The 70,520-nt window shown below is 46.8% G+C and overlaps 5 protein-coding genes across 15 annotated transcripts; 3 read left to right on the top strand and 2 right to left on the bottom strand.

Annotated features, from left to right (window-relative positions):
* The first annotated feature begins 1,178 nt into the window (after positions 1 to 1,178).
* On the top strand, positions 1,179 to 4,062 carry LOC109740265 (uncharacterized). 7 transcript variants are annotated; one of them, XR_005754719.3, is made up of 6 exons: positions 1,188 to 1,454; positions 1,577 to 1,793; positions 2,204 to 2,282; positions 2,469 to 2,753; positions 2,966 to 3,095; positions 3,679 to 4,062. XR_005754719.3 is itself a non-coding variant. In XM_040387323.3 (5 exons), exons 1-5 carry the CDS (start codon positions 1,352 to 1,354, stop codon positions 3,739 to 3,741), a joined length of 747 nt encoding a protein of 248 aa, XP_040243257.1. In that variant the 5' UTR covers positions 1,188 to 1,351; the 3' UTR covers positions 3,742 to 4,062. The 7 variants fall into 7 exon arrangements, 2 of the variants coding, with proteins under 2 accessions (XP_040243257.1, XP_040243258.1); XR_012182295.1 differs by lacking the exon at positions 2,966 to 3,095 and having other exon boundaries at positions 1,179 to 1,454; positions 2,204 to 2,354; XM_040387323.3 differs by lacking the exon at positions 2,966 to 3,095.
* Positions 4,063 to 6,826: 2,764 nt separating this feature from the next.
* On the bottom strand, positions 6,827 to 7,714 carry LOC141021912 (uncharacterized). Its single transcript, XM_073497766.1, has one exon. It carries the CDS (start codon positions 7,712 to 7,714, stop codon positions 6,827 to 6,829), a length of 888 nt encoding a protein of 295 aa, XP_073353867.1.
* A 26,326-nt stretch (positions 7,715 to 34,040) lies between these two features.
* Positions 34,041 to 45,948, top strand: LOC109740264 (cell cycle checkpoint protein RAD17). Of its 5 annotated transcripts, none has more exons than XM_045227902.1 (12): positions 34,041 to 34,058; positions 37,899 to 37,959; positions 39,101 to 39,183; positions 40,083 to 40,130; positions 41,023 to 41,079; positions 41,719 to 41,818; positions 42,029 to 42,339; positions 42,462 to 42,831; positions 43,684 to 43,809; positions 44,739 to 44,952; positions 45,025 to 45,085; positions 45,463 to 45,948. In XM_045227902.1, the coding sequence occupies exons 2-12, from the start codon at positions 37,911 to 37,913 to the stop codon at positions 45,694 to 45,696; spliced, it is 1,653 nt and encodes a 550-aa protein (XP_045083837.1). In that variant the 5' UTR covers positions 34,041 to 34,058; positions 37,899 to 37,910; the 3' UTR covers positions 45,697 to 45,948. The 5 variants fall into 5 exon arrangements, with proteins under 5 accessions (XP_045083837.1, XP_045083838.1, XP_020154891.1 ...); XM_045227903.2 differs by having other exon boundaries at positions 39,097 to 39,183; XM_020299302.4 differs by lacking the exon at positions 34,041 to 34,058 and adding an exon at positions 36,908 to 37,338.
* Positions 45,949 to 46,406: 458 nt separating this feature from the next.
* Positions 46,407 to 50,035, top strand: LOC109740263 (small GTPase LIP1). Its single transcript, XM_020299301.4, has 7 exons — positions 46,407 to 46,764; positions 47,728 to 47,819; positions 47,904 to 48,045; positions 48,483 to 48,787; positions 48,925 to 48,978; positions 49,062 to 49,189; positions 49,362 to 50,035. The coding sequence occupies exons 1-7, from the start codon at positions 46,659 to 46,661 to the stop codon at positions 49,570 to 49,572; spliced, it is 1,038 nt and encodes a 345-aa protein (XP_020154890.1). The 5' UTR covers positions 46,407 to 46,658; the 3' UTR covers positions 49,573 to 50,035.
* A 2,368-nt stretch (positions 50,036 to 52,403) lies between these two features.
* On the bottom strand, positions 52,404 to 53,972 carry LOC109740261 (uncharacterized). The gene has a single exon (XM_020299299.3). The coding sequence runs from the start codon at positions 53,591 to 53,593 to the stop codon at positions 52,865 to 52,867; it is 729 nt and encodes a 242-aa protein (XP_020154888.1). The 5' UTR covers positions 53,594 to 53,972; the 3' UTR covers positions 52,404 to 52,864.
* Positions 53,973 to 70,520: the final 16,548 nt, after the last annotated feature.

The following is a 70,520-nucleotide window of genomic DNA, read 5'->3' as shown; positions in this document are numbered from 1 at the left end:
TGTTTGTCTATATATTCACACATGTATTATGTTTCCGGTTAATACAATTCTAGCATGAATAATAAACATTTATCATGATACAAGGAAATAAATAATACTTTACTATTGCCTCTAGGGCATATTTCCTTCAATTTATTCACCCACCGTAATACTGATGCTATCTTGAGAGAAGCCACTAGTGAAACCTATGACCCCCGGGTCTATTTTCCATCATATTAATCTTCCAACACTTAGCTATTTTTATTGCCTTTTATTTTACGTTGCATCTTTATTATAAAAATACCAAAAATATTATCTTATCATATCTATCAGATCTCACTTTCATAAGTGACCGTGAAGGGATTGACAACCCCTTTATCGCGTTGGTTGCGAGGTTCTTATTTGTTTGTGTAGGTGCGAGGGACTTGAGCGTGGCCTCCTACTGGATTGATACCTTGGTTCTCAAAAACTGAGGGAAATACTTATGCTACTTTACTGCATCACCCTTTTCTATTCAAGAGAAAACCAACGCAGTGCTCAAGAGGTAGCACCCCCACCCTCGTGGACAGGGTGTGGCCCCCCTGGTATTGATTCTTTCGCCAGTATTTTTTATTAATTCCAAAAATATTCTCCGTGAAGTTTCCGGTCATTCCGAGAACTTTTATTTCTGCACAAAAATAACACCATGGCAATTCTGCTGAAAACAGCGTCAGTCCGGGTTAGTTCCATTCAAATCATGCAAGCTAGAGTCCAAAACAAGGGCAAAAGTGTTTGGAAAAGTAGATACGTTGGAGACGTATCAACTCCCCCAAGCTTAAACCTTTGCTTGTCCTCAAGCAATTCAGTTGACAGACTAAAAGTGATAAAGAAAAACTTTTACAAACTATGTTTGTTGTTGTAAATATGTAAAGGCAGCATTCAGGTTTTCAGCAAAGATTTTGAACTAACCATATTCACAATAACACTTAGGTCTCATGTTCACTCATACCAATGGCATAATCAACTAGCGAGCAATAATAATAAATCTCGGATGACAACACTTTCTCAAAACAAAATAAAGCATGAGTTGAGCCCGCCTGGTTCACCGTCGTGCACGTTTTGCAAAAAAGTCCCTGAAGTTGATAAGAATCAACCCGCAGTCCACCGTAGCCAGATGTAAGTAAAAAAGAAAACGGTTCGTACGCTCAACTGACTCGCCTGTCGTTGACTCGATGAAATTGCTGCCCCGCACGAGGGTTTCTTCGGCCGCCGCGCCCCCATCCCTCCGCCACCGCCCTGCGGTGCCCGCTCGGTCCGCGGTCGCCAAATATGGACGAGATCGACAGGATCCACCGCATCTCGTGCGACACCCAGCCGCTGCTGCTCATCGGCCATGCGGGGAGCACGGACGAGCTGCTCGTCGACATCCATCCCGCAGCACCGCCGAAAACGGTGCCCAGCCTCCTCAACAGCGGGCGCCTCCTACTTGCCACACGGTATGCCCCCTGCCCACCGCTCCCCTGGATCCCACTCCCCCTACCATAATATTCCTATTTCAAGGCATGCAAAGTGTTTGATGAAATTTGACAACAAAATTATTTTCTGTGCTGGCCGGTAGAACGGCCGCGTCGCCGAGCTGCAGCGGGTGCCGTCGCGGACGAGACGCCGCAATGCCGCGTGGTGACGCCGCTTGTGTCGGAGCCTGAAGCGCCCGCTGAGCTGGCACGGTGGTGGCTCCGCTGTATGTGGGAGATCGGTTCCGTCCTCAACTTCCTCCACGTGCGTGTCCCTTTTCTACCATCATACCCCCAGCGACCAGCAGATCGGCGTACTGGGTTTGCTTCTTCGCTTAGGCTTCTAGGAATTTACTGCTAATCTTTAGTTTTCTTGCATTAACTATTTGAGCACATGGTACAGTAGCAGCATGGCTGATGCCTCTATTTCATCGCTGGAACATACTTCATTCATTGATTTACTAGAGTATATATGTATTTGATCACATGCTCTGCTTAGGCAATACATGTTGTTCAGCCAGCATCTCTAGGACTGGTTATGTTGCAAACAATTTAATGCCAGTATTGATATTCCATTCAATAAACTAACAGAGATCCAAACTGCAGGTTGCAGAAGGTGATGTACCAATAGTTGCATCACATGGCTTAGTCCTGTACATGAGAATTGCTTGATGATATATTCTGATTCAGTCTTATCTTCATAGTTTTTCTAATTGTTCAATCTTGTGCAGATCTGAAATTGAATTGAAGGAGCTTGAACCATCGACTCGCTTACTGATCTTGAAAGCGATATGCGACATACGTGTCGAGGTTCGTGCTATCGCCATCCTAGGGAGGCAATGAAGTTTTTCAAAGTGCCGATCTTTTCAGATGTGCATTGCGGTAGAGAACTGTTACACCATTTTGATGTTGTATGTCTCAATTGTGTTTTGTGTTGCGTATATCAATCCTAACTTGGAATGACAGTTTGAACCGAGTTCCATTATGTTGATTCAGATTGTTAGAAAGCTTATTTCACTATGCCGAGAAGCGATACAGGGGCATGAAGCAAGCAAGCAGGTGTGCGCAGCGACCTGCTACTGCACTAATAGCCTTGACAGAGCACCGTGCTCCCGTCGTTGTTGGCTGTCGAATTTGCAATGCAATCCATCCCTATGTCGATGTCTTAACCACTTCGTACTTCTGCACAATCAGCAGAACATAGCAGCTGCCGCAATTTACCCATTGATTTCTTGGAGTGATCCAAACCTAGGAAAGCCTGCTACTTGTGCAAGCAACAGGGTAAGAAGTTTTAGTTTTCTTACTAATGCACCTCAATTTGTAAGGTTAGAACATTTTATTCACCCATCCTATTTTTTCTCTATACTGATGATCATTTTTTCATCTCTGTGATCTTCTTTGCTCCAGTTGTGTTAATACTTTGTTTGCACGTCAGTGGAAATTAAAATTTCTTGCTACCATGAGAGTTACTCCATGTCAGTATGTACATGCAGATGTAAGCAATGGAGAAACTCGTGCAGATGATGATTGAAATTTTTTTTCATGAATTTTCCAACCTAAATTGGCTACAGAGTTGGGGAAAAGACGAGTCTAGGCTCTTTATGAACACATCTTCTTTCCCAGGTGACTAACAGTTGGCACCTCTATACATTGCATCAGGCCAACGCTACAAAGCCCCTGTATGCCTCTGCCTGCCTGCCTCAATGGACGTTCCGGTCACAAAAAAGTAGATAAAAATACTCATCAGTTTGTCAGAATACATGTTGGTTATCTTATGAACAAGTATAGCTGTCAGCAGAGTACAAGAAAATATGTTTCGGTTTTTCCATGAAGCAAACTTATACTATGATTATCACATTTTGATCTTGGAGTAATGGTCGACTTTAGTAGATGTTACTGCAGTATACACCAGTCCCATATTTCTACCTACAAGTTTGAGCTCCATCAGGATAATCAGATTAGTGTACCACAACCTTGATGTTTTTAAACATGCATATTTTGTAGTTATTTTAGTATTATGTAGAATGCATATATTTTTCACAGCAGAAAGAAATGGATGTATAACCTGATTTTGCATTATTATTTAGTGCCAGTTGACTTTGTAAACCCCAGTTTCTCCAGTATTGCAACTGTTAAATCATCAAATTAAACTAATCTTTCCCTTTGAACAGCTTGCTATTTGTAATATTATGATTTTCCTTTTCAGAAACCACTTCAACTAGCCAGGACCATGTCTATTAGTCCTACAGTACTTTTTGGAATGAGATGACACATTGTATGCCAAGTAACAAGCAGTTGAAGCAAGAATATTTTTGTAATTTCTTGGAAAGAATGAGCCCCTGAACCCAGGATGCATGGCGAAGGATCCAATATGTCAGGACCAATATGGGAATTGCAGAGCTTCATATGCAATTTATTTTAGTTGCTTGCCTTCTTCAAGTGTCTAGATTACATGAAACATGTTTCTTCAAGTGTCTACACACTACAGGAAGTAAGTTTCTTACAAAAGTAGTCAAACCTGGATACCAATTTATTGGAACCATTATATTTCTTATAGAAGTAATCCAATATATTCTCTCTCTTATGCCTACTTGAAATATCGTTGTGGGTCTGTACTTTGCCTCTCATATTGCACGGATAACACATTGTATGCCTATTCTCTCTATTAACTGTTACGAAAAAGGGTTTCCCCCGCTTTATATTATAAAGCATACCACCAAGCATCCAACACAACAGTTTCAAGTACAATAAGTCATAGAATCATGCTGGGGGCACAGCAAGACAAGCCCCAAATAAGACTACTAGGAAAAGCTAATCTGGCTCAGGAGGCGGCGGGGGAGGCGGCGGGGGAGGAGCAAAAGACGCCGCCGAGGCACGAAGACCCGCCATGATGTTGTCGATGACGCCTCGGTCGCTCCGCTTACTAAGCGGTCTCCATAGCTGCAAGAAGCCACACATTTTGTAGATCACATTAGTCACACGGGACGGAATCACTCGTTTGATGACTAATTTATTGCGGGTACACCAAAGGGACTAGGCAAGGGTACCTAGCGCGACCCAAATAGGGGCGCGCCTAGTCCCGGGGAGCCGAAAGACCTCCCCGAACAAATCCGGGAGGTTGTCATGGCACCATGTGCCCCCAACCACCTCCCGGAAGCAACTCCATAAGAACTGAGCTGCCGGGCACCGGAAGAAGATGTGGTTGCAATCTTCCGGTACCAGACAAATGGGGCATAGACCATCCCCAGGTCCATTACGCTTACGGACCTCGGTGCCTGAGGGGAGGCGTCCTCTCACCCATTGCCATAAAAAATACGGATCTTCAGAGGGAGTTTGATCTCCCAGAGCACCGTGAGCTCCACTGGACCAGGAGTAGGCACAATCGCCTGGTACAGAGATCTAGTCGAAAATCTACCGCTTGGCTCAAGGTGCCAGGAGAGCGAATCCGGTTCCAGAGAAGGAGGATGAAGGGCAATGCATTCAAGTAATTCATCCCATTGCCAGAGTTCGACCGCCCCGAAGGTGCGGCGGAAGGCAATCGCGCCTAGGTTCTCTAGGGCCGCGGCCACAGAGATCTGTGGGCGAACACAGATAGAGAATAGAGCAACAAACCGCTCTGCAAAGGGGCGGGGTCCCGCCCATCTATCCAGCCAAAAAAGTGTGGCAGCCCCAGAGCCTATCTGGATGGAGGTCCCAATGCGCAGAACCGGTAACAAAGACATCACCGATTGCCAGAATTGGGAGCCTCCAGACCTAGAGGCAAACGCTAATGGTTGCCCGCGAAGGTACTTCCCACGTATAATCTGAAGCCACAGGTCGCCCTCCTCAGTTTGGATCCGCCAAAGCCATTTGGACAGGAGGGCAATGTTCATACGCTTGGAGGAGATGACCCCCAAGCCCCCCTGGTCCTTAGGTTTGCAGATCTCAGACCATTTGACCATATGGTACTTCTGCTTATTGTTCTCTCCCGCCCAAAAGAAGCGGGAGAGTAGTTTGGTAACTTCCTGATGAAGGGATTCATGTAGGCTATAGAATCCCATGATATACATCAGTAGGCTAATAAGGGAGGAGTTCATTAGAATCACTCGAGCGGCTTTGGAAAGCCATCTCCCTTGCCAAGGCTCCATTCTAGGTTGGAGCTTGGCGACTATTGGACGGAGATCCTTTTCCAGGAGTCGTGCATCACTAAGGGGCATGCCTAGATAAGTCATCGGGAAGGACCCCAAGCGGCAGTTCAAACGGTTGGCAATCCGCTGGGCCTCCCCTTGGGAATATCCCATGACCATTACCTCGCTCTTGGCAAAGTTTATTTTGAGGCCCGACATTTCCTGGAAGCAGAGGAGGAGGAATTTGAGGTTTTGAATATCCTCATCTGATCCCTCCACCATCATAATGGTGTCATCCGCATATTGGAGATGGGTCAAACCCCCAGGAGTCACCAAATGAGGGCAAACCCCTCTAATGTGACCCGCACGCTTGGCCAAGTCCAGAATCGAGGCGAGCGCATCAACCACAAGGTTGAATAAGAATGGGGAGATCGGGTCTCCCTGCCGGACCCCTTGGCCAGTCATGAAGTAAGGTCCAACCTCCCCATTGATGTTAACAGCCGTCCGGCCACTCGTAACTAATTGCATCACCCGGGCCACCCAGTGGGGGTCAAAGCCACGTTTCAGCAACACTTCCCGAAGGAAGGACCAGTGAACAGTATCATAGGCTTTATGGAAATCGATCTTGAAAAAGACCGCACGGAGGTGTTTGCTCTTAACCTCATGGATAATCTCATGGAGGGCAAGGATCCCATCTAAGATATATCTCCCTTTTGTGAAGGCCGACTGGTTCGGGTGATGAATCCGGGGAGCAATAAGGGCCGCCCTAGTGGCGTACCCTTTAGCGAGGATCCGAAAAATCACATTGAGGACTGTGATCGGACGGAATTGTCTAATGTCCGCCGCTCCCGGTACCTTGGGAATCAAGGAGATAATCCTGTAGTTGAGTCGGGACATGTCTAGGGTGCCCCTAGAGAACTCGCTAAACAGATCAAGGATGATATCCTTGACCATCGGCCAGAAGGCCTGGAAAAAGCGAACCGGCAAGCCATCGGGGCATGGGGCCGACATCGGGTTCATAGCCTTGACAAAGGTCTCCACTTCTGCAGCATCGAAGGGGGCCAGCAGGGTTGCATTTTCCTCGGGGGAAATCTGTTGGTCGCATGACCAGATATGGTCGGCCAAGGCGACACCATTCCGCTGCCGTCCCTGAAATAGAGACTTGTAAAATTCGTCCACTAGCAGGCGGATAGCCTGAGGATCTTGAAACAACTGTCCACCCTCCCAAAGGAGAGGGATGGAACAACGTCACCTACGGCCATTAGCGATGGCCTGGAAGTAAGCAGTGTTGGCATCCCCAAATAGCACCCAGTTAATGGAGCCGCGTTGGCGCCAAAACTCTTCCTCCTTGGAGTAAATCTCCATAAGGGAGTCCTCCAAATTATATCTATGCATCCATTCCTCCGCGGAGATCCCAGAGATATCTGCGCGGAGGTCAAGGTCTCGGATCTCCTCGAGGAGGGAAGCCTTCTGAATACGAAGATCTCTCCCAATGTTCGCCCCCCATCCCTTCATGAACTGTCGGGATCGTTTGGACAAATGATGCCATTCCTCGAGGATTGACATCTGCCTATGGGGCTCGGCGCGAGCCGAGACCCAGTGAGTCTGGACGGCTTCCACAAAGCCTGGTTGCCGAAGCCAGAAGTTCTCGAAACGGAACCGCGGGGGAGGGCGAGGCCGTTCATCCATAGAGGCTAAGAGGAGGGGGACGTGGTCAGAACCAATACGGGTAATGGCCTGAAGAGAGGCCAAAGGGAACCGAAGTTCCCAATCCGGGGAGACAAACACCCGATCAAGCATGCTAAGGGTCGGGGAGACCTGTCGATTAGTCCAGGTAAAACGAGCCCCGACCCTGTCTAGCTCACGAAGACCCAGATCCGTGACCCAGTCATTGAAACGACGCATCCCGGCCAAATCCACCCGAGAGTTATTCTTTTCCTCAGCGGATCGAAGGAGGTTGAAGTCGCCTCCAACCACGACCGGGAGGGTCGCGGAGGAGATCTTGGCATGAAGCTCTGCCAAGAAGGCGGCGGATCGACTGTGATCGGCCGGACCATAGACCACTATGATCTCCCATTTGAAGTTCACGTCACGTTCCCAGACTTCCATGCTAACAAAGTGGGTTCCACGGTCCATGGAGCCCACCTCAAAGGTGGCATCTTCACACCTAAAAGGATGCCACCGGAGTGACCTGTCACCCCACTAGATGGCAACCAGTGCTAGGCGAAAAGGTGTCTACTAAAATGCTCAAGTTCCACTAGAGAGAACTCAGTGCGCATTGTCTCTTGGATCGCCACCACATCAATGGCCTCCTCACGCATGTAATCTATGAGCTGCCTGTGGCGGCCATCATGGCCAAAGCCCCGCGGGTTCCAAAAAAGAGCGCGCATGATCACTCGCCTAACGGGTCCTCCCTGGACCCAACAGTGGAAGCAGCGCGAAGAGCACGGCGTAATTGAGCAGTGCGAGACCGAGTACGACCACGGACCTCACCAGGGTTGGCCTCAGGGTGGACACGACCACGGGGACGGCGAGGTGGAGGGGTGGGGGCTTCCGCAGCTGCTGCCGCCTCGCGGGCCCTAGTGGCTGCGAGGTGGAGGGACGCAAGCTGCTCAAGGGCCGGGCCCTTCTCGCCACGGAACACAATAGCCGAATCAGCCGCTACCTTGGCAAGGTGACCAAGAGGAACCCAGCAAGAGCGGAAAAGGATGCATCACAGAAATCCTCAGAATCAGAGCAAGGGGCTTGGGAGACAGACGGACCTGAGTCAAGGTTGCGGATAGCGGCACGTCGAGAAGCCTTCTCCACCGTGTTCGGGGACGCCCCAGAAAGTCCCGACGCCGTCCCAAGCCTGGCACTCTTTCGGGCAGAGGAAACCGGAGTAGAGGCCGAGCGAGGACGGCCCCGAGACCTGGGGAGCCTGGAAGACGGGGGAGGGGGCGGAGCCACGGGAGACTCTGGAGGCGATGGCACCAAGAAGTCCTCCTGGCCTGGCATCGGGGATACCAGCCGCGGGGAGGACGGAGGACGGACCTCCATGCTACCCCGGCTGACCTCGCTCTCCTCCTCCTCAGATACGGACATCGGAGGCAGGAAGGGTGGAGGGAGAGTGGCGCCGGGGGGAGGATGCGGCCTCGTCGAGCATGGCCGCGATCGCCGCGATGTCCTCACAATCGTCTGCAGGATCGGCATTGGAGGTGCCGTGACCCACACTGTGGGTGGTCGAGGGGTGGGAGGAGCCAGCGGGAGGCCCATCATCCTCCGGATCAGACGAGTCGTCGTTAGAGGCCTCAGAGCGGGGAGAGCGGCGATGGGGATCTCGGGGGGAGCCCGGAGCGTTAGCCCCCCCCATCTGATCCTGGAGCGGCGCCACCTCCCGCCTCCGGGTTGAGGGGATCAGTGGGAGTCCCACCCTCAACAGAGACGTGCAGGTCATAGCCAACATCGTTGAAGAACATGCGGATCGTCGACTTGAGCTTGGAGGGGTCGGGGGATTTAATCTGCATCCGCACAGCCGGGCCCTTGGGCAGAGAGGCACAGTCCACCGCTACAAACTTGCCCAGCATGCGGGACAAGCCTCGGAGGACACCCTCGTCGCGGACAGGAGCGGGGAGCCCACGAATCTGCACCCAGACCGTGGACAGGGTGGCCACGGCGAGAGGGTCCACCGAGGGGACCGAGATGCGGACGGAGAGCTGGTTGAGGGCGAGAGTCTGGCGATGTGGGTGCCATACCGAAGGCTGACGGGGTCGGGGAAGATCACCGTGAACTCCCGGTCGGAGATCGGGGAGACCTCCCAATCCCAGTCCGGGTTGAACAGGTGGCAAAGCTCGTCGGAGATGATGGCCGGGGACGCCGTCTTGCCGTCCAAGACCGAGATGAGAGCGGACATGGGCGGAGCGGCCCGGGTCACGGGGAGGTCCATCTGGAAGAAGCCCAGATCGTCAAGCGTGTAACCGAACAGCCCAAGCGCCCCAATGGGCTGGTGGTCGGGGCAGAGCACGGCGGGATGATCAGTCCTCGAGCAGCGGAAGCAGGCCAGGGGCTGAGTACAGTCGACCTGGCAGTGCCCGGCCACCCCGCAGTTGAAGCACGTAGCAGCCGACACAGCAGGCGGGGGGACGGCCGGAACAGGCGGGTGGGTGACTGAGGAGGCCGGACCACCCAGCTAAGATTGCGCTCCGCTCTTCTTCTTCTTCTTAGCGAACGCTCCATGACCATTGCGGTTGTTGCCATTGTTGGGGCCGGCCGGAGGGAACTGGGCCTGGCGGCGGGGAGGGTCATAGCGCCGGGGCGGGGAGACCTCAGAACGACCAGACCGGGGTGGCGACCGGGATCGACGGGGAGACGGACGATCCCGATCCCGGCCGCGGCCACGCCAAGAAGAGGGGGAGCGCTCCCGGGGGCGGGCCGTGCGCCAGTCAGAACCCTCGGACGGCGCTGCGTCCTTGCCGCGCACCAAAGCCTCCCGAAGCTCAGCCTCCCGACGCGAGCCATCCGGCGACGGCCGAGGGGCCACATCGCGGCCCGGCGCACGGCGCTTTGGGCGCGGCTCACCGTCACCGGCATCGTGGGCCATGAGGGGCTGGCAGATGGGGGCGAGGGACGGAGCACGAGAGGCGGTCGGCGGGGAGAGCGATGCGGGGGAGGGCGCGAGGGAGAGGTGGGGTGGCGGCGAGGGAGATGTGGGACGGGGCTGGGATGGGGAGCCAGCGTCCTGCGAGAACCCTAAGGAGGGAAGCTGGGTTGGGCCGGGGGAGGGGAGAGACCCGCTCGGCCCAGCTTGGGCCGGCCCAACCAAGGAAGGCCATGGAGAGGGAAGGAGCCCCCCCGACGTGGCCGGCCCACAAGGCCCACGTCGGCCCAGCCCACCACACGGGGGCGCGTGAGGGGAGGGAAGGGTTTCCACCCGCGACCGCAGCGCCACCGGCGCCGACGGAGAGCACGGCACGGCCGGGACCGGCCGGAAAGCGCGGAATTTTGGGCCCCCACGCACTGCAGCGGCCGGAGCCGAGCAAGGAGGGGCCAATTCCAGCCGCGGGGACCGACGAGCGTCGGCAGAACGCCGCCACGAGAGCGCCGCCATCCCGAGATCGGCCCGTCCGGCCACCCCCCAGTTCAAGGACCGGGCCCCATGACCCCGACGACTAGCACCGCTGCCAGCGCCAGGGGAAGGTGGTGCAGGTGGGCGGGAGCCACCGCGCTGCAAAGGACGGGGAGGGGGGGCAGGGAGGGAATCGACGGGGGGTCAGCGATGAGGGGGCCGGGAGAGGGGATCGCATCACCGGCCGGGGGAGCAGCTGGGAGAGAAGCGGCGACGGCCTCAGCCAGCCTGTCACCGAAACGCCGGGGAGGGAGGCGAGCGCCTGCCACTGCCGCGGCAGCATCCGCGAGATCCTCCTCCGCAGCCACGTCCGCCCACCGCAAGCCGTCCGCGCGAGGGGCGGGAGAGGACGGGGGTGAGGGTGGGGAGGGCCGGGGCGTCGCCGCCGGAGGAGCCGGGGGGGGACAGGGGCGGGAAGCAAGCCGCCGGCGAGGGGCGCGAGGACGGGGGCGGCGCAATCGCCAGAGGCGAGACGCGCAAGGTCGCCCATTTCCTCCATGGTATGTTTTGTGCAGACCATCAAGAGTCTATTAACTGTTGCAAGGATGGAGCAGGAAAGTGTGGCGGACCTTCTAACATGGATATTATTGTTTATCATATGGATTGTAACTATAGTGACACTGAAGTTTATAGCATATCCTCAAATTTCTTTATTTCAGAAGTGATGATATACTGACACATTATGTTATCTAAAAATCTGGTAGCCGTGACCTTGATATTCCCTGTAGAGCCAACAAAAAGTTAGAATAAAAAGGTTCATTAGAGAAAATTAGAACAAAACATCAAGGTTGTGATACACTAATCAGATTATCCTGATGGAGCTCAAACTTGTAGTTAGAAATACGGGATTGGTGCAGACTGCAGTAACATCTACTTGTAGTTACAATGGGCGATTGAATGCCAAATGGCAGTGATTTTATATCTATGTGTGGGAGCTTGATGAAAGATGACATGCAAAGTATACAAGTGAAAAACAACATTTATTTAAAGGAGCTACTACCAGAGCAGATATACTGTAGGGCAAGAAACTATTTCACTGGGAGGCAACTCCAGGGCAAGAAACATACATATAGGCCTAATCTTAAATGTATGGAAATGTTGAAGCTTCAACGCCGTGGTCCAGCTTCCATGGAGGAGCTGCACCGCTTGGGACGTGTTGGTCAGCTTCTGTTGGATGAGGGGTTGGCCACGAACATAGCATAGGCCAATGACGGGGAGGGTCTCTATGTCGGTGAAGAGGGAGACGTTGCGGAGGAGGCCAATGGTGTGGAAGAGGGTGATGGAGGAGGAGGACGACGGGAGGAGAGAAAGGCAATGGCGGGGCAACGAGACGAATAGAAGTGAGGTGGAGGGCTGGCGGCTTGGCGGTGGCGGGCTTGTGAGAACGGAACAATGTCGACGTCATGGATAGCGCCTTTGTTGCAGACTTGTGAAAAGGAAACAATGGCGACGCCATGGATAGTACTTGGATCGGGTTCATGAAAAGAGAAATTTGGAACCAAGTGTAACGCCACTTGGTGATGGCATTGCAGTCGTTAATATATTAAGCTCCACAATTTTGATTTCACGAAGCTAAGCTTCGGTTAGCTTCGGCAACTTCACCAAATTGTACTATGAGAGGTCTTCGATCCGTGTAGTTGGTGAAGCATAGAGTTGAAGATCTGAACAGTACGTAAACTAAAATTCTGTTCTTGGACATCAACATATCAAACTGAAAAAAGAATGATTGATGCGCCTACGCTATCAATGGTTGAATAAAATTTTGTAGGTCTTAGTGTCACCTCATGATACTAGGTACGCATTCCATCTTTAAAAAGTCATCCATGTAACTTAATCGTTTATTTGATTCATTTAACTGCATTGTCACCCGCAGCAACGCACGGGCACATTTACTAGTATGATATAATAAGATGGTATCTCGCTAGCTCTTTCTGAGACCGCAAAACATAAATGCAGAGCACCTCTGAAGATCAAGGACTAACTAAACATTGTAATTTATGGTAAAAGAGATCCAATCACAGTCATACTCAATGTAAACTAATAGTAATGCATGCAAATGACAGCAGTGCTCTCCAGCTGGTGCTTTTTAATAAGAGGATGATGACTCAACATAAAAGTAAATAGATAGGCCCTTCGCAGAGGGAAGTAGGGATTTGTAGAGGTGCCAGAGCTCGATTTTGAAGCAGAGATAAATAATATTTTGAGCGGCATACTTTCATTGTCAACACAATAACCGAGAGATCTCGATATCTTCCATGCTACACACATTATAGGCGGTTCCCAAACAGAATGGTAAAGTTTATACTCCCCCACCACCAACAAGCATCAATCCATGGCTTGCCCGGAACAACGGGTGCCTCCAACTAACAACAGTCCTGGGGGAGTTTTGTTTGCAATTATTTTGATTTGGTTTGAGCATGGGACTGGGCATCCCGGTGACCGGCCATTTTCTCGTGAGTGAGGAGCGGAGTCCACTCCTCGTGAGAATAACCCACCTAGCATGGAAGATACAGGCAGCCCTAGTTGATACATGAGCTATTCGAGCATACAAAACAGAATTTAATTTGAAGGTTTAGAGTTTGGCACATAGAAATTTACTTGGAACGGCAGGTAGATACCGCATATAGGAAGGTATGGTGGACTCATATGAAATAACTTTGGGGTTTATGGAAGTGGATGCACAACCAGTATTCCCGCTTAGTACAAGTGAAGGCTAGAAAAAGACTCGGAAGCGACCAACTAGAGAGCGATGCTACCTCTTGAGCACTACGTTGGTTTTCTCTTGAAGAGGAAAGGGTGATGCAGTAAAGCAGCGTAAGTATTTCCCTCAGTTTTGAGAACCAAAGTATCAATCCAGTAGGAGACCACGCACGAGTCCCTCGCACCTACACAAACAAATAAATCCTCGCAACCAACGCGATAAGGGGTTGTCAATCCCTTCACGGTCACTTACGAGAGTGAGATCTGATAGATATGATAAGATAATATTTTTGGTATTTTTATGATAAAGATGCAAAGTAAAGAAAGCAAAATAAAGATTGCAATAGAAATAACTAAGTGTTGGAAGATTAATATGATGGAAAATAGACCCGGGGGCCATAGGTTTCACTAGTGGCTTCTCTCGAGAGAATAAGTATTACGGTGGGTGAACAAATTACTGTTGAGTAATTGATAGAATTGAGCATAGTTATGAGAATATCTAGGTATGATCATGTATATAGGCATCACGTCCGAGACAAGTAGACCGACTCCTGCCTTCATCTACTACTATTACTCCACACATCGATCGCTATCCAGCATGCATCTAGAGTATTAAGTTCATAAGAACAGAGTAACGCCTTAAGCAAGATGACATGATGTAGAGGGATAAACTCATGCAATATGATATAAACCCCATCTTGTTATCCTCGATGGAAACAATACAATACGTGCCTTGCTGCCCCTACTGTCACTGGGAAAGGACACCGCAAGATTGAACCCAAAGCTAAGCACTTCTCCCGTTGCAAGAAAGATCAATCTAGTAGGCCAAACCAAACTGATAATTCGAAGAGACTTGCAAAGATAACCAATCATACATAAAAGAATTCAGAGAAGATTCAAATATTGTTCATAGATAAACTTGATCATAAACCCACAATTCATCGGTCTCAACAAACACACCGCAAAAGAAGATTACATCGAATAGATCTCCACAAGAGAGGGGGAGATCATTGTATTGAGATCCAAAAAGAGAGAAGAAGCCATCTAGCTAATAACTATGGACCCGAAGGTCTGAGGTAAACTACTCACACATCATCGGAGAGGCTATGGTGTTGATGTAGAAGCCCTCCGTGATCGATGCCCCCTCCGGCGAAGCTCCGGAAAAGGCCCCAAGATGGGATCTCACGGGTACAGAAGGTTGCGGCAGTGGAATTAGGTTTTTGGCTCCGTATCTGGTAGTTTGGGGGTACGTAGGTATATATAGGAGGAGGAAGTACGTCGATGGAGCAACATGGGGCCCACGAGGGTGGAGGGCGCGCGTGGGGGGGTAGGCGCACCCCCTACCTCGTGCCCTCCTGGTTGATGTCTTGACGTAGGGTCCAAGTCCTCTGGATCACGTTCGTTTCGAAAATCACGTTCCCGAATGTTTCATTCCGTTTGGACTCCGTTTGATATTCTTTTTCTGCGAAACTCTGAAATAGGCAAAAAACAGCAATTCTAGGCTGGGCCTCCGATTAATAGGTTAGTCCCAAAAATAATATAAAAGTGTATAATAAAGCCCATAAACGTCCAAAATAGAATATAATATAGCATGGAACAATGAAAAATTATAGATACGTTGGAGACGTATCAAGCGACAGCAGTCATGAACATGCATTAAAGTTAATCAACACTGAGTGCGAGCATGAGTAGGATATAATTCACCATGAACATAAATATCGTGGAGGCTATGTTGATTTTGTTTCAACTACATGCGTGAACATGTGCCAAGTCAAGCCACTCGAATCGTTCGAAGGAGGATACCACCCTATCATACTACATCACAACCATTTTAATAGCATGTTGGCACGCAAGGTAAACCATTATAAAATCCTAGCCAATTAAGCATGGCATGAGCAACTATAATCTCGGATTGTCATTGCAAATATGTTTCATTCATAATAGGCTGAATCGGGAACGATGAACTAATCATATTTACAAAAACAAGATAGGTCGAGTTCATACCAGCTTCTCTCATCTCAATCAGTTCATCGTATATCGTCATTATTGCCTTTCACTTGCACAACCGAACGGTGTGGATAATAATAATAGTGCACGCGCATTGGACTAAGCTGGAATCTGCAAGCATTTAATATAAGGGAGAAGACAAGGTAATATGGGCTCTTTGTTAAATCAACAATAATGCATATAAGAGCCACTTCAACATTTTCGTTATGGTCTTCTCCTCTCGACCCCCAAAGAAAAGAAAAGAAATAAAACTATTTACACGGGAGAGCTCCCAACAAGCAAAAGAAGAACAAGAAATCTTTTTTGGGTTTTCTTTTAATTATTACTACTACAGGCATGGAAAGTAAACTAGCTAAAAACTACAACTAATTTTTTTTGGTTTTCCTTAAGGCTTTTCAAACACACAAGAAAAAGACTTAAAAGAAACGAACTAGCATGGATAGTACAATGAAAAAGTATGAGCACCGACAACTAGAATGAGTGTGGGAACATGAATGTAATGTCGGCGAGAAATACGTACTCCCCCAAGCTTAGGCTTTTGGCCTAAGTTGGTTTATGCCCATGGATCAAAGCTACTCTCTCCGGTGTACGGAGGAGTGTCCTCTGGGTGCCACTAGTTGGCGATCTCCTCCGGATCCCACTGATAAACAGACTACCGATAAGGGTCAAGTGGTGGCTCAGGCTCAAGCTAGAACTTGTGTCAGGCTCCAGTACGCATAAATGGCCTCCGGCAAGATGAGGTACGTGCCTGAAAGTATGTTAAACAGAGAGGGTGCAGGCAAGGTAATAATCTCACAGTAATTTTTATCAAATATCAATTTATACTTAAGCATCTTCTTTTTATCCCTAACAATAAAATCATGTGCTACCATACTCTTATAATCTAGAAAAATAGGAGGCAGCAACTTTTCCTCTTTCTCATAATGCCTAATGGGTATGTTAAAGTGTGCAGCAAGGCGCGAAGCAAAGATGCCTCCAAAGATGGGACCCTTTGTACGGTTCAAATTTAACCGTTTAGCAACAATAGCGCCTAAACTGAAAGTAGTATCACGAAACAAGGCATGGCGCAAAATAACAATATCAGGGGCACTAAGGTTTCCACTGTTCCCGCGACAAATTAAGCATCTACTAGCTAATATTGCAAAGTAACGTAGAACAGGAAAATGTATGCTAGTTATTCTTGCATCGGAAACTTTCCTCGTTTCCCCTACAGCAATCATATCAATAAACCCTTCCACATCATTACGATGTGGTTCCTCTATGCTGCCCGCAAAGGGTATCTTACAGACCCGGCAGAAATCATATAGTGAAATCTCCTTAACCTCATCATATAAGTGAAATTCCACTGAAGCTGGTGATTTCTTAGCATAAAAGTGAAAATTTTGCACGAAAAAATTAGAGAGGAGGAGATACTGTTCGCGCTGGTCGCGGAGGAAGTCGATGAGGCCCGCATTCTCGGCCAAATAATAAAAGTCATCATGAATCCCGGCTGCTCTCAAGAACTCATCACAAGGCCATTCGCACGGCCGAACCTCCGCGGTGCGAGGGAGATTATATTTGGGCTTCTTATTCTCTTCACTTTGCTTATCCTTCGAGCTTCGGCTCGAAGAGCCCCTCAATAATCTCTTCATCATTTTCTGAAAATTTCTGAAATTTTTAGTAACTTAAAATAAAAGTGAACCAAACTCAACAAGATTGATAGCAACTACTCCCACAAGTGCCTAGAGGCTATATCATGCATTAAAACTACTTTTGACCATATAAATTTGACATGCAAGCTCAAGAACAGGGTCACCTAAGCAGCAAAAATTTGCAATAAATAAAGCACTAGAACAAAAACTAATTGGACCATTGGAGGAGTCACATACCAAAGAACAATCCCCCAAAGCAGTTTTGTGAATGGCGCTTTGAGCAAGGAGATCGAAAATCGCAGCAAGATGAGCTAGAACTCGGGTTTGAGCTGGTGGATGATTTTTTCTGGAGGAAGACGGAGTGTGTGGGTGCAAGAATAAGTGGAGGGGGGCACATGGGGTCCACGAGGCAGGGGGGCGCGCCCCAGGGGGTGGGCGCACCCTGGACCCTCGTGGCCAAGTGGTGGCCCCCTCTGCTATGTTCTCAGTGCCATATATTCTTAAATATTCTACAAAAAATCATATTTCATTTTCGGGGCATTTGGAGAACTATTATTTTTGGGGTATTTTTTTATTGCAAGGATAATTCAGAAAACTGACAGAAATACTATTTTTGCTTTAGTTAATCTAAATAACAGAAAGTAAAAGGAGGTACAGAGAGTTGTGCTATCTAACTTCATCCATCTCATGCTCATCAAAAGGAATCCACTAACAAGGTTGATCAAGTCTTGTCAACAAACTCATTCCGAATCGCATGAAACCAGAGAATTTTCGAATAGCACTAGGTTACCTCAACGGGGATATGCACGTCCCCAACAATAAGAATACCATATTTCTTCTTGACAGTAGGAAGAGGAAATTCAAAACCTCCAATAGTAATAGTTGGAATTTTTCCAATAGAATTGATACTGTGGACTTGAGGTTGTTTCCTCGGAAAGTGTACCGTATGCTCATTACCATTAACATGAAAAGTGACATTGCCTTTGTTGCAATCAATAACAGCCCCTGCGGTATTCAAAAAGGGTCTACCAAGGATAATCGACATACTATCGTCCTCGGGAATATCAAGAATAACAAAATCCGTTAAAATAGTAACGTTTGCAACCACAACAGGCACATCCTCACAAATACCGACGGGTATAGCAGTTGATTTATCGGCCATTTGCAAAGATATTTCAGTAGGTGTCAACTTATTCAAATCAAGTCTACGGTATAAAGAGAGAGGCATAACACTAACACCGGCTCCAAGATCACATAAAGAAGTTTTAACATAGTTTCTTTTAATGGAGCATGGTATAGTTGGTACTCCTGGATCTCCAAGTTTCTTTGGTATTCCACCCTTAAAAGTATAATTAGCAAGCATGGTGGAAATTTCAGCTTCCAGTATCTTTCTTTTATTTGTAACAATATCTTTCATATACTTAGCATAAGGATTCATTTTAAGCATATCAGTCAAACGCATGCGCAAAAAGATAGGTCTGATCATTTCAGCAAAGCGCTCAAAATCCTCATCATCCTTTTCTTGGATGGTTTAGGAGGAATGGGCATGGGTTTCTGAACCCATGGTTCTCTTTCTTTACCGTGCTTCCTAGCAACAAAGTCTCTCTTATCATAATGTTGATTCTTTGATTGTGGGTTATCAAGATCAACAGCAGGTTCAATCTCTACATCATTGTTATTACTAGGTTGAGCATCAACATGAACATCATCATTAACATTATCACTAGGTTCATGTTCATTACCAGATTGTGTTTCAGCATCAGAAATAGAAATATCATTAGGATTCTCAGGTGTGTCAACAACAGGTTCACTAGAAGCATGCAAAGTCCTATCATTTTTCTTTTTCTTCTTCTTAGAAGAACTAGGTGCATCAACATTAGTTCTCTGAGAATCTTGCTCAGTTCTCTTAGGGTGGCCCTCAGGATACAAAGGTTCCTGAATCATTTTACCCCTTCTAGTCACAACTCTAACAACATTAACATTTTTCTTATTATTTAATTCATTGAGCAAATCATTCTGAGCTTTAAGCACTTGTTCTACTTGAGTGGTAACCATAGAAGCATGTTTACTAATAAGTTTAAGTTCACCCTTAACTCTAGACATATAATCACTCAAGTGTTCAATCATATAAGCATTACGTTTCAATTGTCTACCAACATAAGCATTGAAGTTTTCTTGTTTAATAATAAAATCATCAAACTCATCCAAGCATTGGCTAGCAAACTTAGTAGATGGGATTTCACCCTTATCAAATCTATAGAGAGAATTTACCTTTACTACCTGTGTCGGGTTATCAAGACCATGTATTTCTTCAATAGGTGGTAAATTCTTAATATCTTCAGCTTTAATACCCTTTTCTTTGATAGATTTCTTTGCCTCTTGCATATCTTCAGGACTGAGAAATAGAATACCCCTTTTCTTCGGATTTGGCTTAGGAGTTGGTTCAGGAAGTGTCCAATCATTTTCATTACTCAACATATTATTCAATAGCAATTCAGCTTGATCAATAGTTCTTTCCCTGAAAACACAACCAGCACAACTATCCAGGTGGTCTCTGGAAGCATCGGTTAGTCCATTATAAAAGATATCAAGTATTTCATTTTTCTTGAGAGGATGATCAAACAAAGCATTAAGTAACTGGAGAAGCCTCCCCCAAGCTTGTGGGAGACTCTCTTCTTCAATTTGCACAAAATTATATATTTCCCTTAAGTCAGCTTGTTTCTTATGAGCGGGGAAATATTTAGCAGAGAAGTAATAAATCATATCCTGGGGACTACGCATACAACCAGGATCAAGGGAATTAAACCATGTTTTAGCATCACCCTTTAATGAAAACGGAAATAACTTAAGGATATAGTAGTAACGCATTTTTTCCTCATTAGTGAATAGGGTGGCTATATCATTTAATTTAGTAAGATGTGCCACAACAGTTTCAGATTCATAGCCATACAAAGGATCAGATTCAACCAAAGTAATTATCTCAGGATCGACAGAGAAATCATAATCCTTATCGGAAATACAGATAGGTGAAGTAGCAAAAGTAGGGTCATATTTCATTCTAGCATTCAAAGACTTTCCTTTCAGCTTAACTAACAGTTTCTTAAGATCATATCTATCTTTGCAAGCAAAAAGATCTCTAGCAGTTTCTTCATCCATAACATAACCCTCAGGTACATCAGGCAATTCATATCTAGGGGGAGAATCTTCATCATCACTTTCATCAATATTATCAGTTTCAATAATTTCATTCTCTCTAACCCTAGCAAGTTGTTCATCAAGAAATTCACCTAGTGGCACAGTATTATCAAGCATAGAAGTAGTTTCATCATAAGTATCATGCATAGCAGAAGTGGCATCATCAATAACATGCGACATATCAGAATCAATAGCAGGAGTAGGTTTAGGTGTCGCAAGTTTACTCAAAACAGAAGGTGAATCAAGTGTAGAGCTAGATGGCAGTTCCTTACCTCCCCTCGTAGTTGAGGGATAAATCTTGGTTTTTTCGTCTTTCAAGTTCCTCATAGTGATCAACAGATATAAATCCCAAGTGACTCAAAGAATAGAGCTATGCTCCCCGGCAACGGCTCCAGAAAATAGTCTTGATAACCCACAAGTATAGGGGATCGCAACAATTTTCGAGGGTAGAGTATTCAACCCAAATTTATTGATTCGACACAAGGGGAGCCAAAGAATATTCTCAAGTATTAGCAGTTGAGTTGTCAATTCAACCACACCTGGAAAACTTAATATCTGCAACAAAGTAGTATGGAAGTAACGGTAACGGTGGCAAAAGTAACAGCAGCAGTTTTGTAGTAATTGTAACAGTGGCAACGGAAAAGTAACTAAGCAAAGATCAATATGTGAAAAGTGTTGGGGATCGTAGCAGAAATTAAAATTTTCTACGCATCACCAAGATCAATCTATGGAGTTTACTAGCAACGAGAGGGGAGGAGTGCATCTACATACCCTTGTAGATCGCGAGCGGAAGCGTTCAAGAGAACGGGGTTGAAGGAGTCGTACTCGTCGTGATCCAAGTCACCGATGATCCAAGCACCGAACGGACGGCACCTCTGCGTTCAACACACGTACGGAGCGGTGACGTCTCCCACGCCTTGATCCAGCAAGGAGGAGGGAGAGGTTGAGGAAGAAGGCTCCAACAGCAGCACGACGGCGTGGTGGTGGTGGAGTGACAGTTCTCCGGCAGGGCTTCGCCAAGCACACGCGGAGGAGGAGAGGTGTTGGGGAGGGGAGGGGCTGCGCCTTGGATGTGGTGCTATAGCCCTCCCCTCACCCCTCTATTTATAGGGAGAAGGGGGAAGGGGGCCGACCCCTCTAGATGAGATCTAGAGGGGGGGCGGCGGCCAAGGGGGGAGGGAGCTTGCCCCCCAAGCAAGGGGGGCACCCCCCCTTTAGGGTTCCCCCAAACCCTAGGCGCATGGGCCCTAGGGGGGTTGGCTCCCAGCCCACTAAGGGCTGGTTCCCTTCCACCTACAGCCCATAAGGCCCTCCGGGGCAGGTGGACCCTCCCGGTGGACCACCGGAACCCCTCCGGTGGTCCCGGTACAATACCGGTATACCCCCGAATATTTCCGGTGACCGTATGGTGACTTCCCATATATAAATCTTTACCTCCGGACCATTCCGGAACTCCTCGTGACGTCCGGGATCTCATCCGGGACTCCGAACAACATTCGGTAATCACATACAAACCTTCCTTATAACCCTAGCATCATCGAACCTTAAGTGTGTAGACCCTACGGGTTCGGGAATCATGCAGACATGACCGAGACACCTCTCTAGCCAATAACCAACAGCGGGATCTGGATACCCATGTTGGCTCCCACATGTTCCGCGATGATCTCATTGGATGAACCACGATGTCGAGGATTCAAGCAATCCCGTATACAATTCCCTTTGTCAATCGGTACTTTATTTGCCCGAGATTCGATCGTCGGTATCCCAATACCTCGTTCAATCTCGTTACCGGCAAGTCACTTTACTCGTTCCGTAATGCATGATACCGTGACTAACTACTTAGTCACATTGAGCTCATTATGATGATGCAATACCGAGTGGGCCCAGAGATACCTCTCCGTCATACGGAGTGACAAATCCCAGTCTCGATCCGAGCCAACCCAACAGACACTTTCGGAGATACCTGTAGTGCACCTTTATAGCCACCCAGTTACGTTGTGACGTTTGGTACACCCAAAGCATTCCTACGGTATCCTGGAGTTGCACGATCTCATGGTCTAAGGAAATGATACTTGACATTAGAAAAGCTTTAGCAAACGAACTACACGATCTAGTGCTATGCTTAGGATTGGGTCTTGTCCATCACATCATTCTCCTAATGATGTGATCCCGTTATCAATGACATCCAATGTCCATGGTCAGGAAACCGTAACCATCTATTGATCAACGAGCTAGTCAACTAGAGGCTCACTAGGGACATGTTATGGTCTATGTATTCACACATGTATTACGGTTTCCGGATAACACAATTAAAGCATGAACAATAGACAATTATCATGAACAAGGAAATATAATAACAACCATTTTATTATTGCCTCTAGGGCATATTTCCAACAGTCTCCCACTTGCACTAGAGTCAATAATCTAGTTACATTGTGATGAATCGTACACCCATAGAGTTCTGGTGTTGATCATGTTTCGCTCGTGGAAGAGGTTTAGTCAACGGATCTGCAACATTCAAATCCGTATGCACTTTACAAATATCTATGTCTCCATTTTGAACATTTTCACGAATGGAGTTGAAGTGACGCTTGATGTGCCTGGTCTTCTTGTGAAACCCGGGCTCCTTGGCAAGGGCAATAGCTCTAGTGTTGTCACAGAAGAGAGTCATCGGCCCCGATGCATTGGGAATAACTCCTAGGTCGGCAATGAACTCCTTCATCCAGATTGCTTCATGTGCTGCCTCCGAGGCTGCCATGTACTCTGCTTCACATGTAGATCCCGCCATGACGCTTTGCTTGCAACTGCACCAGCTGACTGCCCCACCATTCAAAATATACACGTATCCAGTTTGTGACTTAGAGTCATCGAGATCTGTGTCGAAGCTAGCATCGACGTAACCCTTTACGACGAGCTCTTTGTCACCTCCATAAACGAGAAACATATCCTTAGTCCTTTTCAGGTACTTCAGGATGTTCTTGACCGTTGTCCAGTGTTCCATGCCGGGATTACTTTGGTACCTTCCTACCAAACATACGGCAAGGTTTACATCAGGTCTGGTACACAACATGGCATACATAATAGACCCTATGGCCGAGGCATAGGGGCGACACTCATCTTTTCTCTATCTTCTGCCGTGGTCGGGCATTGAGCCGTGCTCAATCTCACACCTTGCAATACAGGCAAGAACCCCTTCTTGGACTGATCCATATTGAACTTCTTCAATATCTTGTCAAGGTATGTGCTTTGTGAAAGACCTATGAGGCGTCTCGATCTATCTCTATAGATCTTGATGCCTAATATGTAAGCAGCTTCTCCAAGGTCCTTCATTGAAAGACACTTATTCAAGTAGGCCTTTATACTTTCCAAGAATTCTATATCATTTCCCATCAATAGTATGTCATCCACATATAATAAGAGAAATGCTACAGAGCTCCCACTCACTTTCTTGTAAACACGGACTTCTCCATAAGTCTGCGTAAACCCAAACGCTTTGATCATCTCATCAAAGCGAATGTTCCAACTCCGAGATGCCTGCACCAGCCCATAGATTGAGCGCTGGAGCTTGCATACTTTGTCAGCATTCTTAGGATCGACAAAACCTTCCGGCTGCATCATATACAATTCTTCCTTAAGGAAGCCGTTAAGGAATGCCGTTTTGACGTCCATTTGCCATATTTCATAATCATAGAATGCGGCAATTGCTAACATGATTCGGACAGACTCCTTGAACTTGTCGATAACCCTTAGCGACAAGTCGAGCTTTATAGATGGTAACATTTCCATCCGCGTCCGTCTTCTTCTTAAAGATCCATTTATTTTCTATCGCTCGCCGATCATCGGGCAAGTCTGTCAAAGTCCATACTTTGTTTTCATACATGGATCCTATCTCGGATTGCATGGCTTCAAGCCATTTGTTGGAATCTGGACCCGCCATTGCTTCTTCATAGTTCGAAGGTTCACCGTTGTCCAACAACATGATTTCCAGGACAGGGTTGCCATACCACTCTGGTGCGGAACGTGTCCTTGTGGACCTACGAAGTTCAGTGGTAACTTGATCATGATCGTCATCATTAACTTCCTCTCTAGTCGGTGCAGGCACCACAGAAACATTTTCTTGTGCTGTGCTACTTTCTGGTTCGAGAGGGGTCATCTCATCAAGTTCCACTTTCCTCTCACTTACTTCTTTCGAGAGAAACTCTTTCTCCAGAAATGACCCGTTCTTGGCAACGAAGATCTTGCCTTCGGATCTGAGGTAGAAGGTATACCCAATGGTTTCCTTAGGGTATCCTATGAAGACGCATTTTTCCGACTTGGGTTCGAGCTTTTCAGGTTGAAGTTTCTTGACATAAGCATCGCATCCCCAAACTTTAAGAAACGACAGCTTAGGTTTCTTTCCAAACCATAATTCATACGGTGTCGTCTCAACGGATTTCAACGGAGCCCTATTTAAAGTGAATGCGGCAGTCTCTAAAGCATAACCCCAGAATGATAGCGGTAGATCGGTAAGAGACATCATATATCGCACCATATCCAATAGAGTGCGATTACGACGTTCGGACACACCATTACACTGAGGTGTTCCAGGCGGCGTGAGTTGTGAAACAATTCCACATTTCCTTAAGTGTGTGCCAAATTCGTGACTCAAATATTCCCCTCCACGATCTGATCGTAAGAACTTTATTTTCCTGTCACGTTGATTCTCAACCTCACTTTGAAATTCCTTGAACTTTTCAAAGGTCTCAGACTTGTGTTTCATTAAGTAGACATACCCATATCTACTCAAGTCATCAGTGAGGGTGAGAACATAACGATAGCCACCGCGAGCCTCAACGCTCATTGGACCGCACACATCAGTATGTATGATTTCCAGTAAGTTGGTTGCTCGCTCCACTGTTCCGGAGAACGGAGTCTTGGTCATTTTGCCCATGAGGCATGGTTCGCACGTGTCAAATGATTCATAATAAAGAGACTCCAAAAGTCCATCTGCATGGAGTTTCTTCATGCGTTTGACACCAATGTGATCAAGGCGGCAGTGCCACAAGTATGTGGGACTATCATTATCAACCTTATATTTCTTGGCATTCACACTATGAATATGTGTAACATCACGTTCGAGATTCATTAAGAATAAACCATTGACCAGCGGGGCATGACCATAAAACATATCTCTCATATAAATAGAACAGCCATTATTCTCGGATTTAAATGAGTAGCCATCTCACATTAAACGAGATCCAGATACAATGTTCATGCTCAAAGCTGGCACTAAATAATAATTATTGAGGTTTAAAACTAGTCCCTTAGGTAAATGTAGAGGTAGCGTGCCGACGGCGATCACATCGACCTTGGAACCATTCCCGACGCGCATCGTCACCTCGTCCTTCGCCAGTCTCCGCTTATTCCACAGCTCCTGCTTTGAGTTACAAATATGAGCAACCGCACCGGTATCAAATACCCAGGAGCTACTACGAGCGCTGGTTAGGTACACATCTATAACATGTATATCACATATACCTTTGGTATTGCCGGCCTTCTTATCCGCTAAGTACTTGGGGCAGTTCCGCTTCCAGTGACCGTTTCCCTTGGAATAAAAGCACTCAGTCTCAGGCTTGGGTCCATTCTTTGTCTTCTTCCCGGCAGCTTGCTTACCGGGCGCGGCAACTCCCTTGTCGTCTTTCTTGAAGTTCTTCTTACCCTTGCCTTTCTTGAACTTAGTGGTTTTATTCACCATCAACACTTGATGTTCCTTTTTGATCTCCACCTCCGCTGATCTCAGCATTGAATATACCTCAGGAATGGTCTTTTCCATCCCCTGCATATTGAAGTTCATCACAAAGCTCTTGTAGCTAGGTGGGAGCGACTGAAGGATTCTGTCAACGACCGCGTCATCCGGGAGATTAACTCCCAGCTGAGACAAGCGGTTGTGCAACCCAGACATTTTGAGTATGTGTTCGCTGACGGAACTATTCTCCTCCATCTTACAACTGTAGAACTTGTCGGAGACTTCATATCTCTCGACCCGGGCATGAGCTTGGAAAACCATTTTCAGCTCTTGGAACATCTCATATGCTCCGTGCTGCTCAAAACGCTTTTGGAGCCCCGGTTCTAAGCTGTAAAGCATGCCGCATTGAACCAGGGAGTAATCATCACTACATGACTGCCAGGCGTTCAGAACGTCTTGAGTTGCTGGGAAAACAGGTGCATCACCTAGCGGTGCTTCAAGTACATATGCTTTCTTGGCAGCTATGAGGATAATCCTTAGGTTACGGACCCAGTCCGTGTAGTTGCTACCATCGTCTTTCAGCTTGGTTTTCTCTAGGAACACGTTGAAGTTGAGGGCAACATTAGCGTGGGCCATTTGATCTACAAGACATATTGTAAAGGTTTTTTAGACTAAGTTCATGATAATTAAGTTCATCTAATCAAATTATTAACGAACTCCCACTCAGGCAGACATCCCTCTAGTCATCTAAGTGATACATGATCCGAGTCAATTAGGCCATGTCCGATCATCACGTGAGACGGACTAGTCATCATCGGTGAACATTTTCATGTTGATCGTATCTGCTATACGACTCATGTTCGACCTTTCGGTCTCTTGTGTTCCGAGGCCATGTCTGTACATGCTAGGCTCGTCAAGTCAACCTAAGTGTATTGCGTGTGTAAATCTGGCTTACACCCGTTGTATGCGAACGTTAGAACCTATCACACCCGATCATCACGTGGTGCTTCGGAACAACGAACCTTCGCAACGGTGCACAGTTAGGGGGGACACTTTCTTGAAATTTTAGCGAGGGATCATCTTATTTATGCTACCGCCGGTCTAAGCAAATAAGAGGTAAAACATGATAAACATCACGTGCAATCAAATAGTGACATGATATGGCCAATATCATTTTGCTCCTTTTGATCTCCATCTTCGGGGCGCCATGTTCATCATCGTCACCGGCATGACACCATGATCTCCATCATCATGATCTCCATCATCGTGTCTTCATGAAGTTGTCTCGCCAACTATTACTTCTACTACTATGGCTAACGGTTAGCAATAAAGTAAAGTAATTACATGACGTTCCAGTTGACACGCAGGTCATAAATAAATTAAGACAACTCCTATGGCTCTTGCCGGTTGTCATACTCATCGACATGCAAGTCGTGATTCCTATTACAAGAACATGATCAATCTCATACATCACATATATCATTCATCACATCCTTCTGGCCATATCACATCACATGACACTTGCTGCAAAAACAAGTTAGATGTCCTCTAATTGTTGTTGCAAACTTTTACGTGGCTGCTATAGGTTTCTAGCAAGAACGATTCTGACCTACGCCAAAACCACATCGTGATATGCCAATTTCTATTTACCCTTCATAAGGACCCTTTTCATCGAATCCGATCCGACTAAAGTGGGAGAGACAGACACCCGCTAGCCACCTTATGCAACTAGTGCATGTCAGTCGGTGGAACCTGTCTCACGTAAGCGTACGTGTAAGGTCGGTCTGGGCTGCTTCATCCCACGATGCCGCCGAATCAAGATAAGACTAGTAACGGCAAGTAAATTGACAAAATCGACGCCCACAACAACTTGTGTTCTACTCGTGCATAGAAACTACGCATAGACCTAGCTCATGATGCCACTGTTGGGGATCGTAGCAGAAATTAAAATTTTCTACGCATCACCAAGATCAATCTATGGAGTTTACTAGCAACGAGAGGGGAGGATTTCATCTACATACCCCTGTAGATCGCGAGCGGAAGCGTTCAAGAGAACGGGGTTGAAGGAGTCGTACTCGTCGTGATCCAAATAACCGATGATCCAAGCGCCGAACGGACGGCACCTCCGCGTTCAACACATGTACGGAGCGGTGACGTCTCCCACGCCTTGATCCAGCAAGGAGGAGGGAGAGGTTGAGGAAGAAGGCTCCAACAACAGCACGACGGCGTGGTGGTGGTGGAGTGACAGTTCTCCGGCAGGGCTTCGCCAAGCACACGCGGAGGAGGAGAGGTGTTGGGGAGGGGAGGGGCTACGCCTTGGATGTGGTGCTGCAGCCCTCCCCTCACCCCTCTATTTATAGGGAGAAGGGGGAAGGGGGCCGACCCCTCTAGATGAGATCTAGAGGGGGGCGGCGGCCAAGGGAGGAGGGAGCTTGCCCCCCAAGCAAGGGGCGCCCCCCCTTTAGGGTTCCCCCCAAACCCTAGGCGCATGGGCCCTAGGGGGGTTGGCGCCCAGCCCACTAAGGGCTGGTTCCCTTCCACCTACAGCCCATAAGGCCCTCCGGGGCAGGTGGACCCTCCCGGTGGACCCCCGGAACCCCTCCGGTGGTCCCGGTACAATACCGGTATACCCCCGAATATTTCCGGTGACCGTATGGTGACTTCCCATATATAAATCTTTACCTCCGGACCATTCCGGAACTCCTCGTGACGTCCGGGATCTCATACGGGACTCCGAACAACATTCGGTAATCACATACAAACCTTCCTTATAACCCTAGCGTCATCGAACCTTAAGTGTGTAGACCCTACGGGTTCGGGAATCATGCAGACATGACCGAGACACCTCTCTAGCCAATAACCAATAGCGGGATCTGGATACCCATGTTGGCTCCCACATGTTCCACGATGATCTCATCGGATGAACCACGATGTCGAGGATTCAAGCAATCCCGTATACAATTCCCTTTGTCAATCGGTACTTTATTTGCCCGAGATTCGATCATCGGTATCCCAATACCTCGTTCAATCTCGTTACCGGCAAGTCACTTTACTCGTTCTGTAATGCATGATCCCGTGACTAACTACTTAGTCACATTGAGCTCATTATGATGATGCAATACCGGGTGGGCCCAGAGATACCTCTCCGTCATACGGAGTGACAAATCCCAGTCTCGATCCAAGCCAACCCAACAGACACTTTCGGAGATACCTCTAGTGCACCTTTATAGCCACCCAGTTACGTTGTGACGTTTGGCACACCCAAAGCATTCCTACGCTATCCTGGAGTTGCACGATCTCATGGTCTAAGGAAATGATACTTGACATTAGAAAAGCTTTAGCAAACGAACTACACGATCTAGTGCTATGCTTAGGATTGGGTCTTGTCCATCACATCATTCTCCTAGTGATGTGATCCCGTTATCAATGACATCCAATGTCCATGGTCAGGAAACCGTAACCATCTATTGATCAACGAGCTAGTCAACTAGAGGCTCACTAGGGACATGTTATGGTCTATGTATTCACACATGTATTACGATTTCCGGATAACACAATTAAAGCATGAACAATAGACAATTATCATGAACAAGGAAATATAATAATAACCATTTTATTATTGCCTCTAGGGCATATTTCCAACAAAAAGCTCGTAGGCAATGGATCAGTGATGGATAATTATGTCGGATGCGATTCCTCATGCAACAGTTATAACATAGGGTGACACAGAACTAGCTCCAGTTCATCAATGTAATGTAGACATGTATTCCGAATATAGTCATACGTGCTTATGGAAAAGAACTTGCATGACATCTTTTGTCCTACCCTCCCGTGGCAGCGGGGTCCTATTGGAAACTAAGGGATATTAAGGCCTCCTTTTAATAGAGTACGGTACCAAAGCATTAACACTTAGTGAATACATGAACTCCTCAAACTATGGTCATCACCGGGAGTGGTCCCGATTATTGTCACTTCGGGGTTACCGGATCATAACACATAGTAGGTGACTATTGACTTGCAGGATAGGATCAAGAACTCACATATATTCATGAAAACATAATAGGTTCAGATCTGAAATCATGGCACTCGGGCCCTAGTGACAAACATTAAGCATAGCAAAGTCATAGCAACATCAATCTCAGAAGATAATGGATACTAGGGATCAAACCCTAACAAAACTAACTTGATTACATGATAAATCTCATCCAACCCATCACCGTCCAGCAAGCCTACGATGGAATAACTCACGCACGGTGGTGAGCAACATGAAATTGGTGATGGAGGAAGGTTGATGATGACGACGGCGACGGATTCCCCTCTCCAGAGCCCCGAACGGACTCCAGATCAGCCCTCCCGAGAGAGATTAGGGATTGGCGGCGGCGGCGTTTTACGATACGGAGCATTAAGTATTACTTCGTGAAGTTTCAGGTCATTTTGAGAACTTTTATTTCTGCACAAAAATAACACCACGACAATTCTGCTGAAAACAGTGTTAGTTCCATTCAAATCATGCAAGTTAGAGTCCAAAACAAGGGAAAAAGTGTTTGGAAAAGTAGATACGTTGGAGACGTATCAAGCATTAAGTATCAAGTCCTCTTTACTCCCATACGCAATAGCCCACTTACTCGGGTCTGTGTATTCTGTCACTCACGCTACCCACTATAAGCGAATTATGAACGTATTGCAACACCCTACAGCGGGGATCCCTCATGTTTGCACGACGCGGAGGGCACCGTAGGACAGCACCATGATAAAATATACACTCATACCAACCACGATCGTCGATTAGCCCATAGGACAAAACAGATCTACTCAAACATCATAAAATAGCCATAGATCATTGGGAAATAATATATAGCATTGAGCACCATGTTTAATTAGAGATTACAGCGGAGAGAAGGGGTGTTACACCGCTGCATAGAGGGGGAGAGAGTTGGTGTTGACGGCGGAGAGGTTGTTGGTGTAGATCACCGTCATGATGATTGCCCCAGCAGCACTCCGGCGCCATCGGGAGAGAGGGGGAGAGAGCGCCCCTCCTTGTTCTTCTTCCTTGCCCCCCCCCTATATGGGGGGAGAGTTCCCCCTTTGGTCCATGGCCTCCATGGTGGCGGAGGGGCAGGAGCCCCTCCGAGATTGGATCTCCCTCTCTGTTCTCTTCTGTTTCGCGTTCCTCTTTTCTGGCCGAAAACCGTTTCTTATATTCCCGAAGATCCGTAACTCCGATTGCGCTGAGATTTTAACACGATTTTTTTGGATATAAGCTTCCTTGTGCCCGAAGTAGAGCTCCAACCGACTTACGAGGAGCGCATGATACACCACCACGTGCCTGGGCTACCTGGCGCGCCCAATTGTCTTGTGGTGGCTGTGGGCCTCCGTTTGCGTTGATTCCACCTCTCAAAAATCACATATAATCCAAAATAACTCTCCGTAAATTTTTATCGCGTTTGGACTTCGTTTGATATGGATATTCCGCGAAACAAAAAACATGCAACAAACAGGAACTGGCACACTGGGCACTGGATCAATAGGTTAGTCCAATAAATCATATAAATTATTGCCAAAAGTATGTAAAAGTTGTATAATATTGGCATGGAACAATAAAAAATTATAGATATGATGGAGACGTATTAGTGGCTAGGGTTTGGTCCGGGGGAGCGGATGGGGGTGAATTTATGTGGGGTGGGGTGGGCCAAGGTGGGCCAAGTCTGACGTGGCGGACGCGCCCGATCATGCCTGGGCTTCCCCATATTCGATGCATATGAGGCGTGCCAGTCAGCCCGGACGTGTGAGGGAGGTTTGAGGCGCCCGACTAGGTCGGTTTTTTCTGACCGGTCATTGATCTTGTCGTTTGGGCGTTTTAGTCGGGTTTGGGGTGCTAGAGTGTAGATGCTTAAGGGACTTAACCAACACTTTCTTAGTTGTAACTATTGTTCGATGCAAGTAGAGTGAAAAATGACAAAAATGGCCCTTTGGCCAAAGTTCAGCACAAAATGAACCATTTTTCAAAATATTTCACAAAATGGCACTCCCTGCATGACGCCCACACCCCAGGGCGCCATGCTAGATTACATAACGCCCCGGTCAAAGGCGCCATACTCGGCAGCGCTGACTGCCACATGGGCCTGGCCTTCGACGCATGACGTTGTGGCCTAGGGCGCCATGGTCGGTAGCATGACGCCCCGGCATGGGGCGCCATACCCCTTCACATATGGCCCGAGCGCACTTTCTCCTCTCTTCTTCGTTCTTTCTCCTCTCTGTTTCTTTCCACATCCATTGCGGCCCTCATTTCGCCCCTCCCTCTTCCCACTCAAATGTCGCGGATCTGAGTCGGAGATTGGTGGATCTGGTTCTCCTTTGAATCCCCAAGGTATTCTCCTCCCTATCCCCTCTTTTCATTGGTTGAAATCTCTGCATTTGATTGATTTGGATGAAACCCTAGTTCATCCTTTTCTTGATATTATCATTGGATTTTGGTGTGATAGTGTTAGGGATTAGTGTGATTTAGGATATGTATGTCTTAGGATAAGTATGATTTAGGATTTTTATGTAAGTGCTATGAATTTGATTAGGATATGTGTATGGAAGAATTAGTGTAAAATTAGGAAGGCAGATGGATGGATATTTGCAAATATATGGTGTATGATATTGTAGAAAATTATATGCACATATATGGTGTATGGAAGAATTAGTGTAGAAATTGTGCACATGTATGTATGTATGTTTTTACACTAGTGCAGATATTTGCAAATGACAACAGGGCTTACGATGTACATTTGTAATTTGCAGGATGGCTTCTCTTATCCATCCATCGTACAATCAATTGCATCATGGACGGTTCATGGCAGATGAAGGAAGGGTTTTTGACCAGCTTCACCTGAGATACGGTTTGGTTCATGACAAGATGGAGTATGATGAGCGATACACAGAGTATATCTGGAAGACCGGGCTTCTCCCTTTCATCCCACTCGTGTCTGTTCGATGCCAAAGATGAACCCTTGTGCGATAACGACACTCATTGACCAATGGGGCCCTGAGACACATCCTTTTCACTTTTATGCTGGGGAGATGACGGTCACTTTGCAAGATGTTTCTCTGATCACTGGACTTCCCATCAAAGAAGATCCTATTTGTTTTAGCATAGATTCTGAGGGATGGCGTGACATTATGTTTGGACTCATCGGGAGGGAGCCCGGGGTGCGAGGGAAGTCCGCCGATGCAACTTATCACTAGATAGCTGAGAACTTTAGGGTTTGCCCGGAGGATGCGGACGATTGAAATAGTGCAGCAGTATACCAGGGCATACTTGTCGTATGTAGTCAGCAGACTCTTTTCTCTTACGGCACTGGCGCAAACGCTTCCTTTATGTGGCTTAAGCTATTTGCTGGGTGGGAGCATGGACTCAGTTGGTGTACGGTGGCGCTAGCTTATTTGTATCATCAGGTAACTAGTTTTGCTTGTAACAGTGTGCTCACAATGTAGAAATATTCTCTAGTTTGTAATGAAATATTTCTTGTTTGTGTGTAGCTGGATGAGGCATGCCGTAGGGGCGCGAATTCAAAAAACGCCGCAGAGTCAAAGGAATATCGGTGGTCCAATGCTTCTCTTATCGATCTGGGGTTGGGAGCACTTGCCAGTGGGGCGACCAGTGCTTGCAGGTTACGTGTTGTGGGATGATCATGATGACCCAGACCGTATGCCTACATGGGCGTATAAGCGGGGCAAGGTTGAAATTTTTGTTGGCAATTCAAAGACCATGTACTTGCACTACTGCAAAGAGCTCGACATCATGACCCCGGAGCAGGTTATCTTAGTAGCTTGTTGCCTTTATTGTCTCTTCGGTTTTCCAAAAACCATACTAACAATGTAGTTTCTTAATCTTTGTTTACAGGTGACCTGGGAACCGTACGGAACAGCGGGCAATATTGGCAGGGGAGCAGGTTATCTTACTTTCACACTTAACCCAAAGTGTCTACATGAAGCACACCTATGGCGGATGTGTTACCCGTTGATTTGTTACCATGTTGTTGTGTTTCATCAGCCACAACGAGTTATGACACAGTTTGGCTTATTTCAAGAGACCTCGTCGAAGTACAAGGATACTTCGCTACATTTGCATAGGTAAGTGCTTAGCACGTCAAATGTTTTTTCCATTGTTTTCCAGATAGTAACAAAAATGCAATTTCCAAATGCTCTACACTCTCGACAAGATGAAGCAAAAGAGTATAAAAAATGGGACCGAGAGCATGACATGTATATCCAGGAGTTCAAGCATAAGCTCAATAAGGTTGAGCTTTCATTGCCTTTTCTACACATCTTTTTGGCCTTGTTTTTCCTAGATATCAACTTGGCCGTTTTCTCACTATATTTCTGAAAAATAGACATTCAACTTTTGGAATGTATACTCTACTATTGCCGTCATGGGCAATGCACGGATACCCTTTAGCACCATGTTGAAACATTCATCCATGTTGTTTGTCATGTCACCGTACCTCACTCCTTCATTGTCGAAAGACTTTCACATACACTTTGTCCCACAATTTCTCGAAATGTCTAGTGGTGAATACGAGACAACAATCATGGAAAGGTCAGATAATTCCTTGTCTCCACATGCCTAGTAAAAGTTAGACACAAAATGCCTCATGCACCACCTATGATGCATGCGGGGATGCCTTGGAATGTAAATCTCCACTGCATTGAGTATCCCTGGGTGGCGGTCTGAGATGATGCAAACCTCTCTTTGAGGTCCAATTACCTTGGTCCTCACCAGATTAAGAAACCACTCCCAGTTGGAGTTGTTCTTCGCCGATACCAAAGCGAAAGCCAATGGAACCAGTTTGTCAGCACCATCATTAGCAATGATGATCAACAATGTGCCCTTGAACTGGCCGGTAAGAGATGTGTCATCAATGGACATAACCGGCCTACAATGCTTGAAGGCCCTAATGCATGGCTCCAAAGTCCAGAATGCACGTCCAAATATTCGGACGGTTGCATCGTTGTATATCCTTGTTCTCACGCCATCTGGCTCCACCACATAGTACATGCCCGGATTTTCTGTTGCCTTCGCTTTCAACACCATCGCGAGGCGGTTGTATGATTCTTCTCAACCACCATACAATATGTTAAAGGTGGCTTGCTTGGCCTTCCATGCCTTCTCGTACTTTACCGTGTACCCGAAGACCCCCTTCACCATCTCCATCAACGCCCTAATGGGATATGTCGGGAGTATCTTTATGGACGGTGAAAATCAGTATGCAATGAATTTGGAGGTCAATTGACGGTGATCATCCTTTACATTAGCATCATCAATATCCTTGCTACTACATCGGTGATGAAACACGAAATTTGTAATCTTCCATTGCGGCCCGCCTTTGACACATCTTGCACGGATAACCGAAGGGCAATGATTCTTGTGTTCCACACATTTAACCACATAACGCAACTTGGAGTTTGACTTGTCCACAAAGAATGGTGGATGAAACTTAACCGCGTAGTCCTTCACCCATATTTGAAGTTCTACCAAGCTTTCAAAGATTGTTCCTTCACTAACACCATACACACTTGCCCCGGTATCTTGCTTTGAAGTTAACATTGGTGCAAGAATTTTACTTGTGCCACCATCAACAATCGCCTTATCGGCTAGGCTTAGATCACGGAACAATGATATCTCGTGACCCCATCCTATTACCTTCTTAAAAGCATTGGCTTCTTTAGCGTTAAACCATCCTCATATATTTCTTCATCCGGGCCTTTATCCTCCGAGTCCCCCGCATAGGACCTATTGTATGGAATGTCATGGTCCATGTCCTCTTCCATGCAATTTGCCTCCACATTGCCAACATAACGGTCACGAAGATAAGCCTCCGATTCATCACCCTCAAACTCGTGCAAGTCTTCATTATTAACTTGGGCATTCCCGACGGAGTTCAAAGGTTGGGTCATTGGAGGTTAGCTCATTGTTGTGTTATACACATCCGGATTAACATATGGTGAATCTAGAACCGGGCTTCTAACATCACATGAAGACGCACACCGATTCAAATCAATTTGCAACCGAGCACGAACAACGTTTGTGGCAAATAACTCAAATGATTTTATCTTGTGAGGCCAACACACTCTCCTTATATGCTTCCCAATGAAACTCGGAGTCAAGAGGCATTATCTTCCAATGAATATGTTGCCCATACCCAACATTATACCTTCCGAGTAAGTCTACTATACCGCTTTCTTCCATCCAATTCAACCTTCTTCGAAGCTCAACCACAACCTCCTCAAGTCTAGGACTTGTCGAAAACACCATCACTACCGGTTTCTTCTTCGGGTCACCACACTCCGCGTCTCCCTTCTCAAAGGACACAAAGTCCACATGATGCACATTCACGATCCTCGCCATCTACAATCATATACACCAAAATGCATCAACAAAAAAATGCAAAATTGGATGACCTAGGGTTTCCCCAATTCGCCATAATGCGGAGATTTCAACCAGCAAAAAGATGAGGAATGAGGGAGAATACCCTGAGGGGTCGAAGGGGAGGATAAATCACCGATTTGGAGCTCCGATCCACAAAATTTTGTGTGCATTAGGGAGGGGCATAAGTGGGGCGGCCGGGTTGGAGAAGGTGAAAAAGAGAGGGTTTGTGGGGGAAAGAGAGGGGCCACCCATTTTTGTGGATTCAAGGGGCATGACGCCTTGGGCTGCGACGTCATGCTGCTGAGCATGGCGCCCTGGCCTGGGGCGCCATGTAACTAGGCCCTGCCAACGTGGCAAGTCAGCAGCGACCAGTATGGCGCCCTTGACCAAGGCATAGTGCGGTCGTGCAGGAAGGGCCATTTTATGAAATATTTTGAAAAATGGTTCATTTTTGTGCTGAACTTCGGCCAAAGAGCCAGCTTTGTCGTTTTTCACTGTTAGAGATGCCGTGGCTCGGCCCACTTGGCCCCATCGCTTCCTTCCACCGTAAGCCGTCTGTTTTCTATTGTCTAAAAAAAAAAACCGTCTGTTCTCTCTCCCGCTGTCGAGCCGGGTTCCATCCCCGCCTAGACCCAAACCCCAACCCCACCGCGCGCGGCGGAGCAAATACGAACCCCGCCATCTCGCCGGGCGGTCTTCCGAGCTCTAGCCCTAATCCCTAGTCATCGGCACGGACGGCCTCCGCCGCGTCCAATGGGGAAGCGGCCGCCGCTCGTCGTCCTCTCCTCTTCCTCCGACGACGATGGCGGCGGGGGCCGTTGCACGGCTAGCCGCGGCCCGTCGACGCGCAGGACAAGGACTCCCGCGACGGCGCCGCCGGCGAAGCAGGCGCCGAGCAGCTCTAGGAAGAAGCCGCGCCGCGGGAGCAGCGGGGGAAGGGGGCGCCGTCGTGCTTCGGGCATCGCGCTGTCCGGCTCCCTGAAGGTGCTAAACTCGAGTTACAGTTCTGCTTGCAGTTACAAATGCTGTATGGTGCCGCGTAGCTAGTACTGTGACCCGGTTGATCTTAGAGGAATGTGATATATTCTGACTTTCGGATTGGGTACCCACGGTTACTTTTAGTGGTCATGATTCTGAACTCAAATTTGGGTCGATGCATTTGTTGATAGTTAAGTTTCACGATTCCTGTGTTCTGCATTAGCTGGATGCGAGCATTAGCTCAAAAACTAGATCACCGTTACCCCCCACCACCACAAACAAAAAATAACCCTTGTATACCATTTCATGTTCATTTCAGTGGCAATAAAATAAGTGGCCGTGTTTTCTGACAAGAGTTCTGAACTAGATATCGCAGAATGTAGATATATTTCTTATCAGTGACAACCACTTGAGATTGAACTTGCGCTCTTGTATGATTAGTGATCTTGAACTTACAAGGAGATTTGAGCCTGATTTTAACCAGAGCTACAAGCTGACTTATTGCAAATATCTCTCCTGTTAAAATAGCTCGATGCTTTACTGACGTGTTCTCTCGTCTTGTAAAGGATGAATTCGACATGCTAACTGAAGATTTCTCGGAATGTCTAAATGACTTGGGCGTGTCAGGTACTTTACCTAGCCAACTCCCATTTTTTATTCATACGATACAAACACCTAGTTTTCAAGCCCCCCCCCCCCCCCCCCCCACCACACGCGCGCCAGTTAAACCAACACAAATTGCATTGCTATTTGAGTGGGGTGCTGTTCATTGTTCAATATACTAAGTTGTTTCGTCACTACTTGACTGGGAAGTTTACGTAGTGTTATATTTAAGCTGCTCAATTGACTATATTTTGTACAGTGTAGCTCAGTTAAATCATGGATTCTTTGGTACTTGATAAACTCCCTAAAGTTACAACCTTTTATATATATTTTAGAACACTGGACATATGCTCAGTTAGATGTTCTTTGCAGTATTGGAGCTATGATGCTTGCCTACATCAGCATGTATATACTTCATGATTGCCACAGTTCTAAATAATGCACTAACAAAACATCTGGGAAATGAGATGCTGTCCTGTAGGCTGTGTTGCTTATCTACTTGTCAGTGATCTTTTGTATCATACACGATAGTGTCAATATGAAAATCTTCATGCATGGAAGACTATATAGTTTGATTGGGCTCAGCAATCTTCGAATAACTCAGCAGCTCAAGGGGCACCTTTGAAAGGAAACCAGTTATCCATATTACTTGCAGCATATGTTTAATTTGATTTCATACTTGACCATTAAGTTTGCTGCTTAGAGAACTTGTTCTATATTTATTTAAGCCGCACAGGATCCTCTTGCAAGGAATATAAATTTTGGTTAATAAAGTGTTCTGTTACTTTGGGATGAATGTTGTGCATTAAGCCAGTCATAGACAATTTTTTTACCTTTTTTTTGCTGACTATCATTCCTGGCCCTTTGTGGCATGGACAAGCAGCGAAATGACGTGCAAGAATCAGCCATATAACAATATCTCAACCATCTGGATACTCACACTATAGAGCCCACATAGGTTTCTATTCTTGAGTAATGTTAATAGTTCCTCTCTTTCCTATTTTTAAATTACCAAGATTTTTCTTCCAGAGAATTCTGACATGTTCATGCCTTTCTTTCTTGTCGTTTCAAAAAATGTAGCAAAAGTATTACATAAGTAAAGCTACCTTTGCCTATGGTAACCCTGTAAGTTTTTAAATATGTTGATTAGTCTACTTCTAGGCAGGGTCTATGCGTCAAACGGAAGAGCTTTGGATTGACAAGTATAAACCACTCTCATCGGGAGAGCTTGCTGTTCACAAAAAGAAGGTTGGGTCACTTTTCTGTTGTAGCTATATATATATATATATATATATATATATATATATATATATATATATATATATATATATATATATATATAATGATATGCATATTGTCTGTATCATTGGTTTTTATTTCATTCTGTGATGAACCTGCTTGGTTTAATCTCTTAAGGTACTGCACCATCTGTAAATATATTTTTGCATTAAGCGTCCTGGCTTTCAAAACCTTTGTACTGTATCAGGGTGTTGATGTATGAATTGAAGTTGTTCATAGTTGAGTTTCACCATGCATAAAACCAAGGTTTATGAGTCGAGTTTACTCATAGACTATCTGTGACTAGTCCCATGTTTAACCACACACCCAGTTTCCTATCCATTCTGACTGCCCAGGCCCATTATGATTTCTTTCAGCAGCAATGTACCCATGTTATGTGTCCAGAAAATTTTCTGGACAATCAATGCAGTGAAGATATTGCTCACTTTTGGTGTTAAAGATTGTGCATATGCTGCTTTGAATATGGTATGGACGGCTCAGTGAAGATATTGCTCTTTTTTGGTGTTAAAGATTGTGCATATGCTGCTTTGGATATGGTATGGACGGCTCATTGAAGATATTGCTCAATTTTTTACCATGCCGGCAGCAGGAGTATGTCTGCGGTTAGTGGTCCAGAGGGGTTTCTCGATTGCTACCGAGAGGCTGCATGATGGCCCCTGTGTGGTCAGGCCAGATGGGAAAATTTGGTGCATGGTTGATCCTATAGCTATTCGATACAAAATGCCCTGCACGTGTGATTATGTGAATTTGACCCTCAAAAACAGTTTTGTGATAATCTGTACATTAAACAGTAGTTTATAAAATGAGCAGGAACTTTCTATGCATAATATTCATTTGTCTCCTTGTAGGTTGAAGATGTAAAGAACTGGTTGGAAGAAAAGCTGAAGGCACCAAAGGTGATTGTTCTTTGAATGCACTGAATAGGAAAAAAAATCCAACTTAGTGGAATATGTTTAGGATAATCTGCATATTCACCAAGGTCATGATATATTAACTCTATGAGATGGGTTAGGATAATCAGAAGATAAGCTACTGCAAACCAGATGGGACTATTCTTCTGTTATTTCCACTTCCAGTTCTCAAATTGGCATTCATTGCTTTTATCAGTACCTAGAACGGTTGCTGATGAGTATGTTCTGGGGGCATGTAGAATGCACTTACATCCTTGAGGTGTACCAGTGCACTAGGCCATAAAAAAACACCTAAAAGTCACGAAAAATTCTGACATTAACAGATTAATTAGTGGCATAAAGATAATACACCAAACTTGGTTCACAATTTCATTAACGAAAAGGACGATGAGGCTATTAATAGTACCAATTCACATCTAGCACTCCTTGTGGCTCTATTCACAGACCAATTTGTCCTTCTTGTTTCTTGAGTTGTGTGTCAAATTTGAATCCTAAAAATTTATGAAATGGTATGTACATGCTGTTAATTTCTTTTAGATTTTGTAAATGCTTTTTGAAGTTTAAACTGGAGGCCTAGTGCACTAGTACACCTCAAGATGCCAGTACACCCTATATCCCCCCTTATTTTCCACGCCTACTCGTAGAAACCTCTTCAACTTGAAACATTCCGAATCAGTCCATTGTTGCCTGTGATGGTGAGAAAGGGATTTAAATTCAATTTTACCAAATATATCTTGCACCTTGAACTTCTAGTCATGAATTAGTTACCGTTTCTTATTTTTATGTACAACCTCTAAACGGTCTTATATTAGTTTACAGAGGGAGTATTATTTTTCATAATAGAGAAATACTGACAGTGCATATGCAAAATTTGCAGGGAACATTTGGAGGACGGAGTCTTGTCCTTACTGGCCAAGCTGGTGTTGGAAAATCTGTACGTCCTTCCTTCATGCTTGTATTCTCACAGTATTTCATATTCATTCGCGAAACCATAAATAGTCAACGTCATGTCATCAATTGTATCAAATCAGTTGGGGTAGCATTTTGATCCTTAGTGACATGATATGGCACATCATGAATCCGGTTCTACTTGACCTGTTGAAAATCCAACCCATTTGCGGTAGTAGTGGATAAAATACAGGGCTAGAAGTTTTTGTTGTTGTAAAAACAAAAAAGGAGAATACATGCCCAACTTGAAATACCACCCACTTTGGGTAATAGCAGATCAAATACAGGGATAGACATTTTGTTTTTTAAACAAAAAAAAGAGAATTCACCCCCAACTTGAAATAATATTGATAACAGAACTGCGGTGCAGCACCCCCTTTTCTCTAAAAAAAGAAATAATATCATGTATGCTAGTGGCTTTTAGTCGACACAAATGCATCCTCCAACTATCTCTACTCCTTCTCTTTTGTTTGTGGTAGTTTTTTTGCATCTCCTCATTTGCCAAGGAGGATGTTACTTCTCAATGCTTAAGCTAAGAGAAGAACACAATAATTAACTATCAGTATTTTTGTTTGTTGAAGTATTAACTGATAAGTGATAATTTACTACTTGTTGCTTACCACAGGCAACTGTCAAAGCGATTGCTGCTGAGATAGGAGCTGACTTATGTGAGTGGACAACCCCAGTACCAACACTATGGGCTGAGCTTGTGCATGCTAATTCAGGTAACCTATCTTTGAGGTCTAAACTTTCTCCCTTATTCTGCAAATTATCTGCAAGATAATGTTCTGATAAAAGTATAGTCAAAGTCCGTGCACTTCTATTGTATTCATGATATAATATTTAGTAGTCTAGTATGTAATCAGCCTTCCATTTACGACTCAAGCACCTTTTATTAATTGATTATTCCTTTTCTTTTCAATGCCCTTTTGAAGAACTTGAGTATGTATCCAAGTTGGAAGAATTTGAAAATTTTGTGAACAAGATAAGGAAATACTCATTGCTTTCTCCAACCAGCATTGGATCCCAAAGAAAGCTAATCATCATTCTGATTGATGACATCCCTGTAACAAGTGGAAAAGCTTCATTTGCAAGACTGGGGAAATGTTTAACAGGACTAATTCAAAGTACTCAAATACCAACTGTCATTTCACTTACTCACCATCACAAAAATGAGGCTAATGATACTGCAACGTGGAACACCGAGGAACTTGAGTCCTTGCTTCAAGGTGCTGGTGCTCATAAGGTACACTTGCCCAGTATAACTATAACTGCAGATTTTATTTGGCAACTTTTATTATCATAATGGTAACAAGTTTTTGAACTTCGGTGCATGTTCCTCATAGTGCACCATTAATATCCATGCAGATTGTTTTCAATCCGGTAACTGTAAGTTCTATCAAAAAAATTCTTCTTAGAATATGCAAACAAGAAAGCTCTGGCACAACTGAAGAATTAGTGCATCAGATCGCTACATCTTGTGGAGGTGATATCAGACATGCGATAATGTCTCTTCAATACTATTGTCTTAATCCACGAAGGCTTGATTCTGCATTGGCAATAAGTGCTTCTCTGTCGGAGTTAAAGGGTCATGCTACTCTAGCTCCAGCGCAGGACTGTTATGGCCTTGGCTCTGTAATTCATTCTCCATGCGGAAGGGATGAGACACTTACATTATTTCATGCATTAGGGAAGTTTTTGCACAATAAAAGGGAAACACATGGTGATGTCAACATTGGTACGTAATGATTATACCATCTTCTGTACAATTCTCTTCTTGACTTTGATTCCTTTTCAAATAGATCTTCATTGTGCGGTGTGGTTAATTAAAATAGCATATATTGATTTAAATTGAAATGTCTATATATTCTTTATTTTTCTGAAGGTTGGTTTTGTGGAACACATTTATTCACATTGTTCTAATTGACTTGTTTGAACTAGACAGAATTCCATCTTATATGCTACTCCTTCCGTTCCAAAATAAGTGTCGTGGTTTTATTTGAACTGAAACTACAACACTTATTTTGGAACGGAGGGAGTACTTCATTTTCTATGCTAGTTTCTTTTCTACTTATACAGTCGTTTATTGAACAATGACCACACATTCTTTTCAGTCTATCTGATCTAACACATATAAGTTCTATAGTGATGTACCTTTATTGTTTATTGTAGAATATTTTGTTCGTTTGGCTATTCCTTTCTGTTTTTGCAGCATTTATCATGGTTGGAATTTGTGCTTGATTTATATTACCTTCATTTTCCTTAATTTACTTTGTCGTCTCAAAATAAGTGTCGCTGACTTAGTACAAAGTTAGTACAAAGTTTTACTAAATCAACGACACTTATTTTGGGACGGAGGGAGTACTTACTTGATTTCCATGTCTTGAATTCCACATTTTCGATAATGAATCGTGGTTACTGGCTACACACCAGTACAGTCTACTTTGTACCTTTTGTCTGGGTTAACAGTTTTTTTACTGGATTATGGGATGGAAGGTTGTGTTTTTTAGCATGTGTGGGAGAGCAGTGTTCATCATTTATATATAACTTAGCTTTTGGTCTCTGAACCTTTGTCATATTTGTGTTGTAGATCTGGATTCATTTTCTTTCAAAGAACAGCTAAGAAGAAATCCACTAAAAATGGATGTTCCAGAGATGATTCTTTCTCAAGCACACGGAGAAGTACGGACTGTTGCTGACTTTCTACATGAAAATGGTAAACAGTAGAGAGCTCTACTTATAATAATAATATAAGGAGCATTATGAATATGAGTTTGCTTTTATTCTTTTTATCTTATGCTCGCTCTTGAATATGAGTTTACTTGATTGTACATGGCGGGCTACATCATATGAGTTTACTTGATTGTACATGTCGGGCAACATCATGTATTATGGAGTAAATTTTGTGAAAACACCAGGTGAAAACATAAACCTGCAGAGATAAGGATCGATTCCACAAAGCTGCAAATTTAGGGATCAATACTATCGCAAAACTACTAAATTCCTGCCCAAACTCACACGTCATGCTCACTAATCCTGGACTGGTTCCATCTAGCAAGCCAAATCACTTGACCTCTGATCCAACATGGCAATTTTCAGCATGGAAATGATCAAGAATTTGAGAGCAACATATGGGCCCGGATGGTCAGACCAGGTGGCGATATAGGTGCACCCCAGAGCATTGTAGTTTTTGAGATACAATCGACCACTAAATATCTAGTTCTGGGAAATTGGTCCTTAAACCTGTAGTTTTATGATAGTTTTAACATCAATCTGGTTTCGCGCGATATACTGTATACTGCACATTTATGCTTGTCAGAGGCTCACAGCTGTCAGTTGATCTCATGCTCATTTGTAAAACAGTGATTCTAGAACTACCAAAAATACTCATGTGGATGTAGGGTGCTATAGACAAGTTGCTGCTTTAACTAAACATGCTGCATTTATGTTAACTTCTGTCATGCATCACTGCCGGTCACATGAACATGAATCAATGAGCCATATAATTGGTATATTCTAATAGGACTAAATTCTAGTTTTGTACGCTGACTCTAGCTTCTTTATAGGAAATAGTGTGCTCAAACTATTGACAGTACGTTCTCACTATTTTTTATTTATTAATGAATTGGTATTGATGTTTTACAGTTGTTGATTTCATTGACGATGATGCTGTTGATGATGCATGGGTTGTGATGTCATATTTGAGTGAGGCAGACTGCCTTCTTGCTGGCAGTCCAATCGCATCGGCTCGTTGGACTGTAAATGAATCAAATGAGTCAGAAAACATGTCACAACTTATTGCTGCTTCTGTTGCAGCACGAGGAGTTCTTTTTGGAAATGCACATCCCTCACCCTCAAGGTACCTGCTTATCAATACAATTCTTTTAAGGATCCTGGGCTAATAATTTTTTCTCTGATTTGACCTAAGCAGATGGCATACAATACGCAGCCCGAAGGTCTGGCAAATTGAGCGTACATTTCGATCCACAAAGGTAATTTGACACCATGCTACCTTTCATGCATTTAACTTGATCTTGAAAAATGAGTCATGTATCCATCTTTGTGCACGTTGTCTTCTGTAATAAAGAAAATACATTGTGAGCGTCACTATACGCCGATATCACATTTTTCTTCTTTTTGATGAAGTCATCATGTATAAAATTTCGTTCTAGGCTCTTGAGACATTCAGGTGCTCATCATTTGAATATATAAATCTCATTTTACTTTAATGTTGAACCGTGCTGATGAAAGTTCATAGCTGTACTTAGATCAGTGTGGCGCTGATCAGTTTTCCATTTTCATTCTATTCATGTTTGTTAGCTGGCATCTGATGATCCGCAATTTCGTTTTGTTGGAAATAACAATGCAGGGTCTGATTCTTAAAGAAAGATTTGATCCGTCTAGCACGTCTGGTTCTCGCAACTTCTCCGTCGTGGTCACTGACTTCAGGCCTTTCGAGAGATGGATAAGCCCCCACAATGATATGACCAGAAATAACCCCTCGCGCCACGATGTCGCAGGTGGCCCAAACTCCATTGATATGCTTGATGCTGAAGGGAATAACAGTGAAGAAGAAGAAGAAGATGAGATAGAAGAATGGTAAAAGTACAACCATGCTGATCTAGCTCATATCAGATGTAATCTAGTTTGGTAGAGAGATTTTTTCTTTTGAGGGGTTTTGGTAGAGATCTTCAGGAACTACTACCTCTGTAACTAAGTACTATAAGACGTTTTTGAAGTTTAAATTGAACTGCAAAAACATCTTATATTTAGTTACGGAGCTAGTACAGTAACATGTAAAACGTCAGAATTACCTCTGAGTGGTTGGGTCATGTGTTTTTGGCCATGTTCGTTATTTCTGCGCAGTCCAACTGCCTACTACTGTTTGGCTCGCTTCCATTTCCTCGGTCAGTACAGCAAGTTGCATGGTCGCCGACGCCGTGCGTGTGTGTGATGCAGGTGAGCCTAACATCAATCAGTGCGCGTTTGGCCGAGACGCGCAGCAAATCCAGTGCAAAGGAAAGAAAAATCCCGAGCTCCCAGTATCAGAATCAGAATCAGACTTCGTTCAAAAAAAAAAAAATCAGAATCAGACGCTCCCAATCTGACTCGCAGGAGATCTCAGATGTTGACTTACTGTACGGCGTCATGTGCTACACGGCCAAGAGGATCCAAGCGCGCATTCTTTAATCCAAGGTCAATCCTGCGCGTAAAGTGTGTAGTACTTGCTTGTACGAGTAGTCACCTTGGATCAAACGAAAGAGCCGAAGATTCACATCGCCATCACAATCCGCCAACCGATAAAAAAGGAAGAGAAGAGGAGCAGAGCATCGACCGACACGCCAAACGCTACTCTCCCGTCAGCGTCAGGCCATCCCGTTCGCACCCGCCACGATCCCCCTGAAAACTGGAATGCTCCTTCGCGGCTGGTGCTCCAGCCCTCCTCGCCTGAGATTCCTTCCGTCTCCGCCGCCTCCTGCCCGGCGGTTCGAATCGCGCCCACTGCTCTCGTGATCTAGCCCCCGGGCCGTCTCGTCGAGGGGGTCCCGGGCGTCGGCGGCGGCCATGTTCTGGAAGGACAGCAGCGCCCGGAGTAGCAGCAGCAGCGGCCGGGAGCAGAGCGGCGTCGGCCCCTTTGGCCAGGTGCGCGTCCTCGTCGTCGGCGATTCAGGTCCGTCCTCCCCGCGCCTCCCGTCTGTGATACGCCAACTTGTGAACGTCTGGTAGTTGGCGGATGTCGTGAGATTGGGAGGATGTAGAGTAGGCATGTGTTACTGACGACTTTGATGGATCGTGAATTGCCTATTGAGAGCCTATTCGTCAGTGTTCGGTTCCGCCTTCGTCCTCGGATCACACCTGGTGAACAAATCGAGTACAGAAAGGAGTGTTGTTAGTTGGGTTGGGACAATGGCCCATCTTTCTGAACTTTTCCTGCTTGGATGTGGGTGATTGGGAAGCCAAATGGAGTGGGAGAAACTCGTCTTTTTGCCCTTGTACTACTACATTTGTTTACTTTTTGTACAAATCATTTACTAGTAAGCACGCCAATCAATTTTAGAAAATCCTTTCCTTGTGCGCAAAAAAATCTGACTGAAAGATCACCAAGTGCAACCTTCGTTTCACATATGCCTCAATGCACTTAATGTTTGGGTATTGAAGGGGAGATAATTGCAACAGGGAGTTTTGCTGTGGCAATTACGGACTATATAGCCGTATTCAGTGGTATAGAAGGATTTTCTCTCTTTTTCTGAAACAAGTATTGTGGTGTCTGCAATTTGTGATGTTGTCCTGCTATGCGTCACACCATGATCTGGACTACAACATGAAGCAATGCCAAGTAAAATCTGGACTAGGACCATGCGTGGAACCCAGTTATTTATTTGTTATAAGCTCCATATTGCATTCGCCATCCTTAGAAATATATATAAAAAATATATTCAATGCAACCTTCTACTGTATTTTCTGAACTGTGCTCAACTGCCCATACAAGTTACTCTGTTACACCAATAGTGGCTGAACTTTTTTGTATGCGCCTGAGAATCGGCAGCCAAAAAACCACACCATAGTTGCATGCTGTTCTACTCTTCTGAATATGGTTCTTCAGTTGCATTAAATTTCCTTATTTCTCTCTCAGGTGTCGGTAAATCTTCACTGGTGCATCTCATCTTAGAAGGTTCTGCTATTGCTCGACCAGCTCAGACAGTAGGATGTGCGGTGGGCATTAAAGTAGGTGCTCTCGCTCTGTGCTTTGCCAGCTTGTACCATTTGCTTTTTTTAAATCCACTTACATTGTCACTGTTATTATTTCAGCATGTTACTTGTGGAAGTGCAGGGGGCTCTTCTAATAACATCAGTAATGATGCTGAAAGGAATTTCTTTGTTGAGCTTTGGGATGTCTCAGGGCATGACCGCTACAAAGCTTGCCGTTCAATTTTCTATACGCAAATCAATGGTAAATGACGTTTTTCTCTTAATTACCAGCGTGTTACTGCTCTCTGCACCTTTGAACTCACAGCCTATCTTTAGTAGTTTCTTACTTTATGAGCAAGCTGATCTATTTTACTCCCTCCGTCCATAATATAAGATCGTTTTTTGTAAGTTGTTTTAGCTTGCAAAACAATCTTTTATTATGGGACGGAGGGAGTAGTTGTTATTTGACCCAAAAACTGCTCAAGCGAAGGATTTATTTTTATACTTGCAGCTGCTAATGCCTAAGTCCTGAGATTGTAACAGCTCTTTTGTATTTATTGTTCTTGCTCCACTTAGTTCAGCTGATGAAACCTCTTAGAAACACTCGTCCTTCTTTAGATGCATAGAGAAATACTTATTACATCAGTTGTTATTTTTTTTTCAAATACAACATTCACTGTTCCCAACATTGTCCGTCAGGTGTCATTTTTGTTTATGACCTCTCCCAGAGGAAGACCAAGACAAATTTGAATAAATGGGCAGTTGAAGTTGCGGAAACAGGCACCTTTTCAGCTTTACTTGGATCTGGTGGACCAGGAGGACTTCCAGTGCCTTACCTTGTAATTGCTAACAAAGTGGATATTGTTCCAAGCGATGGCACTAGAGTCAGAAGCGGAAGTATTGTTGATCTTGCACGTCAATGGCTTGAAAAGCGGGGTCTTCTTCCTCGCAGTGAAGAACTTCCACTCACAGAGAGCTTTCCTGGCAACTCTGGTCTCATCTCGGTTAGGTTTCTTGTTGAATACCTTCTGCTCATCTCTTGCTCTACATTCAATTCATGTTCTTTTATGGAACAGCCATCATTTTTCGTTCTTTGTCGTTTCAGTTATTTTTTACATAACATGCTAACCTTTGATTGCAGGCTGCCAAAGAAGCAAGATATGACAAAGAAGCTGTGACCAAGTTTTTCCGCATGGTTTGTTTCAACTATTTCATTGATTTGCTTTTTCATACTTCCTTTTTTTTCATCTGCTAATGCTGTTGGGATGCATCTTTCAGTTGATCAGGAGAAGATATTTCTCGAACGAACCTGCTGTGCCAAGTCCCTGGTCTCTTACTCCAAGGGAAGATAGCACCCTTCCTGTAGTGACCCGCAAAGATGACACTGATAGCTTTCAAAGGAAAAGGTGAGCATGCCTAACATGAAAAAAAAAATCAACTCCCCCACTCAAAGAAATCCCAACACATACAAATAAATGGAAAGGAAGTATAAAGGAGAACTCTTTTGTCACCCGAAGCATAACTGTGAGCCCATATTAAACATGTTGTATAGTTGCACTTATGCACACATTTTTGCAGCTATAGCGGCGAGGACTTCATGTTCAATGGGGTACCACCACTGCCGGTACAAAGGAACCTCCCACCGCCACCAACTCTCGACCCACAGCTGCCGGTGTTTTCTTCAGACAACTACAGATATCACAGATTCTCCTCGCCATCGCTTACTGAGATAAGCAGCAATAGAACAATAAGCAGCAATAGAACAAGCCGTGAAAATTTTAATGTATAATGCAGTGGATGTCAAAAGGCTTAAAGGGCATCACCTGCTACCTGGGAAGCATATGGCATCTGCTGCTGCCTTGGTGGTGTTGGATTCCAGCTGGTATGATGAACCATCTGATGCCTTCCTTTGCAGCATACGGAAGGTGCCCAGTTGGTCTTCTTTGTTGGCCTAGTCTCTAGCCGATTGCTAGTGGCGACTCCTGTATTCTTTTTCTTCCATACCTGTTCATTTAATATAGTGATTACTTGTCATTTCCATAATGCAAGTAACTGGAAAATGGCACCCTGGTTCGAGAAATACATAGCAAAAGAGCAGGGGACAGTGGACTATACAGTGATATAGGATAAAAATATCTTTAGTGTTGCATTTTCTGTAACTTATAAATTAGGAATTGAAGTGGGCTGATGCATGATTTTAAAAGGTAGGAACAGGAAAAACATAGTAATAATTTATCATTGTTTGAATGTTTCCTGGCGTGTGGTGGTGCGCGTATGCACCTTTATAATACTCGATTTTCTTGAGAAAAAGATGCATTGTTTGTTGATTACCTGATTTGATCCGCAATAGCACTTTGAGTTTTATTTAGCTAGCTAGTTTACATAAAAATTAAAGGCGTGTGCGTGTATACCATCCTTCAATCCACATGATCAATATATCCATTATTTGTGTTTAGCATTTTTTTTTTCAGTTTCTGTGTGTGCTCCCAACGCGAATTCATAATGCCACAAGAATGCAAGCCTCTAAACTGAGAAGGCCCGTGCTCAGACTCTGGTAATTACTCCTTGGAGTACTCCATTCATTCCTTCCCCAAACACAAGGAATATTAGTTTTTTTCGAAGTCAATTTTTTGAAGTTTAATCAAGTTTATATGAAAAATAGACCAATGCCTATAATACCAAATAAATATAGTAGTATAAAAGCATTTCATGATGCATCTACTGGAATTGAGTTGCTATTGTTTTTTAATCTATAAACTTTGTGAAAAGAAAATTATATTCACAAGGCAAATTCATAATGCCCCTAACACAGGTATGCATGCCTCTTCGATGAGAAGACCTTCTTATATACTCCCTCTTTTCATGTTTTTTTTTTCTGTGCATGTTCTTATATACTCCTTCTGTTCCTAAATATAAGGTGTATTAGTTTTTCAAAATGTCAAACATTGTCTATGTTTGACCAAGTTTATAGCAAAATATATAAAGATCTACCATACTAAATAAATAAAATATAAAAATATATTTTCATCGTGAATATATTGATAATGATTTGGTATTTTAGACATTGATATTTTTTTTTTGCGGGGTAAACGAGAGTTTCTATTACTTAGCCAACATCAAGGTCTTGCTTAGACAGGGCCGGCACATCACCTGGTCCGTCCCTAAGCCACACAACAGTGCGTTCCTGAACTGTACCGAAAGTAGGAAGAAAATCACTAACTCTATTTTGCTCACGCCTAGCAAAGGCAAACTGAATAACTCTTCTATCATTTGCATGTCTTTTAATCTCCTGAACGAGCATACAGAACTTGGACCTGTCTTGCTCCGGGGCCTTCACCATATTCACTGCTGTCAAGCAGTCCATCTCCACTTGTACTGGGAGTGTCGTCCACTGTAGGGCGAGCGACAACCCCTCTTCACAAGCAGCAAGCTCCGTCCTCCAGTGGCTCAGAGCACGAGCGCAATTGGCGACAGGCAGAAAAATTATATCGCCATGATGGTCGCGGAGCACCATCCCTGCACCTGTCGTGCCCAATCTCTCGCAGAAGGAGGCATCAACATTCAGTTTTGTCCATCCTACTGGCGGTGCCTCCCATTTAGCCGTAGCAGCCGGCCTCTTCACATGTGCTAATGGCTATAGCTGGCCAAACGGGCCAGGCCAAACAGGCCAGCCCGCAAGCACGCCGGCACGGCCCGCCATGGCCAGGCACGGCACGGGCTAAACGGGTCGTGCCCGGCACGCGGCACGCCTTGGGCCGTGCCTGGGTCTAGAGCCAGGCACGCGGGCCGGCACGGCACGGCCCGTTTAATTTTTTAGAATTTTTTATATATGCATACCTAAAATATAGCCCAATAGGCCTAAAAACCAGCCAAACAGGCTGAAAATGTGCAGCCCAGCGTGCTAAACGGGCCATCGGGCCGGCCCGTTTACTAATCAGGCCGTGCCTGGGCCAAGGAGCAGCGCCCGTGGGCCGGCACGGCACGGCCCGGCTATTAAACGTGCCATGGCGGGCCGTGCCGGGCCAGGCACGATTAGCACATGCCGGGCCGGCCCGTTTGGCCAGGTCTGCTAATGGCTGCATGGTGAGGTTTGCATTAATTACTTGCTTGCCCTTCACAGGATCGGTGTTGGGGTTGATCTGAACGCCGATCAGCGAATCCACATAGCTCAGGAGAAAGCGTCGCGACGCGTCCACGGGAGGGGATATTTTTGCCTATATACTTGGTCAAAGTTAGAGAAGTTTGACTTTTTGAAAGAATAATGCACCTTACATTTAGAAACGGAGGGAGACACATGCATTTTGACTCTTGTTCAAGAAAAGAAAAATGTCCTGGAGACATTGATCTTGTAAGTGGAACAAGGGGTATTTCTTTTATCACATGAAACAACTCAGATTGAGCTTCCATGTGTGCATCTATATAGTTTCCACTACCGAATTTCAGTTCAGTTCAAATACTACTGTTTGTCTTCAGAATTAAAACATCGATGGGGTAAAGGGACTTGGAAGAAAGCTGGATAGATAACTGTCCATTCATAATTGATGTCTAGCTAGTAGTGTCCACGGGATACATACATGCATACAAAGATCACACGAAAAACAATATGTACACGCGCCAATATTTCGCCAAGCACAAGATTTAATTTAAGTCACACTTAAACATCACCACATACATTATACTTACTAGAGTAATTAATCTCTTGATACAAGGTAATTCAAAAAACACATCACCCAATCAAGAACAAGAGCATACGCGCGCACGCAGGCACGTAACGTACAGTATGTAAACCCTAGATATATATTTAGCACCACACAATTAAAGCTTAATCAACATCATCTTCTTCACCTGAATCGGTCGACGGCTGGACCCCATCTAGCACCGCGTCCATCTGACGGCCACATCACGGTCACGCCACCGACCATTGCTCGAGCATCACACAACTCTTCTTTCTTGTCTTCTAGTAGTAGTAGTACGTATTTTCCCAGCCAGGAAATAATAGTATTGGAGGGAAATAATCAACAGTAGCAACGGTACACCGAGATCACGTAAATGCGCGGCGCGGCAGGGTAATTGCCACGATACTAGAGGCGGAGGAGGCGGCGGAGGCCGTCGGCGGTGGCCGCCTCAGCGTTGCAGGACGGGGCGGCCGGCGCCACCTTGCCGGCCGTGGCGGAGTGTGGAGACGCTTTGACGACGAGGGAGAACCTGGGCAGCGGCAGGCTGCTGGGCGGCGGCGCCAGCGCGTGCAGCAGGTCCTGGACGCAGCTCCGGGCCAGCTCCTGCTCGAGGTCGTCCAGCGCCTCGGTCACCGCGGGCGCCGGCGGCAGTGGCGTCGCCCGCTCCAGCGGCTTCTTCTTCTTCTGCTCCCTTGCCGGTTCTGCGGCCGGCGGCTTAGCCGGCCTCCTCCTCCTGTCTCTCTGGCTCAGCTGGCGTGACGAAGCAGGGGGCGACGCTGCCGGCACGACGGTCGTGGGCGCCGCCGGCCTGACGGCACGTGGCGGTGTCGGAGGTGGTGGGTAGGGGAAAGTGGCATACTTGGTAGCGGTGGGCGGGAGCGGCAGGAGGGGTGGCTGGTTGGACGGCAGGAGAGGGAGAGACGGCGACGAGTATATCGGCGGCCTGGCGTACGCATACGGAAGAGCGGGAGCGGGGGCGGAGTTCCACGCGCCACTTTTCTGGAAGTGATGGTACTGCGGGCACGTGCGGGAGGAGCCGTACGCGCCGTGCGGCCTCGCCGGCCTCCCGCCATAGACGCCCCTCTTCGGGTACTCGAAGCTTCCGGAAGAACGATCCAGCAGAACGTTCTCCATGTCTGGCTAGATAGGAGTAGGAGGAGAAGAATTAAGAGAGCAACAAGAAATAAAGAAGGATGGGAATGAAGAACTGGAAGAACTTGTAGTATTAGTTTTGCATGAAATCTGCAAGAACTAGCTAGATCCTTGGGAAGAAAAACAACAAGGATGCTAGCTAGGATCGATCTATCGGTGGTTTTAGATCGAGAAGAGATCAAGAACATGCAAGAGGAGGAAGTGAACCAAAAAAATGGAAGCTATCTATATCAGTGAAGAACCGAAGAAAAGGCCTGCGCTCTATCTACGGTGGAGAGGAGAGGAGAGGAGGGAGCAGCTAGCCAATGCATGCACTAAGCCCACCCTGGCCTCCGGGCTACAGCTCTAGGGGGTGCAACGCCCTCTCTTTTATAGAGGAAGGTTGATGAGATGGGTTAGTTGGTTCGTTGAGTACTTGTGGGGGTGATTTGACCTCACATAAACTAATCTTCCTCGATTTTTCTTGTGGGTTACTAATGGCAGGTTTGCACGTGTTAATTACTATTGTACGGGGGTTAGAAACTTTTGCTGATGCCCCTTTAGAGGATGGTAATTACTGATTCCTTGCCTCTCCGGGAGCATTATTCGGAGAATAGAATTCATGGATAGATGTTTTATTCTTGGCAAAAGAACCTCGTCTTTTTATTTTTGCGGGGAAAAGAACCACATCTTTATATATTTCTAGCTTTAGGTTGCGTTCGGTGTTGGGGTGGTTCCAACTATTCTAGCATATTCCTTGATTTTCATAAAAGATTGGGAAATAAGTACAACATAGTGCAATCCCCCGACCGAGCCTTATAGTACATGCACATTGCACTCATTTATCTATGTCTTGGGGTTTTAAGATGTTTTTTGATTGAGACTTGTCCTTGGCCAACTGAGGGTAAAAATGCAATCATGAAAATGTATTATTTTCATGGAATACATTCTAAATATCTACATCACAACGTTAGATTTTGATTACGACGTTGCCAAATTATGTCTTTCGGTTATATGGTCTCAAGAAAATCACGCCTTCCAATTATGCTATGTCAATAGCTACGTATTAATGGCTCATTCATTTTGGAGGATTTTTTGGAAGACTCCTATGGCATTTTCATCCATGTTTAGCATTCATTTTGACAGAATTCTTAGCATTAAGGAGATATCGTGGGAAATTTTCATGATTGAAGTGAGCAAGGCAACCATTTCTTTGAATTTTTTTTTGCGAAGAAAACTTTCGATCTATTCATCAACTGTCATGTCATTGTAGTACAAAGAACATCAGAAGTAAAAAATATATCTAGATCCGTAGACCACCTAGCGATGACTACAAACACTGAAGCGAGCCGAAGGTGCGCCGCTGTCATGGCACTTTCCTCATCGGAGTCGGGCAAACCTTTGAAATGACATAAACCGAATGAGCCCTGACTGTTTCATTTTACAACTTGACATAGTTTCGTTATCCAACTGATCGCAATTATTTGGAAACGTCATACTAGATAGATAGGAGAAAATATGTCCCGCCACCCACTTAATGTAGTGCCGGCCGGTAGCTAATTAAATAGTGTGCGTTTACCTTGTTCGATTTGTTTTTGAGAGGGAGGGGTCGAGGACCAAAAAAGAAGTGCAAGTGGGGGGTGGTTCTGCAAAACAAAAATGCCGACATGCACAGTTCAGGCAACGGCTGCCACCTGATCTGACCACTAGATCACGAAAACAACATCGCGTCAATGACGGTGGGCCCCGAAAGTCTCCACGGGAAACGCGGCCCCGCAACGTACGGCGGTACGCGCGAAGCCAGCCCACCCATAAAGATCTGCCCGCCTTTCTGGCCGGTCTCGTCCTTGCTGTAGCGCGAATCCGGAGGACAGGGACCAACTGCGGCTAGGCCGGCAACCGCCAGACCGGCGCCGGCCGTCCGATGGGCGCCGCTGGGGCGCATCGGCCCGTCCGTCCGATCCGGAAAGCGACGCCGCCGACCTGCTTTCTTCTTCTCTCCTCCACCCGCCTTTCCTTCCCCGGCCGTATAGGCGATAGACAGGGTCCACCGGCCGGCGCCCGCGCCAGCGCCGCCCGGGGATTTCCGTAGCCTTGCCTGGCTGGCTGGCCTTTTACAAAGACCCGCGTGCTTGCGTCAATGGGCGAGCGACTTTTCGCCTAACGATCCAGCGGTTGCGTATATATCGGCACGCACACTACCGTCGGATGCGATCGACAGCCAATGGGCGGTGCAGATCGCCACGGATGATTCCTCATGATCGGTTGCAAAGCATGACCTCATGAAACAAGTACATATATTTTGGTTGCTGACCATAGCCTAAAAACCTTGTCTCGGATTGCCTTGGGGTATATATGTGCTTGCCAACGAGAACGCAACACCTGCCCCAAAAGGCCAAAATAGCAGGGCCTCTTCAGTTCATGATACTTTCAAAATATGTGAAGACGAGTTAATTGCAAGGCACTACCACACTTCGGCACGTTGTGACGAATCAGTACCAGTAGTCATTTTTTTTTGCCATGCAGTGCCAACTCTAAGCCTAAGTGTTGCAAAACGGTCTGATAGCCGTATAAGCTCGCATTGACCACGTATCTGATCGACCCGGCCCACTTGTCAGGTGCCACGGTGGCATACCCGCACGCACCCGCTCGGTAACTCTCGCACCCATCTCGGTCACACCAAGTAGCTTGGTCCGGTCTGGTCGAACCCGTACGCGACGAACCCTGGTTTCCTCTCCCCCCCCGCCCTCGTCTTCCTCTCCCCTCTCAGGCGATGGCGGCGGCGACTCCCGGCGGCGTCGACGGCGCGGGCGGGTATGGGGACCTTCCTGGCCTCGGCCCCGATGACCACTTAGGTCTGGACGACGTCGACGGCTCCAGTTCATACTACTCCAGCGCAGACGACGCGGATTTGGAGGAGGAGGCCGCGCTGTCAATGGAGGACAGGGTGAAGCTGGCAGAGATATGGGTGGCCCACCCTACCAGTAGCCATCAGTGGACCAGTGGAGCTGCTGGCGGCGTGCTGTAAGTCGTTCTCTTCTCTGCTTCTGCTTCTTTCTGTATATTCCAAAACAGGGTGCTAGGGTTAGTGTTGCTCATGACAGTATAAATTTGTGCTGTCAATTGTAGTTTGGATGATGCTGTTTGGGATGTTCGGATTCATTTTGACGCACAACACAATCTGGATAGGAAGATATGCAGTTCAGATGTTACATTTCTGAACTTATATGCACTGATGCACACACAAGGTTATTCTTTCTCTGATGAACTGTATCACATGAAGAATTTAGGCAGAGGAGAGGAAAGAGAGCATGGGTTAGAGTTAATTGACACAAACATCAAACTGCAGCAACTTAAGAAGGAATATGAGCATAGTTTAGTTCTGAATTTGCTAGTGAGGGCAACAACACCTTTTGTATGTCAGATAGAAGCATATTTAGTGAGATCAAACTATAGCAATGTCTGTCAGAGGAGAGAATAAAATTTAGCAACTATATTGTATAGACCACCTGTTGTGTATGATTTTAGTGAGCCTGCAGTTCTTGCTGTTGATCAACAAGGTGTTGTTTTTCATAGTCAGCGCACACAAGAGAGCATAAATTTCAGTAAGGAGAAGCTCAAAGCTGTAATGGAGGAAGAGGCAGTGCTAGAGGAGGGACATAATAACAGTGATTACTCTGAGGCTGCTACATATGACAGTGATAACAATCCTTTCTGCATGGAGAAGTACAGGATAATTGAAGACACAGAGATAATTGAGGGGAATAGACTAGCAGAGCAAGAAGTTGAAGATGAAGATTCAGATGAAGATGATGAGGATTCAGAAGAGGAACAATTACATTATGAGGGTGACACTGAGGTTGAGGACTTGTTTGAGATGGAGGAGGAGGAGGAGGAGCAGGAGCAGGAGAAGGAGAAAGAGGATGAGGTCAATGTTGTTGTTGCAACAGAAGAAGCACCAATGCAAAAACCTCCAAAAAAGAGGAAGAAGCTGGCAGTTAGGAGAGGCCCTACTACTAGGACACATTCAAGTGTGTTGGAGGAGGTGCAACCTGATTTCATTCCTTCATCAGATGAAGAAGATGATGGGTTGCTGTTTGAGGATGATGATGATGGACATGAGCCAATGTCCTTTGTTCTACCTAAAGGGAGGAAGAGTAGGGCCAAGAAAAGAAAACCAAGGATCTGGTACAATGACAAACTTGAGCAACCATATCAGCAGTTATGTCTGTACATGTGCTTCAAGAATCAACAGCAATTCAGAGATGCTTTGTTGAGCTTGCACATCACACAGGCCAGAGACTTCAGGTATCACAGGAATTCAGACCAAAGGATCATTGCCTATTGTAAGCAAGAGCACTGCCAGTTTTGCATAGTTACTGCAGTTATCAAAGGGGAGAAGACTTTTGCTATTAAGAAAATGAGGCTGGAGCACACTTGCCCTAGCAGCACTGAGTCATCAAGGATCAGTGCCAAGTGGCTTGCAAAGACCTATGAGTCATTGTTCAGGTCTGATCCAACCACCAGCATACACACTCTAATTGACAACTGCAATGAGAAGTATGGTGTTGATGTGCCAAGGCACATGGCCTATAGGGCCAAAAACCTTGCTGTAGAAGCTGTGCTAGGAGAGCACAAGATTCAGTATCCCAGACTTAGGGATTATGCTCAGACCATCATGGATACAAACCCTGGTAGTAGAGTTTTAGTTGCAACAGTTACTCCAAGACCAACTACAAAAATACCACATCCAGGACCAAGGTTTCATGCTATGTTCTTCTGCATAAATGGAGCAAGGGAGGGATTTCTCAATGGATGCAGACCATTCATTGGTTAGTAATGCTTTATACTTCTTTCTCAATGGATGTAGTGGTGCTTTATAGTTCTTAATACTTAAATATATAGTTTAGTAATGCTTTGTAGAAGTTTAAATTGTTCTTTGGTTGCAACAACAGGTGTTGATGGATGCTTTATTAAGCTCACCACTGGTGCTCAAATCCTAGCTGCCATTGGAAGAGATGGGAATAATAATATTTTCCCACTTGCATTTGCTGTTGTTGGACAAGAGGACACAGCTAACTGGTGTTGGTTTCTACACCAACTGAAGATATGTCTAGGAGGAGAAGTTGGCAAATTTGGGCCTTATACTATCATGTCTGATAGACAGAAGGTATGCATGCATCTTTCTGTTATGTTATTGCTTTTGTGTTCTTCTGCATTAGCATGTTATGTTCTAGATGTAATAGTACATCAGCTAAGTCTGCTATGTGAACAGGGGTTACTAAATGCAGTAAACCAAGTTTTTCCAAACTGTCATCAAAGATTTTTCCTTAGACACCTCTATGCAAATTTCCAGAATGCTGGGTTTAGGGGGGAAGATATTAAGAAATGCATGGATAATGCCAGCTATGCTTACAACCAGCACAAGTTTAATATTGCCATGAATGACTTGAAAAATGGGAGTGAGGAAGCTTGGAAGTGGCTAAGTGGAATACCTAAGCACACATGGGCTAGGCATGCTTTTGACACTAACTGCAAGACAGACTTGGTTGTTAACAACCTGTCTGAGGTGTTCAACAAGTACATCCTAGATTTTAGGAAAAAACCTATTAGGACTATGATTGATGGTATCAAGGATAAGCAGATGGTGAGGTGGCATAATAACAGAGAGAGGGGAAAGGCATCTTTGTGGGAGATCACACCACATTATGCTGAGAAGCTTGAGGTGGAAAAGGAAAGGGCCAGATTCTGCAAACCTATTCAAGCTGGTGTAAATCTTTGGCAAGTGACCAGTGGGCAGCAAACACATGCTGTAATCTTGGAACTCTATACATGTGGCTGCAGAAAGTGGGACCTGTCTGGCATACCATGCAACCATGCAATATCAGCAATTAACAAGGCAAAAAGATTTCCAGAGAACTATGTCTGCAAATTCTTCAAAAAACCTTTTTACCTTGCTGCATATGAACCAATGATATATCCAGTTCCTGGTGAACATGATTGGACAAGGACAAGTGGACCAGACATAGAGCCACCCAAATTTCATGTGAAGAAGGGAAGAAGGAAAGAGAAGAGAATAAAGGGCAAATTTGAGGTTCCAAAACCCAAGGACAGTTCAAGAATGGCCACTATAACATGCAGCAACTGTGGGCTCCAAGGCCATAGGTACACCAACTGCAAGCAATAGTTGAGACCAGAGTTGGCTTTGAGGAAAAACAAGCATGTGGTAAACTCCTGTGAATTGTACTTGCTATTTGGTCTTCTTTCCTTCTATGTTTTTTGTGCTAAACCTAAACCCTAAACTATCATGTTTCCTTGTATGTTTGCAAGGCACCTGCAAGATCAAGGAATGAAGATACTCCATCAGGATCACAACAGCCACCAGCAAGGTCTGCTTCTGCAAGAACTACTTCTGCAAGATCTGCTAGTGCAAGATCTGCTACTGCAAGATCTGCTAGTGCTAGATCTGCTACTGCTAGATCTGCTTCAACAACTGCTAGAGGGTCAGCTAGTGCAAGTGCAAGATTTGCAAGGCCTTTCACTGCCCCAAGATTTGTTGAAGGAGCTTCATCTTCTGGTCCTTCTACTTCTGGTGCTCCTTCAAGTGCCACAGGGAATTATACTCGTTTGATGTCGTACTTTACTGCCAGTGGTAACTTATGAGTGATAGAATGTTGCTACTTTAGTCTGAGTGGTGCTACAAAACTGATGTATGTTCTAATGGATTGCTAAGTTGAGTCTGATGTGAACTAAGTTGAGTCTTATGTGAACTGCAATATTTGGTCATTTGGCACTTGTGAACAACTCAATGCTTTTTGTGTTGTTCATTTGGCATTTCTGAAACAACTCAATGCTCATTTGGCTTTTGTGAACAACTCAATGCACATGTGTCAAGAAACCATGCATGTACTGGATGATACTGCCACAATGGCCACATACTTCATTACTAAGATGAACATACCAAATATTGTTTACAAAGACACTAACTAGTAACACCTGACACTAACTTGCAACACCTGACACTAACTTGCAAAGATCAACCTGACCACAACTGACACTAACTTGCATCTCTCCTTAACAAGGATCAACCTGACACTAACTTACAAGGATCAACCTGACCACTACTAGCATCTTCAGTGCCAAAACAAGCTTGAGTCTAAACCACTGACACTAACTGCAGCAGCATCTTACTGCACCAGCATCTAGCTCTGCAGCAACATCTTGGCTGTCACTAAACCTACCACAAAGACAAGAAAAAGAAAGACAACATTCTGATATTTGGCCTTCAATGCATCTAGCTCTGCATTTTTCTCCCTGAGCTGATCTTCCAAAGCCACCACCTCTCTTCCTCTTTGAGCTTCAGGCAGAGCCACAACGGCACTGTCATCTTCAAACACACCAACACTTGATTCACCTCTCAGCCTACGCACTTCATCTCGCAAATCTCCAATCAAATCACTCAAAAACTTAGGCAGAGGATCATCATGCCATTCATGGAAGCCACAACCACCATGCTGTACCAACAGAAATCAGGGTTTGAGAGGGGAGAAGATCTAATGAACAGAAAATATAACTAAAATGAAACTTACCATAGCATCCACGCAGGCGTAGTACCGCCTGCCTGGGTTCTGGCGGCTCCATGAGATCCATCTCGGCGCCTTCCTACGCGGCCTGCACCAGCAGAGCTTCTCCGGCTCATACGCCATCGGGCTCTCACGGTAGGGCACCGGCGACCTCGATTCGTCCCCTCTCCTTCCGGAAGCTCGACGGAAGCTGGGAGCCTGAGAACGACCCGAAGACCACGGCATCGACATTGACTTGGACGCAGCGGCGGTCTGCGCGGCGAGCGGCGGCGGCTGGAGAGACGAGGGCGATGAGGCGAGGAGAGTGACAGAGTGCGGCTGGCTCCGGTTGGGTTCGACCGGACCCGGCTACATGGAGCGACCGAGACGGGTGCGAGAGTTACCGAGCGGGTGCGCGCGGGTATGCCACCGTGGCACCTGACAAGTGGGCCGGGTCGGTCAGATACGTGGTCAATACGAGCTTATACGGCTATCAGACCGTTTTGCAACACTTAGGCTTAGAGTTGGCACTGCATGGCAAAAAAAATGACTACTGGTACTGATTCGTCACAACGTGCCGAAGTGTGGTAGTGCCTTGCAATTAACTCTGCGAAGACTGAAAAATGATATAATTGATTATCATGAGTTTGCATCAAGTGATATGTAGTGCAAAATAATCTGCAGGGTTTGTGAAAAAAGGTAATCTTCGAAGAAACAGCTACAATCCACATAGATTATCTTTTTATAAAGGATTACAGTTCTCCAAAATTATCTGCAAGACTGCTCAATGAAAGGGCCATCTACAATTTCAGAACAAGTGTTGCATCAAGGCACGGCGAAGATTGGAGCATGCAATGGTCCGTAAGATGTAGCTATCCAAGCTAGCCCTAGACACGTGACGAAGTTAGCTGGTTTCAACTAGTTTCCTTATATGCCCATTTGTGTTTTGCATCATAAATGCAATGATGGAGTATTTGACATATATCACAGAGGTTTTGCTCAAGAACGCAATACATAAGAACCGAGGGCAACAAAGTCTTGGGGGTACTTCTTTACAGTACTAATATTTGCCCCGCAAAAAAGGTACTAATATTTAAATTCTTTGTTTTAAAAAATGGAAACACTTCATCACTCAGACATTATGCCTTTGCAACTATTTTTTTTCTAAATCAACCTTTGGTTTTGTCATTAAAGCCATTTTTTTGTTATAAATGTCATACCAAATGAGACAAACCAACTGTAAATAGGGTTGCACAAGAGGTGTGTATTGAAATTTGGCTTGTCATAAGAAAAGAAAAAAAATGTCACGAGAACAATATAAGAACTGGCAAAAAAGACATTTGGACTACAATAAAACAAGATGATGCAACAGTCTTGTTCAAGTGTCAACTTTGTGCTTAGAGAGTAAGGACATGTAGTTACTTAAGAAAAAGAAAATAATATTGCAATGCTATCACTAACGTTGAGGCCCAAGCATCTCATGCACTACCTCTTTTATTGGTGTTTTGGTAAAGGGGCGTGAGTCGGACGAGCTGGTGATTCTTTAGGGTGTTGTTCCCCTGGGGAGAATTCATCTAAGCATCCTGGGAAACACATGGGCATGCTATGAGGTGACTATCTCTTCTTTTATTTATTACGGAGAGGTTGAAGATTTGGTAAGCACCGACCAAGTGTAAAAGGGAAACAAATATTCCTAGGATGAAAATATATATCATTTTTGCTAAGAGCAAAATATGTTTTGAGTTAGGCAGATAGTACTATGATGCTGAATGAGTAATGGATGCCAAAGTATGAAGCGAGAAAGGTTAGAGTAAAAAGTAGAAAAGGTAAGTAGATGTGACCTTTGAACTTCTGTTAAAAGGAGAAGATCAATATGATGCTCAACACATGGTTTTACATGAACCTGCAAAGAATAAGTGGAAAAGCTAAGGTAAAGTATAATGGTTAGGTACGATAGTGTGACCAATTAGGCTAAGCCTACTTCATTATGAAAAGAAATGCTTAACGTGTGTTCCTCGCTATGGTAATGATTATTGTTGGACTACAGAAGGTGTAGTCATTGCTGAAAATCTTACCTAAATTTGATTTACTAAACTAATTTTTATAGCTAGTAGTTAGGCGCAACTCATTTTTCTTAGACAAAGGATAATTTCCCACAATCTTCGTAGTTGATGCACATGCTACAAATAAAGTTTCAGAAATATTTATGTAGCCACGTAACATAAAAAACAACAACCAGGATACACAGTGAAAATGTCGATATACTACAATTCATACTAGCATTTCATACAGATAGTAACATTGCAACTATGTCACGTAGTCATGTGAATTTAGAAAAAGTAATTAACTAAGAAACAAAATTATCAGATTGAAATTAAAAGATCAAGAAGGGCAACAATTTACACCAGAGAATACGTTCTCATGTTTTTTGTGGAGGAAGTTAGCTTTTGCAATAGCAATAAGTGGGTAGATATTATCTTAACTTCTCCAAGTGGGCATACATATAGTCAAACACCATATGTCACTCGCACAAAGAAAGAAAGAAAACACATGCAGGTCATACGGCTTCAATGGGCGGTGGCCCGTGAATTTCTTACACACAAGTTGCACTTCTTTTTTCTGCCAATGACGAGTTCAATCCATCAGGGCAACCAACTCCTTCCCCTCCAGATAAACAAACCGGGCGGTCATCATTAGCTTCCGGCCCGTTCCAAACACAGTTAATAAATCTCTGGAACAATCTCGAAGCACGCCGATCATTCTTAGCAGCAACCAACCACCCATGGCGTCTACTCTAGAATGTTAGCTGAGCTTCTGAGGTAGCCACTTGTTCGCCATGAATACAACAGCTAGCTCCGATAACTACTTCTAACCAATCGGCAGCACCACTACGAGCAGCACCGACGACACCACGTACTCACAAAGGAAAACGTAAGCATCGGCACAGAATGACAGAATGCGATCAGATTATTTGCAGGAATATCTGCGTGCCATAACCCGCGGGCAGGACGGTCGACGGAGAGCCATACGTAGGCTGCACCGGCGCGGCAGGTTTCGCTATCGGATGTGAAGAATAATGGAGAAGTCGGCGGGGTACTTGTGCGCCGGATCAACGTCAGCTTGGCTGAATCTGCAGGGCTGCCGGCTAAATCTCGCGGGGTGGAACGGCAGCCTCGCGTTCCTCTTTGCTCTCGCTGTCGGGCCTGATTCCTGAGGCGGGAGAGGGCTCAGATCTTGTCAGGAAAGGGACATGCATGCTCACATTGTGTGGCGTGCCGTGACGCGGGAAGAAGGGTCCAACGTACCGCGCGTGGCTTTCCTGGCGAGCGTGCGATGGGGCCATGGTACATTGAAAATGGCGCGGTGCTCCTGTACTGGTCGCGGCAGGTCGATCGACATGCCGTGTTGCTCTCGTTGGTCGTTGTAGGTTGGCCGTAACGCACAGTGCAATATCGTTGTTTTTTTGCGATCGCAATATCGTTTTTTTTTTTCAACAGTCACAGTACAATATCGTGGCTAGACGTGTAAGGATATGCACATCAAGCACACATTACGTACAGCCACTTAATTTCCTATAATATCGTCAGGATAATTGGATATGTACATGGAGACTGTGTTGCACACATCAAGCACACATTACGTGCAGTCAACAGCACGCTTGAGATATCTGAACCTTAAGCCTCAAGGTAAACTAGAGGTCTATAACGGGGGTCTCCCCTTTTCTTCGGTTGCATCGCATCACCTAACTCGCATTTGACTAATCCGTCGCATTTTCCATGTTGGCGTTTACTACTATGGATGCATCTAGCTATCTCACGGGGGAATAGAATAGCGTGCGTAGCCCGGGGGTCGGCGTTTCGGCGTTTTCTTGAGCGCCGACCGTTGCACCACGTCCACATCCTTGGTCCAGTTGCGCTATAGCCTATGAGCAAAGCAGCCGCCTGTTCACAAGGGAAAAAGACATGGCGGGTCCTGCTCGGTTTTTCAATTTTTATGCCGCCCCAGGCCACCGCTCCGGGCTTCCGGTCCGGCGTCTGCGGGCTGCAGGCTCCGCTTCTGCCGTCCTACCTCTTGAGTGATCGCCGTAGGCTCTCTCGACACATTTTTATCGTGCAGTTTTCTGACCTTCTTTGTTTTTTCGTGAATACGCTTGAGAGCGTATCTTTTCATTGATAGAAAGAAAGAGAGTACAGGGGGGGGGGGGGGGGGTGCTCAGTGTCCGGCACGCAGGCAAGACAAGGAGCGGGGAGCAGAGATGACGGGCTGCTCAGATACATGGCTAAGGACCTATGCCAAGAGCGCAGCTAAACCGTGAGCTCCAGCCCTAGCCCAAGAACGCGCGTCGTCCTGGATAAGCTCAAGAAGCCGGGAGGTGGAGGGGGACTCGCCGTCGAAGACGCAGCGGTTGCGCTGCTTCCAGATAGACCAAGCCGCCAGGGTTGCGAGGGTGGCAAGCCCCTTGCGGTGCCCTGTGGGGGAGCTCATGATCATCGAGGAGCACCAAGGGAGGAACTCTTCGGGACCGGACGAAGGGGGGACGGTGGCGCGCACCCAAGCCAGGACGTCATGCCAAATCTGCCTGGAGAAGGGGCATGCGATGATAATATGTTGCAAAGTCTCGACGTCCTGGTCGCAGAGAGCACATCTGTCGTTGTGGGGGAGACCGTGGCGGGCCAGTCTATCGGCAGTCCAGCAACGGTCAAGGTCGGCCAGCCAGGTGAACATCTTAACGCGCAGGGGGGCCCAACACTTCCAGGTGAGGCGCCAGTATGGGGCGGATGTGGAGCCGGCAAAGAGGGCACGGTAGCATGATCTTGCGGAGTATTTCCCGTTCGCAGTCCAGCGCCAGACAAGGCGGTCTGGGGAGGCTGAAAGGTGAAGGTGACGGAGTCTGGTCCAAAGATGGACGTACTCCACCAGCGCGGTGGGTGTGAGCGCGCCACGCAAGTCCGCGATCCAGCGGCGGTCCTGGAGTCCATCCGCCACGGTGCGCTTGTGTCGCCGACGGGGGACCAAGGGGAGGAGGGCAGGGGCGATGTCCGCAATGGCCATGCCGTCGATCCAAGCATCAGTCCAGAAACGGCAAGACCTTCCATCACCGAGAACCCAAGAAGTGGACGCGCGGAAGATGGAGGAGGAGTCAGCATCTGAGGGCAGGTGCAGGTGTGCCCACGGCCTGGCCGGGTCGGTGCGCTGCAGCCACAACCAGCGTACGCGGAGAGAGATCCCTTGCCGATGGAGGTCCGGAATGCCGAGGCCGCCCGGATGGAGGGGGCGGCAGACGCGCTGCCAGCTGACTGGCCCGTGCCCAGCGCGGGTCTCCTTATTGCCATGCCAGAGGAATTCGCGGATCATTCGGTTCACTTGCTTGAGAATCGTCGGGCACAGAGCGATGACCACCATGATGTGGGAGGGGATCGCGCACAGCACGTGGCGGACGAGGGCGAGACGCTTGCCGCGGGACAGGAGCATCGCACGCCAGGAGGAAAGCTTCTTGGCCAGCTTCTCAACAATCGGCCGGAGCGACGAGGCGGACGGCTTCCGGAGCGAGAGAGGAATGCCCAAGTAGGTGATAGGGAAGTCCATGACTGTGCAAGCCAGCTCGCACGCGATGGAGGCTCGCGTGGGATCGTCGCAGCGGATCGGGGTTGCCGAACACTTGGCAAAGTTCGTGTAGAGCCCTGAAGCCTCGCCGAAGACACGAAGCAGCTCCCGAATGACCCAGAGATCGCGGGTAGAGGGGTGGCAAAAAATGATCACGTCATCGGCATAGAGAGAGATGCTCGAAGAGGTGTGCCGAGTGGTGAGCCGTTGAAGGAGGCCGCTGCGGTGGGCATGGAGGAGGAGGGAGTTGAGAGCATCAATGGCAATTGTAAACAACATCGGAGACACGGGATCGCCTTGCCGCAGCCCGCGAGCGTGGGCAATGGGAGGGCCGGGGGATCCATTGATGTGGACGTGCGTGCTGGATGTGGAGAGCAAGATGGAAATCCACTCGATCCACCGCCGACCGAAGCCCAGGTGGCGGAGCACGTCAAGGAGGAAAGCCCATGATACCGTATCAAACGCGCGTGCAATGTCGAGCTTGAGGAGGACACGAGGCACGCGGAGATTATGAAGCTGGCGGGCGGTCTGCTGGACCAGCATAAAATTGTCGTGCACGCACCGCCCGACGATGAATGCACTTTGGTTGGAGGAGACGAGCTGGCCCAGGCGAGGAGCAAGGCGAAGCGAGAGGACTTTGGTGATGAGCTTCACGATCAGGTGGATTAGGCTGATGTGGCGGTAGTCCGAGAGAGAGGAGGCGTCCAGCTTCTTCGGGATCAACGTGATAAGGGCTTCATTAAGACGCTGGAGGCTGCGCCCATTCATTGTGTAGAACTTGTCGAACACCTCGTAGACGTCGGCTTTGACAGTATCCCAGCACGCCACAAGGAATTCGGTCGTGAATCCATCGGGGCCCGGGGCTTTTCCACGGGGGAGTGCCTTGACCGCAGCCCAGATTTCTGCCTCAGAGAAAGGTAGCTCAAGCTCCTCAAGATCGAAGGAGCGAACGTCAATCTGTTGCAGGTTGAGGGAGAAGTCGCGGGGTCTTGGAGTGCCAAGGAGTGCAGAGAAGTGGTGATATGCCGCCTTGGCCATGTCTTGCTCATCGGTGATCGTAGCGCCCTCATGCTGAAGGGAGAGAATGCGGTTCTTCTGCTGCCCGTGGGCCGCGTGGATTTTGAAGAAGGCGGTGTTAGTCTCACCCTCCTTCATCCAGCCGAACCGCGCCCGCTCACGAGCGATGGATCTGTCGAGCGAAGCTAATCCAAGGTAGGCGCGCTTGAGGCTGCGTCGAAGCCAGACCTCAGAGGGGGAAAGAGCCCGGATGTCCTGGGCAGCGTCGAGGCTGGCAATAAGCTCCTGCGCAATCATAAGCTGCAGGGAGATGTGGCCATGAGTGCGCGCGCCCCAACTCTGGAGGCGGCGAGCCGTGATCTTGAGGCGGAGGTAGATGCACCGGAAAGGGTCCGGGTCGTGGACGGAGGCCCAAGCAGCCGCCACCGTGTCTTGAAAACCTTCAAGTTTGATCCAAAACCGCTCAAAGTGGAAGCGTCTTGGGCCAGCAGAACGCGGAGTGTAGTCGAGAAAAAGCGGGCAGTGGTCGGACACCATCGTGGCAAGGCAACGGAGAATGGCATGTGGCTGTGCGAGATCCCACTCGGAGGTGCAGAGAAAGCGGTCGTTACGCACGAGCTTGGGCGAGTCCCTCTCATTAGACCAGGTGTAATGGCGGCCGTGCATGTAGACGTCGCGCAGCTCCATATCAGCAATGAAGCGACGGAAACGGTTGGAGGTGCGCCTGTTAATCCGCCCGTTACTCTTGTCACTGGAGGAGGAAACGAGGTTGAAGTCACCGCCGAGCAGCCAGGGGCCAGCGCAAGAGTCGCGGGTATCTTGCAGGTCCTCGAGGAATAAGATCTCCTCATCGTCGTCCTGCGGGCCATAGACCCCGGTGATCCGCCAAGGGTGCGCGCCCGAAGTGGTAGAAACGAGGGCCGTGATGTGGTGTTGACCGATGTAGGGGCTGGAGATAGCTATCTCATTGCGGTTCCAAGCAAGAAGGATGCCGCCGCGGGTGCCAGAGGCCGGGAGGAAGAAGTAATCCAAGAAGCATGAGCCGAGCGTCTCCACGACAAGGGGCAATGAGGACGAATCGAGCTTCATTTCTTGAAGGAACACAATGTTCGGCGAGACCGATGAAATTACATAGCGGACCGCGGTGCGCTTAGCCCTAGAGTGAAGGCCACGGACATTCCAAAATACAGTCTTGAGGGTGCACTCCATGGGGGAAGGATGGAGGCCGAGGAGAAGGCACGACGGCGCTAGTTGGCGACAACGTCGTGGGCCGCCGTGATTGAGCTGCACGGAACAGGGAGAGAGCCTGAAGGGATGTGCCATCCGTAGTAGTCTGCGAAAGCCTGCACAACATCCTCGGCTAGCGGCTGCTCGAAAAGCTTGCTGTAGTGCTCGATGCCGAAGAGGAGATGTGCTCGTTCTCGCGGATGATGCCGAGCCTAAGAAGAAGCACACGTTTAGCTTTAGCTTCCGAGCCGAGGCCCCGATCGGCCTTGGCAATGCGGTGGCTGCCTCTGGGAGTGAAGTTAGGAGGCAATTCCTTCCTTCTACGCTTGGGGCCTGAGATAGGCAGCACGGGCGCTGTCCGCAGCTGGATGCCAGCCACGAAGGCTTGGAGCTCACCCTGGGCAGCCGAAGCGCTATCTGCATGGCCAGGGGCTGCCAAGGCGCTAGGGGACTGGCCACGTGGCGTGAAAGGGGTGGCGGAGGCCGAGAGCGGGCAGGGGGATCGTGGTGGGGTCGCCTGGAGGGATGGGTCCGGTGTTGCGGCACGGGGGGCAGGGGATCGTGGGCCAGGGGTTGCCTCGAGATCAGATCCAGCCTGTCGCGGCCTCAGAGGGGACTGGGTGGCGCCCGAGAGAGGGGTGGTCGGGGTAGCGCGACCAATGCGGGGCGAGCGCGGGGATCCGGAAGCCCCGGTGGTGGGGTCCTGGGACGGCACATGCTGCGACTGCTCCTGGTGGGTCCACCATGTCAGCAGCAGGGCGGTGGGTGCCAGACGCAGAGGCACGGTCGTGGCTGGCGGGCTTGTCGTCGTCCGCGGACCGCGGTCAAGGTGGCTTTGCTGCGTGTCAGGGCGGCTTTTCCCCTGGGCCCGGGCAGGTGCGTCAGCGGGTAACGGGTGGGATCCAAGGATCCCATGCCAGTCCCGGTGAGGCGGAGGAGGGTGCCGGTGGCGGACGGCGCACGCCGGCGCCGGAGGAGCCACTCCCACGGCCAGGCGGCGGCCGCGCATCACCACAGTTTCCGGAGCGACGCGGAAAATCATAATGGCGCGGCCAGGGCCCGGGGCACGGCGGCGATGGAGGGACGTTGAAGGGGTTGGAGTTGTCCGCGGGAGGTGGGGGCGGCGGGGCCGGGGCCGGCAGGCGGAAGTCGGTGGAGCGGGTAACATGGATCGTCACCGGGTAGCGCAGGACCTCCAGCGCAAACCTCTCCGCGACGTCCGGGTTGGCGCCGGCGATCACGGCGTCGTTCTCCATGAGGTAGAGGTCGGAGGAGCGGGGGATCGCATCCGGGTTGGGAGTCCAAGCCGAGACCCTGAAGACGGACATGTCGGAGCCATCGCGCGTCTCCGGGGCGAGCTCGTTGACTTTGCAGAACGGGGCTAGTAGAGTCACGGCGGAGGAGAGGTGCCAGCCGTGGTCTGGGATGCCGGAGATTTCGAGATCCACCTTGAATCGCAGGAAGACAGCCTGGGCGCCGTCGAAGCGACTCCAGGGGCGCAGGAGAAGGCGGAACCGCGG

Source organism: Aegilops tauschii, chromosome 4, assembly GCF_002575655.3.
Source record: "Aegilops tauschii subsp. strangulata cultivar AL8/78 chromosome 4, Aet v6.0, whole genome shotgun sequence".
NCBI classification, from domain to species: Eukaryota; Viridiplantae; Streptophyta; class Magnoliopsida; order Poales; family Poaceae; genus Aegilops; species Aegilops tauschii.
This window is presented reverse-complemented; position numbering and strand designations above follow the sequence as displayed.

Excerpts from the sequence above, each read along its gene's own strand:
- LOC109740265 (XM_040387323.3), top strand. The coding sequence starts at position 1,352 with ATGCGGGGAGCACGGACGAGCTGCTCGTCGACATCCATCCCGCAGCAC. Across the intron at positions 1,455-1,576 it reads CGCCTCCTACTTGCCACACG|AACGGCCGCGTCGCCGAGCT; the intron begins GTATGCCCCCTG and ends GCTGGCCGGTAG. Across the intron at positions 2,283-2,468 it reads TATGCGACATACGTGTCGAG|ATTGTTAGAAAGCTTATTTC; the intron begins GTTCGTGCTATC and ends ATGTTGATTCAG.
- LOC109740261 (XM_020299299.3), bottom strand. The coding sequence starts at position 53,593 with ATGGAGAACGTTCTGCTGGATCGTTCTTCCGGAAGCTTCGAGTACCCG.
- LOC141021912 (XM_073497766.1), bottom strand. The coding sequence starts at position 7,714 with ATGGACCGTGGAACCCACTTTGTTAGCATGGAAGTCTGGGAACGTGAC.
- LOC109740263 (XM_020299301.4), top strand. The coding sequence starts at position 46,659 with ATGTTCTGGAAGGACAGCAGCGCCCGGAGTAGCAGCAGCAGCGGCCGG. Across the intron at positions 47,820-47,903 it reads GATGTGCGGTGGGCATTAAA|CATGTTACTTGTGGAAGTGC; the intron begins GTAGGTGCTCTC and ends TTATTATTTCAG. Across the intron at positions 48,788-48,924 it reads GCAACTCTGGTCTCATCTCG|GCTGCCAAAGAAGCAAGATA; the intron begins GTTAGGTTTCTT and ends CTTTGATTGCAG.
- LOC109740264 (XM_020299302.4), top strand. The coding sequence starts at position 37,108 with ATGGGGAAGCGGCCGCCGCTCGTCGTCCTCTCCTCTTCCTCCGACGAC. Across the intron at positions 39,184-40,082 it reads TTGCTGTTCACAAAAAGAAG|GTTGAAGATGTAAAGAACTG; the intron begins GTTGGGTCACTT and ends GTCTCCTTGTAG. Across the intron at positions 41,080-41,718 it reads AAGCTGGTGTTGGAAAATCT|GCAACTGTCAAAGCGATTGC; the intron begins GTACGTCCTTCC and ends TGCTTACCACAG.